The following is a 72,089-nucleotide window of genomic DNA, read 5'->3' as shown; positions in this document are numbered from 1 at the left end:
ATGGCTGAGGAATGGGAAGTCTTCTTCATAAAACTGATCCCAGAGCTGCTGAACAGTGGGGGACTGCAAATTAAAGCAGCCATCCGTGTAGTGAGCAATCTTCTCTCTAACACGACCTCATGAGTTTAGTTGTCATGCTTTGCCCATCACCATTGTACCTGAGCACATTTGGAAATTTAAGGCAACCATTTTACACTAGATTCTAAGATGAAAAATGTTTACCCTTGAGTTTTCAACCATGGAAATGTACTTACATAACTTTTTTGGGCACAGAAGGAGCACATATTGCCTTACACACCCACCCAAAAGTTGATGATTTCAAAAAACCCCAGGCCTAGAGAATATGAAGGAAATGTATTGTTCACATCAAGGTTAAATTTATAATGCGCTTTGATCTTCTACTAAAAAGTAACAAATTAAGAACATTATCTTATGCCTACCACAGATTTAAAAATATTAAAAATGAAGAAACTCCTTTTACTCATAAGGATCTAACGTCTTTTGCTATTGTACAGGATTATTTCTTAATTAATATCACATTTACTAGCATTTTATCCAGCAAAGGTTTAAATGTCTCAAAGAAGATATTTTACAGTTTATATCATTTTGTCAGTGCTGAGATAATGGTGTTACTGGTGCTGCATAAAAATCACTAAATAAGTATTAAAAGTAAGTGGAAATGTTTCTTGCCATTTCCAATGACAAACAGTCTGCCATGTGTTCATCCATGTGTCTGAATTTAAGCTGGTATTTCAGATTGTGAATTTCAGTAAGTCCTTCAGGTAAAATGAAGAATAAGTCTCTGTCAAAGTACCAAGTAAAAAAAAAGGGAAAAAAAAATTACCACCACCACACAAAACCCCCTGTTATTTCTGAATTATATTTAGGGCAGATATTTTCAGATAACAAATCTGACCTAGTGGTCAAACAAACCCCTTCTGTGAAATCTGTATGTGCCAAAGATTATTATTATTATTATTATTATTATTATTATTATTATTATTATTAGTGTTTCTTTATTACAATGAAATGGTGAATCTTTTTTATTCTGTATATTTTTTCCCCTATACTTGTTTGCTTTAAAAATAATGGGTAAAATCCTGCACAGCTTAAGCCCGTGGGAGATTTCCCAAGATATCAGTCATCTAGTGCAGCTTTCACACCATAATGTAAGTATTGTGGATGCTGAATTTTAAATAAAAACATCCTCTTTCCAAATGCTTTTTAGACACTAAAATTAAGCAAAATGAAAAAATCAGAACAGTCATGCCTAAAAACCCTTTTTCCCCTAAAGACTAGACATTTTTTGCTCCTGACTCTTCCAATGTTACAATTTAAACACTTTTTTGGTTCTTACAGGGAGGCAAGACAGGACCTGAACAGTGAACAAAAAATCCTTGCTTTTTTCTTGCCTCCTTTTGAAAAATGCATATCAGACAGTCTTTATATGCATAAAAATACATTTTAAAAAGCAAACAAATCTATTATTTTTATGGGTCATGATTAAGACTTCAATTAGTTGGCTTACTCAGTTAATTCAACTTTTAGCTAACGTTTCATTTTTGAGCAAGAGATATTGACTCATTCACTGAAGTTCCTAACAAGCAGTTCTACTCTATTTTTTGAAATAGAGGTTTTTCACTTTTCTTAAATCATATTTCTTTCTATTTTCAGGGGATTTTAGTGTTTGCCTATGCATATAGATCATAGACACTGTTGATTTAGATGGCACCTACATGCAAGCACCAAATGATACTCCTTTTTCTATCAGCTGGTGAGGCATTTTGAGAGCATTGAGGCAAGGCAAATTTAAGTTGTGACATTGTAATAGGAATTCTTGTGAAGCACGAAATGCTCAATAAATGACAAAGGTATTTCTTGGGGGACAGCTGAAAGCCATCTCTAGTCAGGCATTTGTATAGCATAAGAAAAGCAGAATGAGAAAAATTTATTGTTGTTATTTTTATTGATTAAACTTCATGTTAAATTTGAAGTAAGTGTATTCAATGGCAGTGTAGTCTCTGGAATCTACTGTCTAATCCAACTAACTTGAGGATAACTCACAGTTATACAGATAATGTGTATTCAGCAGCTGGTAGCTGTGACACAGACAGTGATACAGCATAAGAAAATTTGGGAGAGGAAGGATTCTTTATGTTGGAAAGAGGCTTGCAATTTTGCATGACAGGACATGCAAAATACTCTTCTATTAAATAAAATTAGTAATATGTGAGAGGTTGTGAAGGAATAGCTGACAAATGGGCAAATGGGTTATAAATCTTTCTCCATCTGCTACCTGCAAGGCTTGAAGAACACAGATTCGTCTCAGAAGACAGATAGGTATTGTATTATCATGTTTGTGTAGAAAAAGTCTTGCAGACGAAAGGAACGATACAAAACCCAGCATTACCTACACACAGGTATATGAGATGGATTTCAGAAAAGTTGGTCAACTCTTTATTAGGAGACTTACTTAAGTGTGACAACTTCTTTTTTAAAATCACATAAATATGTGGCCATTTGCCCCTCACTTAGGCAATTTGTGTTTCTTTACATGAGTTAAGCTAGATCAGGCCCATGCCACAGCCTCATGTCCCCTAATAAAACACAACTATGGACTACCTAGGCCTGACTCTGTCCTTGCTATTAGAGGCACAAAAGCCTCACTTACAGACAGTCAAGTAGAGCTGGGGCAATCTGATTCCACCCGACCTTTCCCTTGGAGCACATGAAGGACATCTCTTATTTTGCTCCAAAGAGAGAGGCTCCGGCCTTGGGGAGTAATTCTGATCTCTCCCTGTGGGTTCTTGCTCCTTATTTTCACTAGTAGAGTTCAAAAGTGGCTCCTCTGCAAATACAGGGGGTTTTTTCCACTATAAAAGGTAGGTATTATTTATTATTCCACACTCCTTTACAATGTTCATCACAGACGTGGAGTGTTGTCTCATTTTTGTTGTCCTTTTATAAGTGACCCCAGGGGAAAGGCAGGCAACTCTCTTGTAGTATCTCTCTTCAGTGATAGCAGCTCAGAGGACTGGTTCAAGCTCTGAGGAAGCAGAATATGCTTCCTCTATCAGAAGTTGAATGTACACTTCTTCCGATACATCTGACAAAGGTCGTTTATAGCAGCTGCTTCTAGAAAGGCTGTGTGATCTGTACAGGGCTCTTCTGAACTGGATTTGTCCCTGGCTTCAGATGTGAATTAAGCTTTTCTGACTATTCAGTAGTTTAGTCTTCATTTTCTAATATATCACTCTTTTCTCTCTGAACTGAGGGGGACGATGGAAAGCCTTTCTTTACAGGCCCATGGGGTTCCCTGTATGGAAGGAAATCTCCTGCAAATCCAGTCATGGGCTTTGTGGTTCATTTTAGGTTGGTGGGATGCAGGCTCACAAAGCCTGAAATTCAGACTCACAGAAGGTATTTTTTATGTTTTGTCACATCTTGTTATCTCTTCCCTGTTCCACAGAACATTTGGTTCTTACTTTAGAGCATCAGTCTCTGATATCTATATGAAATGCTTCCTGTACACTGTTTCATTTATCAGACCATGTCATATAAGTTAAGGAGGAGTCCTTTGTAAACTTAGTCTCATAAGTAAAGGACCTGAATTTCATGCAGACCAGTTGTATGATAAAATCAAAAGCTAATATTACCTACTATTTCAGCTGCCTGTTCCAAATTTATTGTGTTTAATTGAACAGTGATAAATTAAACTATCCAGTATAGCAGATCCCCTTTTCTTTCCGAAGCATCCATCACTCCTCCCTCAAACAATATTACATTTATGGGGATTTTAGGTATTCACCTACAGCCACCATAGAGCAAGATGTAAATGGGGACAACTCCAAGAGGAAAGACAAACTGATAGATTGTTAGACAGACTGAATCAGTTTGCAGAGTTCACAATTATATTCATTAACTCAATCAGCCTTCTGTTAATAGTGTGGGTTTGATTGCCGTCTCGCCTACAGGTAAATCTCCATCAAAATTACAACCATCAGTCAGTCCTCATTATTAGAAACTATATGTGCTGGGAGAAAATAAATAAATAAATAAATAAATAAATAAATAAAAAATTCTGTTGCCGTATCCTTTCTTCCAGCAGCAAAAAGCTGCTCCAAAAGCCACGGGAGGTGCGGAGCCACAGTGACCTCAGCCGGCGCTGCAGGGACCGTGCGGCACCGGCAGGGATCGCATCCACAGCTGTGTCGGGCCGTGCTCCCAGCGGGAGCGTGCCCAGCACTCTCCCGCCCCCTGCCACTGCTCTTGCTCCCTGATAAAGATCCAAGTGCGGGATGTGAGATGTCAGACTGGGCTGAAATATTTTCCAACTCCCCATCCTCAGACCCTCTGAGAAACAGGGTTCAGGATGGCCACACCTCCAGTGTCGCTGGGTAAGGATGTATAGCAGTAACTAGGCAGATGTTGGCTGGTACCAGCGAGAACAGTTTATTATGGGTTAAAATTAATATTACTATTTTTTGCAGGCACCTGTAGCAGACTTTTTGAAACTGTCCCCTAACATATAGTAATAAACAGCACATATCTTATGCTGATGTCAGCCTCAAATTTAAGGGCTGTGGTGACATGAAAAAAATAATTCTCAGTAAAATCCTCTATGAAGTAAATAAATTTCATAAAAATTTCTACACTTTACGAAATTATATATCTGATATTCTTATACTGTGAATTCTCAAGTCATATTCCATCACTATTCAGTACATCTTCATGAAAAAACAGTGCTGTTAAGGGCACTAACATACACATTCCAAGGTGAATGGTGATCATTTCTGTCCAAACACTCATTTTCATATTTCTGCACATATTTTGTGCTAGTTTTTTGAACTGAGATCATTATGTTTGCAAATAACAGATTCATCGTTTTCACCTAAAAGCATCTTTTAGTTGCGCTTGTGAAGTTTCCATCATTTAAAAATACATCATGTGTTACTGAAGCCATATAAATGTGAGTCAGTCTTATTTTTGTGGATAATAGAAACATAATTTTTCTACTGATAAGGAATAAAACCAATATATTTTATATCTCAACACAGCAAATAAACTGTGTATAGACCCAGAATGTACAGATTTTACACTCAGCTAAGACAAATGCATCTTGTTCTATTTACACTCATGAGCTATTGTAGATTTCCACCAACCCAAAAATCAAGCTTCCTGTGTGTTAAGGGGCAATGTCTCTGTAGTCCACAATCCTCATAAAATCTAAGCCATCTTTTCCTGGCCCAGGTTCACATGCTTTTCAACAGAAAGCCTGTTGTTGGGAGCTGGAGTAGGTCAGAGCACCATCCTGTGCTGTAAGAAAAGGTCACTCAGAGGGCTGAAGACAGGGCAGTTGAGGTTGAAAAGTGGGAAGAGCAATCTGGGAATGGGGCACAGCTCGTGTTCACAGTAAGCTAGTTCACATCAACTCTGTGACAAAGTTTCCAGGGAGCCACAGTTTCACCCTGAAGCTGTTTCTCATTGCAGAAAATTTTGAGAAGTGATCCTGTGCCCCTTATTCAGAGGAAATTCTCTAAGAACTTACACTGCTCTAGAGAGATATGACATTTTTTTGTCTGATATGGTGTATCTGGGCCCTTTAGATCTGACCACTTGTGTTCAGAAGTTTTAAACATGAACTGCATTTATTTTACACAACCACAAGAAAGTAGTGCAGGTTTCTTTTCCCCTTTTTGAATTTAGGAATCTATACATGTCCTCAGCTTATTGTTTTGGTTTTTCTACTTGCATCATCTGGAGAACTGGAAATGGTGCAGAGGTTGTCCATCTGTCAGAAAAATGTAATTTTTTAGTCAAATTCTGCCCTACTATCAGGAGAATAGACATTTCCTTTCTATCTGCAGCCTAAGTCAGTTTTCTTTTGTGTGCTGTAATGTGCTTCTGACCAACCAAGGGGATTTTTTGTTGTTTTTTTTGGCAGGGTGGATGTTGGCTTATTGGTTATGAGAGCCTGTACAATCACTGCGGTGGAAATAAAAAGCCCTGACACTAGAGCAGTAGAAATAACAATGTTGGTTTCTTCCCACTAAGTGGAAATAACACGCTTTGTTCCACCAATTTGAGGTACAGAATACCTGACATGAGATGGTGTACAACATTTTGCATTTTTTCTGGGAAAATGTCTCAGCCACACTGCACTGTGCCAAAGCGAAACTGCACCAAAAATTACCAGGTAAAAGGTCAATGATAACAGGACAGATTCTCAGGGCTGAGGTAAATTGGAAGCATGAAGTTTACAAGGACTTGTATCAACTGATAATGTGTCCCAAAACACTTATTTCACTGACTAGCTAATAGTCAGCTCTTGAGTATTGGGCACAAATACCCCTGTGTGAAATCTTTTAAGAGACTGTCTCTAAACTCCAAAAAATAAATATATAATGAGTGATAGACACTTTCAATAACTGATCACATATAACTGACAGGAAGGAATGGTGAGCCCAGTTGAATAAATCATGCAGCTTGCTGAACTCGACAGCATCATATATTTTTAAGGTAAGCCCTCATGGATTTTGAATAAAACAGGAATCACTCAGAAAAAGGCAAGCTTTTCCCTGTTCCCTATCTCACTGTATTGAGGTAATAAAAAGCCAATAAGTTGCCAGATTCACCTATTTCTTTCACTGTCTCCTTTGCAATTCTGCATGGTCACAGATAATAAGAAACAAAATCTTTATACTACCCACTTGTAGCATCATTTTTAGTATATACTCTCTTAAAGGACTTAAAAATATCTGCAGTTTAAAAGTATTTTAAAGTTTTAGAGGGACACTAGATGTATTAAGATTAATGCAAACATGAGAAAATACAAATATCTGCTTCAGTGGACAGTGAATCAGGACTGACCTACTGCGGGAGAGGCTGAACAGGAAGGGAGTATTTTAAAAATACATCAATCAGCAGCATTTCCATGAGGAAATTTTAAAACATAATTCCTAAAAAGGGAAAGGAAACCTAAATGCTTCTTTTTAAGGTTTTTCCATTCCCTTTTCTCCACAAATTTTTATATATTTTTATAGTCTCATTTAGAGTAAATCCTACAAAACTGCTGTCCAAGACTTCTTGAACTTTCCTTCCTATTTGTTGGCAATTGAAACTGAAAGCAAGTGTCACTTGGCATATCCAGTGGGAATATCCACTGGGGTCAGCAGTACCTTCGTTCAGACCCTGAGACTTCATGCCAGCTTTGTGAGCACAGATGGGGCTGTACAAGGGCAGGGGACCAGCATGGTTACTCGTCTGCCTCTCTCTCTCCCATGACACCGAGTACGAGCAGGGCACTGGGCAGTGCAGGTGGAGCCAAGGGGAGAACCTTTGAATCACCCCAGTCATTGGGCTGCTTTCCTGTTAATGGCATGGCAACTGCAAATTTAAAATCAATTGCCGTTATATAACACTCTCCATTTGTCAGCTCACAAGACAGACATTTCCACTTTTCTGTGTTGGTTAAGCTGGAGCATAAATAACTGACTTTCCAAAGATTATCAATAGCCTCTGTATCAATTACATAACAGACTGAGACCTCAGCAGGCAGATGTGGTCTGGGGACTGTGGCATTAGCCCAGCATGAGAAAGACTCATGCTCTTCTGATATGTTTTCCTGGGTAGCTTTGAGCAAACCACTTACTTACCCTGTTGTGTCCTGTTTGGCCAAACTGTACAACTAACCCTTCCTTGTTCCACAAGAGGGTTTGGTGTAAGAGTAACTGTATCAAAGGTAAGAGCACACAGTCTGTGTAATGGCGTGATGTACATGTCTTATAGTGCAATTACAGTTATGAGATGTTTTTTGAACTTTGGTCTGGTCACCTTTTATCTTCCCTTGAAATAAACTGGGTTTTTTGCCACAGTGTAAGTCTATGCAGTGTTCACAAAAATCTGATCCGAGTATTTGTTTGAAATTTTTCCCAGACTGGCCTGAAGTAAAAGAGAGAGATGCATGAGGGGAAGATGAAGCTACATATGGATGCTTTTCTGTTACAGCTCCTCGATCAGATTCTCAGCTGATAGAGCTACAGGGTAATTGGATTACAATTAATGTAAATCTCCTAATTGATACCACCTAAGAATCTAGTCCCATCTTCTAAAATCAGACGTTTTTTGCAGAGGACTGTGATTCCTATAATATTTTTTCTCTCTGTCTGTTAAAAGATGTAATGAGAAAACAGAATGAGCTTTAACAGCGAACTTCTAGGCTTTTCTGAATTTCAGTTTACTCTTACTGTAATATCTTTTTTTATGTCACAACTAGACTGCAGATAGAAAGGCTGACTGTGTCGAGGGAATTTGGTGTTTTACATTTAGAAGGAACATTTAATGAATTATGCTGCCCCCAGATAACCCCTATTTCATTTGTATATAATGCTCACGGCTAAGGATTGTCTTCCTGATCCTTCTCAGATGGTAGGCAATACAATTCAAGAGTGGTCAAATTACTGCTCACATCCTTACTTCAATTCTGCAAGTGCTGAGTGCCTTAACTCCCACTGAGGACATAAAATGGCTTAAATACAATAATAATCTTAAATTTATCGAAGGCATAAAGTTCAGAGTGAAATCAAATACTTGACTTTTTTTCTTTGTGTGGTTAGAGTGCAAAACATACATAAACCTGACCTTTTAGTAGTGTACTATTTGGTTCATTTTATATTAGTACCTAATTGTTAGATTTTTTTTCTTCATGAAAAGTACTCTAAAACATTAAATTGCTTATAAATATTCTGCCCCCATAATCTCTGGAGGTATTACTGACTCAGCTCCCACTAACCGGACTTGTCAGTTAGCAATTCCACATCTTCAGGAGAAGAAGAACAGGTATTTAAGTTGATGTCAGAAAAAAAACTAAGAGGAATACATCAAATGGTATATTGGTAAATGAAATAGTATTGGTCTTAGGAACAAATTACTTAACAGCCTTTCAGTAAAAAATTGAAAAACTAACCAGACATTAGGCTTCAGGGTAGAAGTTTGTTGTCTGTCAGGGTCAGTGAAAAGATTTCTCCCCCTTCCCCTCTGTCAAGACACTGGTATAATTGGCTCCATGCATTATGGAAAGCAGCAGCTCTCCCTTTGGCACAAGGCAATTGTCAACAGCCTCTGGAAACTGGGCCTTACCCCCAACGTGCTTACATGCTTCATATCCTATGTCTCCATTTCATGTTTGCTTCTATTTTGTTTGTTTTTAAAATACACTATTTGCAGCTATAAACACATGAGCATAGTTGTACCTATAAGTAGGTACCTATTTGTACATATTTGTACTTTATGACATCTGGATTCTGTATGGGCAATGGAGCACGTGTTGGTTCTGTGCTATGCTCTCTGCCCTGGAGCAACAAGTGCTGCTGGTCAAAAGGCTCTTATTTTGTGGTTCTACCGAAGTGGGAATGCAAGTGGAAAACAGGTGGAAGAAAAAGATCAGTGCTACTCAAAAATGTTCATGTCCTATTCCAACACTTGGAATTGAGTTTCCTTCTTGAAACTACCATATCAACTGAAAATGCTTAGTGATTCATTCAGAATCCTAAGGAGAAGGAAATCCTATGAAAACACACTCACTGGGCATTCCAGGCCCAAATGGACTTCCAGTCTTTACAAGAGGAGTTTTGCCACCAGCTCAAATGAGAGCGCTTGGGATAAGCCTTCTGCAGCCACTGATCCTTACTTTGTTCATTCATATGATAACAAAACCACACTAAAACAGAAGGGAAGAAGTACTTAGAGCTCTGAGGAAACAAAGGGTAGATCCTCAGGTAATTAAATTAGCCCAGTTCCACTGTAGCCAGTGATGTATACTATTTTCACTGAAGTTAGCCCAATTTTTCCTGTCCAAGGCTCAGGCTGACAGTGTTTGAACTGCTCACTGTTCCATAGGCTGCTGCTCTCTCTGTACGTCTGGGTGGGGTAGAAATCAGAGGGCAAATGCAGTCTTTGGGTAACACTTCAGAAGTGTTACATTTTGTATTAAAAAATGTAAATTATTTTCGTTCATTTGTCACAGGCTAGTTTTACAGAGATGTGTAGCTGGACACTGCTTGTAGTAGTTAAATTTTATGGTTGTTGTGAGGGTCCAGTCACTTGGAGGTGTTGCAAGTGCAGCTGCTTGGTCTTTGCAGCCACACCTGAGTCATGCTGGCTTTCACTCACGTGCTTAACCTCACAGATGAGAGGCAGAAACTTTTCACCTGGCCTGATCTCTCCCAAAAAATTGGTCATTTTGCCAATGACCAGAAGATAAGCTTAGTTTGCAAGCATGAAGTGGTATTCACAATATTTTTAATGATCATTCATCCGTAGATATTTCTCATGGGTAGTAAAGACTGGTCATTTCTAGCCCACAGACTAAGATGCTAAGGCTGTGAGCCCAAAGTGCAGTAGCTTGACACTTAACTGTGTCTTCTGCATACCTTTAAGATACCTGAATTCCTTCAAAAATGCAAAGCAATTAAAGATATTCTGTTAGCTCTCTGCTGAGTGTTCAAGGAACTATTACACACTGACAACTGATCTCCAAGTTGCATAGACTCTCTCTAAGATTGCATCTCAGCCTCTTTCCTCTCTTTACTTAAACACTGCATCTCTGTAGAAAGCTGATACAGCCCAGTCCCAAGGCCTAGGATATGAATTAAAAGTTGTACAGCAATTAAAATCCCAAGAATTGATTTGCAGTGCATGCAGTAGACATATAAGGAAATGCTCAGCAGGATCTGAACAGCTTTTGTCATTCCAGTTAGGGATAATGATAGCTGCTGCATTGTAGCTGCACTTCCTTACTCAGGCAAAGTTCTGCTCGGTTTAATGTCATCCACTATAAGAGGACTGACAAATTCTGGTGAAATAATAAATAATATGGTACTGCTCTGCCCCAGAAGAAAGAGGTTTACTGTGTCTTTGAACAACTGGAATTTGCAGAGTTATGTTTTGATATCCCAAGAAGTTAGTGCAAGACCATAATCTGAAAACATACAAGCCACCAGCTATTCTGCCTTTTAATCATTAAATACATGATATCTACATTCACAAAGGGTTGCTCTTAAAACTTTTCTATTATGGCACATGCCCCATGCTTCTGAGAGCAGTTCTCTTCCATTACGTGTGGCAGCAAACCCAAGCATGGTTCAGTTCTTCAGCCTCCATCAACAGCAGCTCAGCTCATAAACACCAATCAGTCTTCATGGCTAATTTCAATGAGCACAGCAGGCTTTGAAAGAGGAAGGTGGAAGGGTGGCCATGAGCTTCTTTCCATCTCCACTAGAATAAGGGCCATAATCTCCAGCAAAAGGACAAAGCAGACACCCAGGGACAGTGACCCCTTAAACTACCTCAGCAAGCACTGGCAGGGGCCATCAGAGCACACCCTGAGGGCTCACCACTCTCCCTGTGAAGAATGAGTGCAGACAGCTTCTGTACCCTCAGTTTTCATCTTACCTTACCCCATGCTGATTTCTCCACACAGACAGGCCTTTGGCTGCCCTTTGGAGTCTGCTTGCTCCACGGATATTTGTTAGTCAACTTTAAACTGTGAGGAGTAAGAACTGGCATCAAAGATGCCCCTGTTATTTAGAGACTGCTTCTGGACCCTGACCATATTACAAAGCTAAACAGAAAATCTTGCTGACATCTGGGAACTAAAATTTTTTGGGTCAAGCTGATTTGTGTTCACTGCAACCTACTTATGATATATTTAATTGGTCCATACTTCAGGGCTGCTGTCAATCAATTTCCTCTGTCAATTGGCTACAGATAGAGCTGCATTGCTGGGGGAGGTAGTAGATATTCCTGACATTACTGAGGAAGATCAGTGTGTTTTTTAACACTCACACTATTAAACCCATCACCAAATTCAATAGTAACATGCTAATGGTTTGGTAACAGCACATTAAAGGACAGAATTTTACTTCAGGAAATTACCTGGGAGTATCCTTCCTCCTCTGGAGATTGGGGCATGGCCCACGGTCCCATATCTTCCTGGAAAGATCTGGAAATGCCACCTAAGAAATTGCTACTTCACCCAAAATATTGGCAATGCCTTTTATTTCATCTCTTCCTTACCTGTAGAAACATTTTATAGGTTTAGAATCATTATAACAATTGCAAGGTCACTCAGAGGTCTTAAAGAGTGCTTCATAAATTTGGGTTAGTCTGTTTTAAAGGACTGTCTACAGATGTAAGACACCGATTTCATGATGCAGTTGGTTGCTTTATATTCCTCCTTTCCTAAATGAACAAAAGCTCAAAGACAAACCTGGGAGGCACTTCATCTTTTCCAAATAAAAGGAGCTTAATTTCTAGGTTTAGGGTGAGTCAGGCAAACAATGCATCTGATTTTATTTCCCATGGCAAATGGACAGATGATGATTTTATTCACCCGGTCTTTTCCACTGAAAGATCTCAAAGAGGCAGACTGCATTATAAATGGTAGAGAAAAATGATAATCCCAATGCTGTCTCCTGCTTCTAAATGATGATGTGCAAGGCACATACATAACTTCTTGGCAAGGATCCATTTGTCAAAATAAGAGAAGCCAACTGCATAAGGGAAAGAAACGATAGATCTTGACAAACTTGTAGATGCTAGCAAAAATGGAAACAAGAAGTTGCTGTGACTGATGTATTAATGTAACACTGGCAGAGTACTAGCTTCAAAAATTAACAGCTGTTGATGCTTTTGTGCCTAGTCAAAAGAGCAAGTGTCATGATTTCTGCTATGTTTGACATTTTCTATAGTTTCTACTCAATTTTAATCTCTGTGTAATACTCAATGCTCAGCTTTCTACAAGAAAGACAGAATAAGTAAGATTCCCACAAATGGGATAATATGTTTGAAGACAGCTGACCTTAGAAAAGAGATAGCAGAGATGAAAATTTCTTGACATTTTTATGAACTCATCATTTTTGCCATTTAATATATAAAAAGAAAAACCTATTTCCACTGATTGATTACTTTAATGAATAAATGTACTCAATGATTTGGTGGCTTGAGTGGATTAAATTTCCCTTGCTGGCAGGAACTGGCCTTGGATGAAAGTGTTTTGAGGGTTTATTCCTTTTTGCCACACCAAAAAAAAAAAAAAAAAACCCAAAAAAAAAAAAAAAAAAAAAAAAAACAAAAAAAAAAACAACCATAGAAAATCAGTCTGAATTTCAAACCACTTGATCTCTGTGTATATTTTGTAAACCACCGTCTGAACCGCTGTGAGCTCCCAAGAAGTAAAACTCAATTACAGGCCCCCAGACTATAGGCTCAAATAATTCTAAACCAGATATTTCAAAATGCCACAGATGTGTTGAACAACACCCAGCAGCTTATACACCATAACCTGCTTCCTTTGCATTATACTTCCTTGCTGTAGTCAGTTCAAATACTCATCATCACATAATCCTTGCTCCTCACCTTCACGAAATGCTTTCCAAAACAGCAGTAAATAAACACTCGATTAAAATAAAATAAATGTCTGTGTCACCATATACGGTTTTGGCAAGTTTTGGATGGAGAGTAGAAGCAAATCTGAAGATCACTGCAGGGAGGAACAGGGAAAAGGAGAGATCAGTACAAAAACTGAAATTTAAAAAAGACCAAACCAAAACCAAAAACCACCCAAACACATAGGAAAAGGAGGAATTGTGTGATTTTGCAGAGGACCAGGAAAACAAGATAATCTTCTATTTGTGACACTGTTGTCTTCTGGTAGGTCCATTATCAAACTCATGGCTTATGGTCAACATAACCTGAAATTCTTAAACTCATAAGGTTTGTGTGTAACTCTTTCCTGCAATCCTGGGTAAAGTGCCATGAATCACAGTAGCAGAGCTTCATCTGACATCTCCATACTAATACAGATTTCAATTTAGGAGATGTATGTGCTAATGTCAAACTAACACACCTGCCAAAACCTAAACGTAAATTTCCTCTCACAAAGGCAGCCACCCACAAACAGAGGTGGTGTTGGCCTGGGTCTCTAAATTATATTCCAAACACATTTTACCTTTAAGAAAGTTGCTTTCCTGGAAAAATATGCATTAAAAAGTTATCTAATGTACTGCCTAATTCCAATTCTATATTTTTAATTTGTTATCTTACTTTGTAGATCTGTGTCTCCAACAACTAAAAGTTAAAAGAGACCAAGCAAAGAGAAGCAAAGTACAAATGCAGGAACCTTCATTTTTACTTCACATTTACTTTCACTAGCAATATCAGCTTCACGGGTCTTTGCTGGAAATAAACCCTGCAACTGCATGTGTATGAAAGAGATCTCAAACTATGGTCAGTCATCAGCTCCATATTTTCATTTGTCAGATTGTGACCTGATGTTTTCTCCTGTTGTCTTCATGCAACTTGTCTCAAACCACATTTGCAGGAGGAAGTGTTTCTTAGCTTTCCTTTGGGGCTGGCTGCTACTCAGGGAAGAAGCCTCTCGGTGTTCATGTCTGGATAAACACACCTGCCTATTCACTCTGCCAAGTCTCTATTGCTCTTTTCTCATTTTCCTGTTCTGAAATGTTTCCTAGTTTCAGTAAGTGGTTCCTAAGTGACTCAGAAAGAAGAAAAGATAAATGTGTTTCTGTGCAGTATTTGCTCATTCCTATCCTATTAGAGGAAATGTACAGGTACTTTACTATAGGAAGTGCCAGATGGTTGGATTAGGAACTATCTGAGCCTGATTTTTTTTTTTTTTTTTGGTTACTGTTTTAACTACTGCTTTCTCTATATACTAAAATATACAGGTTTATTCAAAGTGGGATTTTCCCATTGCTAGTCTCAAGAGTCCCAACTATTTCACTCAGTAAGGCAATTGAAACTCCATAAGCAGTTGTTTTTTTCATAAATCTCAACTGATACAGACCACAAGCAGCAGTAGTTTAGAGGAGTGTAGAAAAAAATCCCATGTTTTCTGGATAACCATTTGTTATCCAGAGATGTGCTGATTAAGTTTAGATGAACTGGCAATAAAAACTGCCTTGCTTCTATGGAAGTACTTGAGCCTTGAAACAGATATAAGAAATTACCTAAGATCCTCAGTAGAAACTTGTTTTATCTGTACCAATAACTATATTAGCATGAGTCTGTCTGTAGAGTACCTGTGTAAAATCTGAAGAATACTTGATCATTAAAATCAGAAGAGGTGTACCAGTTCAGAAATTCTCACACCAGAGCAGGAATCCTAAATGCATCTGACTGCAACTCAACACCGAGGAAACTTTTTGTCTGAGACAGGAAAAGCAATTGGTGGCCACTCATGCTTTCCTACAACTGCCACTAATGGAAAAACACAGAACTACAGGAAAGACTATTTTAAAATGTGGTTCATTCTTAGAGCCCTGTGAGACTCACCTATGACATTAGCATAATCTGATAGTGATGTGACATCTCCTTTCAAATCCACGCTTTTCTCAAGGACATCAGGAGAGGTGAAAGCTGACAGCATTTCTGTTACAGTGACAGAGCTGTGGGTCAAGTGAGCACCACAAGTTTACACGAGGGCTGAATTTGACCTTGTGTCACAACAGCTCCCAAAGGATCCTCCAGTAAGCAATAATGTATTCAAGGCTGTACATACTGGCATTGCAATGAGATCACCACTTTAAGGGCAATGTTGAGGGCATCTTTCATCCTGGGGCATCACAGAGCATTGGAAAGATGTTCTGCTACAAAAAATTTGCGACAAGCTGCCATCGTCTCCTGCAGGGCAAATACAGGAGTCTACTGTTGAAGACAAGCCATCAGAGCCTGCCTCAGGTGCTGACAGCACTTCTTTAACACATCCACTTCTCTAACACAAGCCTTATTCTCAGCAACAGCTGCTACTGATCGAGCTGTTACTGTTTGGGCATCTTCTCCTTGTCGGCTAAAAGGCAAAAGCAAATCTGTCAGAAACAACACAGCCTAGCATCCTGTGGGCAGAGGGCTACATCAGCTTCTAGTCCACTGACTGCATACTCATATCTGTACTATCATACTCATAGTACAGCCAGCCAAATGTGCTTTGTAGAGGCCTGGGGAAGACCAATTGATCTTTTGGAGGCAGGAGAGAGGCTGTGTGATGAATGGGCAAGGCTCGCTTCCAGCCCCCTGACCTGCCTGCCATCTAGTGTATATTCAGGACATAATTCCAGCTCAGCACAGCCACAGCTGGAGAACAAAGAACAGAATTAGTCTGAACAAACGTGGCACGTTACTGATAGGGTACACTGAAATTGCTTAACCTTTTCATCCAGGACTCTGCATTATGTAATTAGGGCATACCCCCTAAAAACAGCTTCTTGACAGCAGCAATTCACTTACAATGATCATGTTCTCAAAAACACAACAGACTAAACCCAGCACTTACTTATCTGTAAAGAAGCCACAGATTACATTTCACCAACCAAATGTACCACATTTACACATGATAAACCACGTGTACTTTTCTAGGTATAGCACTTTTTAAATCTGTCATCTGCTTCACCTATTTAGCTGTCAGGGACAGAACTGCTTGTGCCAGTTACACACAAATGCTAAAATAAGCAGTGGTCCCCTGCTGAACCAAATTTTATCATTCAGGTTGGTATGTCAGACACCACTTTGTTCTCCTCTGTGCCATTTTTTTGTAAGCCTGAATTTCCATACACCCAGAAATAATGGTTGCTTTTTCTTTAATGATATCTTCAAATTTGGAAGGCAAGTGAGAAATAAAGGCTAGTAAATTTCACTTAAGAGGATGAAGCTGACAGCAGAATATGTCCCTACAGAGCTCTCAGTAAATTTTCTGTGTAGGTCCATATTTTCTTGTCTCAGGGAAACAAACCTCATAACAATCCGTGCTTAAGAGTTGACTCTTTCCTTATTGAAGAATAAAGTTTCCTGAGCTTCTGTCAAAAAAATACTCCAAAGGAACATCAATGAGACAATTTTTATAGATGAATATATGTGTTTATGTATACATACACACTCTGTTGATTGGTCTCCAAATCCATGGAAAACAGTCCCAATTATTTTGGAATTATCAAACCCAGACTGTCACCTGTGTTCAACAGTTGCTTAATTTCAAAATTGAGTCACAAGGTTTTTGAGACCCAAATGTAGATATGCTTATGAGACAAAGTTCAGGGAACTTTGAGCTATGCACAAGTGAGTCAGGTCTGGGAACACTTTAGGCATGGTGGTGTGGAGCTGATTTCCTCTTACCTGGGTTAATTAGCTTTTATGCAGCAGTGCAGTAATGCAGCTATCCTGCCTGTGGATCTGGCCCTGTCTTGCAGCTAAGATGATGACCTTAACTCACTGCAGTGCCTGAGCAGAACTGTGACTTGCAATTGTCTTCCATGGAACAGAAGTGAAAAAGAAATCAGTCAATTTTATAATGGTCAGTGACTAATCCTTTTGTTGATCTGACTGAAATTAATATAAACATATGCATCTCTTGCTAAATTAAGGCATACATGTGCATGAGGTCAGTATTTTCAGAAGTATGACAAATGTCCCTTTCCCTGCTTTTGGTGGTGCTCTATCACAGCAGTAATCAATCTACATCTACACAGCAATGTTTCCTTCTCTTTTTCCTTCAACATGCACTTAGGCTAAAATCATCTGCTGGGACAGTAACCTTTCTGAGTGCCTGCCTGCAGAAAGGCTTCTAACTAGCAGTCCTTTTGTCAGTGTAACCTAGTGGAAATGAGCCAAAAAGAAAAAAATGTCCTGCCTCTTAGGTTTTAAATATTGTTTTGGAGTTGTTTTCTGTCTGACACATACAAGAATGGCTAAATTTTAACACAGACCTAGGGCTCATGTTTCTCTTATAGAGCACAGGGTTGAGCAGAAAAAATGAGAAGCTGAAGCAGAGGAGAGTTGGCTGCTACAAGAACTGTTCTTTTTGTGTGTTCGATTTTTGAAGAGCACTTTGAAAAAAAAAAAAAAAACAAAAAAAACAATTTCCTCTCTGCTTCATTCAGCCACTGCAGGAACCGAAAACAAGTCTGCACAAGTTCCCCTCATTTCAACGAGCATAATGGTCTCAATCTCTTTTTCTTTTTTTTCTCTCTTAAGCTAAATTAATATCCTGATCACACAGGCAGTGTAAAGGGTATCACCCATAAACATTTAGCCAGTTTGTTACCCACATTTAAAAATTAATGGTGAAACCTTGCTGCAGCACCCTGCTCAGGAAATTTTTATAAGGTTTGGATTAGGAAGGTCCTATTGGTCCTGTGAGTGGGAAATAATATAGTATACTCACATTTTTATTTCAATAACTGTGTAAAAGTGTCCATTGGGCAAACCTGCCTCCTCCACCTCCCTGGGGGTACCTGTGAATAAACAAGCCTTAAGGAGAGCGTAGTTCATTGTGCAAAGCAAGGACACAAAACACAAAATGTGAAAAAGACGTCTCTGCTTCTGGTTTGGGGCAAGGGGAGGAGGCCGTGCAAACGAGATCTCATGCCCCAGGGAAGTGGGCTGAGGAAGGAGTGGTACTCAATTATAACCTTGGCCTCCCTGTGGAAGAGGATGGCAGGGCTACAGCTGCTGTTGCTGAAGTTAAGAAGATGGAAGGAAAACTGGATTCAAATTGTAACTGCAGTGGGTTCAAGGCACAGGGCAGAAAACATTCTCCATTTGTATAAAATATAGATTTGTATGTAAATATTCAACAATAGCTTCTGTAGTAATGAATAAGAAATAAATTGCTTATTTGATGTATGATAAAACCACTATTCTGCACAGATGATGCAGATGACACTTGATTTATATTGTCTTGCAAAAGCTTCAGACAATTAAGGAGAAAACTGTTCTGAGACTTATTCCATCGACAAAATTCTGGTACAGCTAACAGCAATATGATTCACACAAGGATCGTCTGGCATGTGAAGCTTGTTTTAACAGATACCAAAGTGACATACATAAAGCTGTCAGGCTTTCTCCAAAGGACAGTCATCCACTTCATGTTTCAAGTGGCAAATTAATTATATTTGACATTTAATTTATAACCTAAGGTATTTTAGATTCGGAACTTGACTATGACAACAGCAGATTAGAGCGGGGCCCTGTTTGACAGAATCGATTTTTCAATTTATTTTCCTTGTATGTGAGGGTCTTGATTCAGATTTTGTGTCTCGAGCTTGCGTACAGGACAACGATACCTCTAAGCAAAGAAGGCTTCGTTCACCTCCTCCCCCAGCCATTTCGTGGTGAATTATTTTGCACTCGGAAGCAAGTTTCTTCTGCAGCCCTAATCACAAAGCTCCACCTAATGGAATGAAGTGAGAACTGTGCCCAGGAAAAGAAAGTGAGAGAGACTTTGCTAAACACTGCTATCAAGGGAAAACTACTACACAACCGTAAGCAGTTAATCTCCTCCATCTAATTTATAAAGTCTCCTTTTCCAAGGTCTTTAAAACTTTGAGGTTTGAGGGTAGAAAGTCATAGCAAAAAAAAAAAAAAAAAAAAGAACAAAGCAAGCAACCACCCCAGGTTTCATCTGACTGAAACTGTGACTTTCTTATTTTAACTGATAGATACTTCAACACATCAATACTAATATTTTACACTGGTAGACCACATCTTCTAGGTTCCAAAGCATCCAAAAATTATAAATATATAAAATAACCTGTAAGTGTAGGCATATATTTACTGATAGATGGTTCATTAACAAAAGTAAAATTGCTCAATAATGAAACTATCAACTAGCTTTCAAAAAGGGGGAAAAGCATTTCTTTCAGTTTTCCCACTGAAAAGGAAGCCTTCTGTACAATTTTAGATCATTCATTGATATCACAGAGCTGGAACACTACTGGAAAAATATAATTTCAAAATATTGCTTAAAGAAAGGAGCTGATTAATTTTAAAAAGCTCTGCAAAGAGCAAGGCCATTTTGAAGACAGGTTTTGTTGTTGTTTTTTTTTTTTAATTAAGTGCTGTGCAGATGTTAATATAAAAGATCCTATAAAGCCTAAAAATCCACTCGCGATTTCAGATTTACTCCCCAGCCAGAGGAAGGCTCAGTGTCCACTTTCAGACTTTTTCTATAACAGAAGGTACAAATCTAAATGTCACCTTGTATCAAGATAAAATGTTTCACTAGAGAAACAGGACATTTGTCAGGATCATCTTATCTGAGGTGACTAACGCAGTGATAGCACTGAGCCTGTATTGTGAAAATGCCACTAGTAGGACAAAATTAGCTCAGTCTTTCTAGTAAAAAAATGTTAATTTGGTGCTTAATAGTCTTCTATTAAGAATTGCAGTTTGATACTCTGCACAAATAAACCTAAAGTCTAAAACTGTTTTAATTCCTAACATCTGAACATTACATGATCAGATGTAAAAGTATACATCTGCAGCAGAGTATCTTCCATTGGAAAGGTGATTAAATCATGTCTTCATTAAATGTCAAATACACTAAAGTGCAGTTAAATAAGGCTATTTCATGGCCAGCTGAGATTTTGTGAGGCTTATCTCTTAACTCCACTTCTACTATTAACAGCGGTGATTAGGATGATTTTCTTAACCCTACTTTTATCTCTCCTCCTCCTCCTCCTTTGATGCCCTTGGGCAGCACCTTGGTTCTGGCTGATATTTTCACAAGATTCCTAGTGATGTAATTCTCCACAAAACTTCACCTCCCCTGCTAAATTTGGCTGCACTTGGACAACGAGTCCAAGACTTGCCAGATGGAGGAAGGTAGAACAGGTGAATGGATGGATAGAAGCGGTGCCTGAGAATGGCTTTCGAGAAGCCGAGGAGGAGGGAGGGACGTGGATAACCGGAGGGCATCCCCCAGGGACACATCAGGGCAGGTGCCTGAGAATGGCTTTCAAGAAGCCGAGGAGGGAGGGACGTGGATAACCGGAGGGCATCCCCCAGGGACACATCAGGGCAGCCCCTTGTGTGGCACTGAGCCATGCATGGAATCGAGCAGCGAGGGGCAGGCAGGCCGGGACACCGCGGGTATGGGAACCCGGGGAAAGAGCTGAAGCAGGTCCAGAGAGGGCAGCGAAGCACGAGTGCTGTGAGGAGCGGCTGGGCGAGGTGGGGATGTTGAGCCCGGAGGAGAGGAGCCTCAGGGGTGACCGTATCACCCTGCAACTGCCTGAAAGGAGGCTGGAGCCAGGTGGGAGTCGGCCTCTTCCCCCAGGCAACCAGCAACAGAGCAAGAAGAAATGGCCAAAAGCTGCCAGATGTTCAGGCTGGACATCAGGAAGAATTTTTCCACAGAAAAGGTGGAATTGGCATTGGAACGGGCTGCTGGGGGAGGTGGTGGAGTCATCATCTCTGGAAATGTTGAAGGACACTTTGGTGGACGTGGCAGTCAGTGCCATGGTCCAACTGACATGGAGGTGCTGGGTCGTGGATTGGACTCCGGAATCGCTACGGTTTTTTCCAACAAAACCGACCCCGTGCAAGCCCAGCGCCGGGACACCTCCGGGACACCTCCGGCACCCCAACCGGGGATGGGCGAAGGGGCGGCTCCACCCTCTCGGCCCCTCCCTCTCGGCCCCTCACGGCTGCCCCGCCCCCTTCCGCGAGGCCCCGCCCCCTTCCGCGAGGCCCCGCCCTGAAGGCGCGGCTTGGCGCGCTCGTGCCTGGCCCACCGTGCGATCGGGGACGTGCAGCCGCGATTGCGCATGCGCCCTCTGTGACCCCCGCTGGTCCTCCCTCCCCCTCGAACGGCGGAACGCGAAGCCTCTCTTGGCTTCTCATTGGCTAGCCGGCCCTTGCGGGCCAATGGCAGTGGCGCTTCCTGCGGCGGCGCCCTGGCGCTGTCCGCCAATGGGGCGAGCGGTTGTAGCCGCCCTCCTTCCCTGTCCCGCGTGTCCCGCCGGGCAAGATGGCGGCAGCGGTGCGGGGCGCGGAGGAGCTGGAGCTGCTGGAGCGGCTGCTGGGGCTGCCGGGCGGGAACAAGTACGGCGTCCAGGGGGAGCGGAAGGTGAAGGGAGCGAGGAGGGGCCTGGAGCGGGTGGCCGTGGCGACGCGCGTGGGAGGGTGGGCGGGCGTCTTGTGGTCTCCTTTCCCCAATGGCTGCTTCCCTCCGAGCTTCCCTGTCAATTCCCCTCAGACACCGATGTGACGGTGGCTACGAATCCCAGATACCAGCCCAGCCGACGTCTCCTTGAGCGGGGTCTCACCTGCGCTCCCTCCAGCCCTTCCCTCGCCATATGTTGTGGATGTTGTAGGGCCTCGCTGCCTGCGAGCTTGTAGGTTCTGGAAACTCCTTTCTGCTTCTGGGAAGGATCATCGTGTGTCATGGAAGGGATTTCGACTTGATTTATACTTGTTCTTTCAGCGCTTTCCTTTGCCTATGCCTGTGCGAGTTATGTCTGTGCTATCTTGATTAAATTACATCGGAAGAAAAAGGTGCTGTTTTAATAATAGGAAGATGTCTGTATTGAGGACGTGTTGCTCTTAAATATTTTATTCTTTTAAAGTACTCCTGCCTGACACGGGGTTGTAGTGGCCTGGGAGCCGGTCCATTTTCTGTGCCTGCAGTGAGAGGGCCAGAGGAAATGGCCTAAACTGAGACAGGGGAGATGCAGATTAGATATTAGAAAATGTTTTTCCCTCTTGTGGTGCTCAGGCATTGGAATAGGTTGCCCAGGGAGGTGGTGGAGTGTCCATTCCTGGAGATGTTTAAGAGCTGTCTGGGTTGGCACGGAGAGGTGATTCAGTGATTTAGGGTTGCAGTGGCAGTGCTGGGTGCATGCTGGACTGGATGCTCTTGAAGGTCCTCTCCAACTCTGATGATTCTGTGGTTCTAGATGTCTTGATGTTTTACAGTTTGTATGGAAACACTAGTTTCCATGGTTCAAGAGGCATCTGAGACATGAAAAATGCAATTTAGAGCTGGGACCGTCACAAATTTATGAGCTCTTTGTTTGATCCTTCCTCCTGGAGAAGGTTGGTGAAGAAATGAAGCTCTGCAGTTGTCTTATGTTTTGGGGTTTTTAATTTGACTGTTTATGACTAGAGTCCTGAGTATCTATGTGCGTTCTTAATTTGCAAAAACTGCCTTAATTATCTTCCAGTCCAGCTGGTATTTCAGTGCTATTACCATAAAGCATAATGCTGAAAAATTCAAGTAACTAAATCTGTGTGTAGTTTTTCTGGCTGAATGCTCAGTGGAAAAAAAACTTTAATAGTAGTGGAAGACTCTTGATACAAGTACAAAAATAATATTATGCTTTCAACTTGCAGCTTAGAGTAAATAAATCTGGACATAAACAGGCTGCTCTGTTCAGCCAAATATTTTAAAAGAAAGAGTGTTGCATTTTAATCAGTTTCTTTCGTTTTATGTCATAAGTGACTGAGTGGGCTTCAGCCTGTTGCAGTGAGTTCCAGTTCACTCACCTCATTTCTGGAGGTGATGGTCCAGTTTCCTTTCCCACGGTTGAACACGTGCTGCTGTGTCTCACAAAGACGTCATGGCTAAAGCTGGAGATGTGCTGTGCTGTCCTGCTGGTACCAGTGAACTCCTGACTGCTGTTCAGGGCGTTTTGGAATGGTGCAGTATGTAGGAATAAGCTTTTCAGGAGGTGTGGTTACTGCAGCCTGCTTGCTCAGAGAGAAGTTGGACTCCGCAGTCTTAAGTCAGAGTCCTGAATTTGCAAATGAGTTAGAAGTCAGTTAATAAGATTTCTGCCAGTGGTAGAACAAGCAATGCTGTTTCTGCCTAATATTGGCAGCATTCACTTAATTGGAGCTAAAGGTGTCCTGGTTTGTTCATGTTCTTCTGTAAGAATTGAAGATAAAACACCCCAAAGAGCAAAAAGTGAACAACACAGACTTGGTTTTGATGGCACCGCCTTTACCATGATTGCTTCTAAGTTCTGAGAGAGCATAAAAAACCAATATATTGCCATTCATATAGACACTGCTTTCTTCAGTTATTTGTTTAATTTTCTATTTCTCTTTCCATTTCCAGGTTCCTGTTCTCCAAACCAACAATGGCCCTGGGCTGACAGGGTTGATGACCATCGCTGCCCACCTGGTCAGGCAGGCCAGGAAGGAGCAGCTGCTGGGAAGCACTGCCGAGGAGAAGGCTGTGGTGCAGCAGTGGCTGGAATACAGGGTGACCCGGGTAAATGCAGGCTCCAGTAAGGAGGATACTAGAACAATTCTGAAGGTAAGGAGTGCTTAATTACCTTGCCATGGAATTTTGGAGTGACTAGACTTGAATAAGATTACAGTGCTAATGTGTGTATGAGCATCCAATTAATAAAATTTAACAAATGCTAAGGGCTTGACAGTATCACTAAGTACTGTTCAGCTGCCTGTGTGAGGTGCCAGTTTCTTACTATCTTCATAAACCCTTGGTGTTGTATTCCCGACTAACACTTCTCTGATTGTTTTAAGACCTATTCTTAATGATGTGGCAGTTATGGGATACAAGCCATACTTGATGCTGTGGTAATTGGTATTGATGCTAAAAGGAGGCACAGGGCAGAATTGTGTGTGAAAACTGAAATCATAAAGGATCCTCTACAAAACTGTCCTTAACATTGAGATACTTTATGTGGAGTCCTTGGTCTGCTGTTATTAAACTTTTCTTGTAGGCTGAAGCTTAGTTCCTCTTAAACAGGTGGAAGCACAAAAGAGAACCTTGTTGTTTGAGCAGCCAGGATGCCAAGGAGCAAATAGCAAAACTTACTCTATTTTCCTTACTCCTTGCAACTGGTAATAGTATAAGTGTTTTTGCAGTCTTGTGGGAACAACTTGAAGAGAAAATTTGCTTTACACTGTTAAACACTGTTTACAAAGTATGTATAAAAGAGCGGTGAAATTCAATCAATTTTTAAAGTGTTGATTTTTTCTAGTTTAAAAAGTATGTTTTAGATGGAGAGTTACATTGGTCAATGCTGCCAGTGAGTCTGAGTTTAGAAATTTGTTAGCTGCAGGGTTGACTCTCCTTGAAGCTGGCAGAGTCCTAGTAAGTCTGGCTCTGGTAAGGTGTGCAGAAACCAAAGATAAACTGAAGCAGTATTAACACTGTTATTAAAATAAATGAAAATGCATCTTAAAGTGATATAAAACAACTCTTTGTTACTCTTCGAGCTGATAGCCCTCTTGATCTTGAGGCCTATCCTGCCTGCATTACCTACCAGCTTGGTGATAGTCCTGACAAACCATTTCTCTCACTTGAACCCCAAATAATCTGAGTTATCTTGGTTTCATTGTATCTGGGGAATATCTTCCATTGGTAAATAATGAGTTTGTTTATAAAATTCATCTGCTCAGGATGGTTTTAGTGATGATACCTGCAGTGTCAGCACATGCAAGAGTATTTGCAGAATTGCATTGGAGCATTAAAACCAGATGCAGAGATATGGCAGTTTCTGCTGGAGCTGGGATCTCTTTTCATCTTTGGCCTTAGTGACACTGGGTGTGTGGAAGAGACAGTATGCTGAAATACAAATATGTAGATGTATCAAGTATTTCCAAGCAAAGCAAAATTCCCTCACTGAGAAGCAATCAGTGTTACTTTAGTGTGAATCTCTGCCGTTAAGTGCATGTAAATGTTTTTCTGTGGATTTTTTTTCTTTAAGCAATTGTTGAATAACCAGAATTTATTTTAACACAAGGCTGCTGTGGAATTGTTTCAGCACTAATAATTTCATAGTGTAGCAATTAAGAGCTTTTTTTTGTAATTTGTTCTCTTGCCACCGTGATTAATCAGAAAAGGGGCAGCCTACCATTAAAGTATACTGTGCCAAAAGGGAGTACGGATGAAAAAAAAAGAACTAAAATAGGGAGGGAAGTCTGAGGCTGTAGTTTTACAACGTGTCTGGAATACACAATGGCAGTCTTGGGACGGTTGCAGCCTAGAGCCACAATCTATAATAGCTGCGCCAAAAACAGTTCAGTAACTTCTGCTATAAACTTTAGGCTGCCTCTATTTAACCCTTAACTGATATGGTTCTACAAAATGTCAGTAAATAAGTGGTTTCATGTTTGTTAATTTGAACAGGAAGGATTTTCTGTTTGCTTTACAAAAATAGGTTGTTAAATTGTTCTTACTAATGTGTTGCCTAAAGCTGTTACTTGGCAGGGAAATAATGGTGAAACAGACCATCTCAACCAGGGTTTTTATATTCATCCAGAGGAAGTGTCACAATGTTCAGAATGGACCAATAACGGGCTTGTTGAGTTTTGTCTAATTTTGATTTGTGCTTCTGTACTTGACAAAATAACTGGGAGCAGTACTTTTGCTCTACATTTGTTCCTCAGCAGATCCATAGGAATGATGAATGTCAATAGCAGTGATAGCATAATATACAGTGTATTATGTTAACTTTCTTTTCCACAGGGTGAAGGAATATAATCTTCTGTTTCTTTGATATTTAGTTAGTGGTAAATTAAGCTGCATAGGAAAAAAAAATCTGAACATTTCTGACTTGTCATGCAGGATAATCAGTGTTTTTTTCTGTTCCTCTGTGCCATCAAAGGTCTACTTAGGTAATAGTGGATTTTGTTTAGGAGATTTTAATGTCTCTGTTTTATCAATTTTAGGCATTTTAAACCTGAGGATTCTTCCCCTCTCGCACCCCATCTTCAGAAACCTCTGACAAATAACTGGTACCTTGTTAAATTCACTTAAAAGCACCCACAAAAATGTAGAAACCTCTGGTCTCTGAAGGATAATAACTAAGAGTCTATGTGTACTACTTCCAGTGTCTCATACAGAACAATGTTCCATGATTTCAATTAGCTTTATCCCAGTCTTCTGTGCTTTCTGGCTGTAATAATGAAATCCAAATAGAAATCTGAATAAGAGAGCTGTAATTTCTATTTAATGTGCTTGCTTGAAAAATTACTGTTTCTGCAGGTGCAAAAGCAGGTTAATCCATGCTCTGTTCATGCCATTAATCCACAGCTCTGTACACTGTTTTTTTGCACATTTACGGGTTTAAAGATTGAATTTTTATTATTGCTGCAATATTTGTTGATTATTTTTCTTCTTTTACAAGAAACTCAGTAATATAATATTCTTCCAGACCAGGTTTAGCTCATAGTCTGCCAGTTAGAGAGAAGAGTCTTGCATGAGAATTAAAAATATGTCTATGTATCCAAAGTGTAGTTCTGCTTTTCTTGGATGTGGCTGCAGAAACCCTTTCTTGGGTTCTGATTTGTCAGGGGCTTTCCTGAAACATTTGGGAGTGCTCAGCTTTTTGTCTTTGCATGGTGAGAGACATAAAAGTATTTAGGGCATAAATGACCTCGAGAATCTTGCTGACTGAAAGGACAGGATGTCTGTGTAACGCAAGCACGTACACCAGCAGGGTGTTGTGGGCAAAATATCCAGAACAAAATCAGAGTGCGATTAGGTCCATTGGAAGCTCCTAAGTTGTCACAAGAAGGAGCTGTTCCTTATCGGAGCCACTGTCACAACTGGCAAGGACTGGCAGGGATTCCGCGGTTTGAGCGGATTAAATGGATTAGGGGCCATTGGATTGCATATTTAACAGGCAGTAAGCAACGCTGGGGGTGCTCAGAAGTGTGCTCTGAATGGGATGTGTTGAGCTGTTGCTAGATAGAGGCTGCAAATTGGATTTTTTTTCCCATAGAACAAGCAAATGGAAATACATCAGTTAGTCCATAAATAATGCAACAACTCTTTTCTGTTGCTTTTCTCCCCCTCATACCCAAAAATGGTGTTTGAATTGCTGCAGTTGTTCAGTGCATATTAATGCATTGTAATGCAGCTATGCCTTAAGTATCTGTCTGAAGTTTGAAAGTTTCCCGGGGGAATGGCAACAGTAAGTTTATGTAGTTACAAGCAGCTTCCAGGACTATCTTATTCTTTTAATCCTGGGTTTGTCTATATGGAATTCATTTAATGGTGGCGTTCAGTACATGAAAGACAAATTATTCAGATGACAGCCAGCAGACCTGAATTTCCTGTATGTGATAGAAATTCTATAGAGTTTTGTGTTCATATTTTCATTAATCTCTCCAGGACTGGAACACTATTTCACTTTATTACTGTGGTCACTTGAGCAAACTTCACTTTCAGGAATTTCAGCACATTTGGCTATTAGCCAGTAATATAATCATCCATGGGAAGCATAACCCATGAGGCAAGATTAACTGAATGTGCCTAATGCACATGAAAAAAATATGATGTTTCTGAATTAGTGTGACTTGCAGAATGAAGTCAAAATATCTGTCTGTATTTTAGGGGAGGGAAGTACATGTTCAAAAACAGAATTGTAAACTAATGCTAATTTATACAAGACTAAACTATTTTTGTAAAATCTAATTTGCTCAGTTAACTGGCTTCATAAAACTTGATGAACCCGGAATAAATAATTGTTCATGCTGTAATGGCTTACCTTGCCTTTAAAGTTTTACGATTTTTTTATTGATGACTATTTTGAGTGTACGTATGCAATGTAAAACTCAGAATTAGCATGCTGTAATTTCTTCGATGCAGAAATCCAAAATTTTCAGCAGGGATATAACTGTGGTGATGGTACCTTCAGAGATAATGAGCTTTTTGCTTTACAAAATCCTGATTCCATAGCCTAAGCTAAGAAGAATGGAGGAGAGAGAGAAGACATAATTTCAGCTGTGTTCGTTTTCATTATAATGCATGTGGAATTTCTTGTTAATTGAAATGAAAAATGCTGGTCAGAGAATTTGTTTCAAAACAGACAAGTTTGCCGGGTTTTTTTCTAATAAAGCAGATATTTAGGTTTGAGGGTTTTTTTCCTGCAAGTTTTTTCTTTTTAACATTGGATTTTCCTTTGTGTTGCATTGTAGGAAATTCCACAGAGCTGTAGTTACATGTTTGAGGTAATTTGAGCACCCACTAACATGAACAAAGCAGTAAACCAGTCTAAAGAAAATAAGCTACATAGCCAGGGGCAGTTGACCTTACAGAATTTTAACTATGCAGGGGTTAATATGTTTCCCTGATTTGCTCTAATAAAAGAAATCAAAGCAGACATGGGGATGTTCAAATATTACAGAAGTACAGGAGTCCTGTCATGAAGAGGTTATCAAAGAATAGTAAGGTGGCTTAATGGCATCAAACTTGTCAAAGCAAATGCAAGGTTAGATGTCTTAAAGTCTCAACATTCTAGTTTTGTGTTTTGGTCTCGGTTTATTTTCTATATATGCATTATAGGAAATCCCTATGTCAGTAAAGTTATGTAACCACAAAAAGTGCAACATGCTAAAGGCCAAATATTTTTTTATTGTTCACCAAGTATTAACCCCCTTCTCCTTGGCCAAGACTTGTTTTTTCAATAAAATGTCTGAAAATGGAATGTGCTGTAATTGAAACTGAAAAATTAAAATTTTTGAAAACGTTAGTTACGTTTAAGTTGCTTACCTCTGTTTCTAGGGCAGGAGAACTTAAGCAGATGTTCTGTGCTTCTTTTTTTCCCTTTGGATAAGAGGAGTTTCCAAATCCAAGGGAAAGCTGGGAAACTGTTTTTGTAGGTGTCTGAAAATAATATTGTAAAACTAAAGCTGGCTTATGCTGGGGTCCAGGTTAAAGTTGGTAATTTTATTGTTATATTTCTTTAGAGAAAAGTGGGAGGCAGAAAGGTGTATAAATGGGATGACAAATAGCTAAGATTTGGAGAAAAGGAAGGACAGGTAAAGAGGTAGAGCTGATGTGTGATGCCTTTGTCCTCTGATAACTGATAAAACTGATAAACTTGGGCAACAGTGAGCCTGTCAGCTTCTTGTTTTCTGGCAAAGAATGGCTGCATACAAAAAGCAATGGAGAGGAGTCTTTCCGTTAATAGGCATTTGAAATAATTATTTACTGAACCTGAATGGAAGCCTTCTACTACTTCACCCTCATAGCCTCTGATCCGGAACAGTTGAGAGATGGTTTTAAAATGCTGGAAATTCTCTCTTCTTAGAGACTTGGAAGGCAGCTGAACTGACAATGTCACAAAGAATTGCTAGCAGTAATTTCAGCATTAATAAAAGCAGGTGTCAAGTGATAGCAGCTGATGGGTATCAAGATACCAGCATCAAGCTTGAAACATCTTGTCTCCCACCCCACTATTCCTATGTGCTTCCCTGGCTCTTAGACATTCGGTGTTCCAGAACCTTGCTGACCAGCTGCATGGAGTCCTGGAGGACAGGCATAGCTGGAAGAACAGTATGTGGTCCTTTTATTATAGGACTGCATTTTCTATTAATCAAATGTTAAACATTTGAAATTGCACTCATAATAAATACACAGGTCTCTAATTTTTTAATTGCAGTAATTTGAAGCCAAGAAAAGACAGACTTGAAAATATTTCTGTGGAGTCAGCTTAAAATAATTTACATTTACAAAAAATTCACTACATATAAAGCACTTTGTTTCGGACCAGCATTTAAATTTTACCTAGTTCTCGCTGTCAAAGAATGATATTTATTATCTTGTCACTTTCTAGAATTTTTTCTTTTATTGATTGATTTGTTTCCTGAGTTGGGATAACTTAAAACTGGTGTTTATTTTATATGCATGGTCTCCAGAGGAAATTTCTATTCTTTTTAACAACTGCATTATATATCTTTTATATATCTTTTTAACAACTGCATTATATATTACAAAGTCAATAGTACAGCAGTGTAATGACTTCTTCCTTTTCAGGATCTTAACATGCACCTTGAAGATAAAGTCTACCTTGCAGGAAACATTTTTACCTTAGCAGACATTTTGATGTACTATGGATTGCATCAAATCATGGTAAGCATTACTTACATAATTTTTATATGTACAGCTATCATAATTATTACTTACCTAAAGGGCATTTTATTGTTGTAGAAGTTAACTTACTGAATGGAACAGAACAGAGGAAAATAAAATGCCCTTTTTAAGTTTTAAAGTTTTAAGCCTTTTAAAGTTTTTTTTTTTTTAAATGCCTTTTTAAGTTTTTTATTCTTGAATCTTTAGCTATGGATCTATCAAAAGACCTGTAGTGTCAGAATGCTTTAGTTTCCTCTGCAGAATATAGCAAGGATGATACCTATCCCTGTGTTTCTACAATTGAGGACTCTCCTTTTCAAGTCTGAAACATCACTGAACTACAGTCACAGAAATACATGGGAAAATAGATAAATGAGGCTGAAAGGATGTGTCAGAACTGAAAGTATTAACTTGGTTAGTATTAGAGAAATACAAATGCATGTAAATTAAGCTCCTTAATGCATATAAAAAAGTTTGAGACACAAAAAATTGTCATTTGGGTTTCCAGGCTTAAGTGATAAGACTTGATAAGGTGCATAATATGAAAATAACATGGGGAGCTGGTGCTTAGGAGGAAAAGAAAAAGAAAAACCACTCCAACAATAAATTTGTTCTGAGTGGGGAAGATGTTGAGATTATTTGTAGTCCACTCAGGCTGCTATGAAGTACTTAAAAATTGGTGCACCTTCAGTTCTGAACCCCAAGTGCTAATTTAAAGATAAAGCAGTAGAAGCTGTTTGTATTTTGGTGGCTGGAATGTGTTTGTAAATGAGCCATTGTCATTCTGTGGAGTGGGAAGAAACCAAAGGACTCACTTAAAAAGGTCTGCTTAATTCTTGGAAAAAGATGAAATCCATCAGTTTTGCATTTGAAAATTGAGGGGGGGAGTGAGGATAATTAGAAGCAGATGCCTCTGACAAATGCATGTGTGTCTGAGAATTGAATTCAATCAACTGGGTGAATGGTTACTTTTATACAATTAAAAGCAGAGCTCTGGGAGAAGTGTAGAAGAATATATTTCAAAATGGAAGCAGAGGGGAGGGGCAATCAAGTAGTGAAATTTTACCAGAAATGAAAGAAAACTTATGTATCTGTATCTTGACTGTCCAGGAGTGAAAGTTCAAATAAGTGTCAAGCAGAGGAGAGGGAAGCTTCATTTCAAAAGGTTTTTGAAAACGTGCTAGAGTAAGTCGCATAGAATTAATTCTGTTAAATCGTATTTACCTTGTAAAATATCTTAAGCAGTAGGATAAATGTGTTGATTACAGTGTCAGAATGGGTTACCTTTCACATATGATATGCAGACATAAAAAAGACTATAAGTATTTTCTAAAAATATGATTGTATATTCTGTAAGAGCATACAAGTTCAAATGAGACTTAAAAAAAAAAAAAACTTGGCAGGGGAAAATCCAAGCGCATTTTAAATTTAGAGTTTGCTCTAGAGTAGACCACCTAATCAAGATGAAAAGATACAAGTTATTGCTTTGGGAAATAGAACAGATGGTAAAAACAAATGACTTGGTGCTCCTGTGTGCCTGCAACCATCCAGACACTACTTGGGACAAGTTTATAGTACAGCATCTGTTTCTGAAATGTTTGATTTCATCGAAGGTAATTTTCTGAATCAGAAAGGTATAGAGGGCAAGCAACGGTGTGACTGTTCTAAATAAATAGGAAAATCTAGGAGCTACTAACTAGGAATTAAATGTATTTTGAAGGTTTCAGAATTTATAAACATATAGAGGCAGGATCTTGAACTGTAGAATCTTGTGTTGGTTTTTTTTCTAATGTCTTTTAGTTGTTTTTATTTTTCTTGTAATCAGAAGAGAGTATGTCCAGAGCTGCTGCTCTGCCCTAATCTTTATGGGGGAGGCAGGGAAAGCTGCTGTATCTCCTCATTTGCTGTGGTTCAGAGAAGGAGTTTGGCATATCCACCACTGTTTTAGCTGAGCCTTGTGCAAAATATGAATACATGTTTCCTATGATGCTTTAAGAAAGGAGGTAGAAATGGGAGACATGGGGCATAGGGCAAACCCACAGATCTTGCTGTCCATCAAGTTATCTAGAAATTTCATCTGGAAACATCACTGGTAGTACCTCAAAGGTTAATCTCTGCTTTTGATAGGCTAAAAAATACATGCTAGCATCGACATTAGTGATAGGTTACTGTAGATACTACTGGCATACCATGGTCATCCTGAACAAGCTAAGTAGTAAAACTTTAAAGCCCTTCTGATGTACATTTAGTTGGAAAAGTTTTTATACTCCTATAGCTCAGTTCTTCACCTGTGGTGTCTTGGGGTCTCTGAGTATAGATCATGCATCGTTGTATTCATTTCACCCTCCCATCTTCATTTTGCCCTTCCCATTATCCAGGAGGGTTTCTGGAGTCTGGTTCTTCACTGTCCGGGCTCATCCATTTGACCTGACTTTGTTTACTGAACAGCAGCAACTCTTAATTCTGCAGTTGTTGCCTGCCTTTGATTCTCCCTGTCCCTTCTAGTTATCCTAATAAACACAATAGTGCCATGTGTTTAAAAATCCATATTGTGGGAAAAGACTTATTATTTCAATCAGTGAGAATCAGATTCACAGGTAGTGTTTCAGTGTTCTTGCACACAGAATCTGTTTTGGGTCTTTTAATTAGAAATACACACTCATAGTAATAAGGCAGGAACTAAATAGTACATGCTGTTCTGCATCATAATATAGGTCACAAACACCCAAAAAATATAATGCTTGCTACTGTCTTTTCAGTCAATGTGATCTACATTGTCATATATAATTGATGTCTCTGTGTATGTAACACTAATATTGTTGTCTTGTAGACACTTCAATTCCAGAAATACATATGTGGATAAATGTGGACAATAAAATTCTACTAGGTTAAAGCATAGATTGCAGCAAAAACTTGAATTTAGAAGCACTGCTTGAGGTTAGCTTAGGCAATCAGTAAGCATTAAATTCCCCCTGTGGTAATGAACTTGTTTTCTAATCTGGGGGATTTTAAAAATTATTTTTTAAAAAGTTTCCAGATGTCTTCATTCTTAAATGTTTTTGACCAGCACAAGTCCAGTTTTATTTCAAGAGAAATAATCAGTATGATGATTGATCTGCTTTTATACTTCAAAAATGTTGCCAGAACCAAGGAAATTGTCTCAAATCTATGTCTGAGTTGAAAATTTCTTTTAAAAGGTCTGAAAAATTACTTATGGGTGAAGTTTATATCTGCAAATGGAAGATGCCTCAGTCAAAATTTTGGTGTCAAACCAAATACAATCAAGTACAGAACAAACTAAGCAGTTGTCCTTGAGTCAGAACCACTAATATTGAACTGTAATGAGACTGAGGGAGAAGAATTTCAAGGAGTTATTTATAACTATAATAAACTACAATAGTAGTTTATTTTGGAGTTATTTTTTCCATAAGGAACATTTCCTGTCATAAACAGACTGCCATGACTTTTTGTTAAGATTCGCTGATAATTTTAGTACTGAGGTAACAAGCTTTTCTTCTAAGCAATGATGCTAAAAATGGTTCTTCAACTGAATTGCAAAAGGAGCAGTTGTAACTTAAAAAAAAAAAAATATATAATTTTAAGCTTATTCCTTTAACAGCAGAAAATTAAACAAAGCTGTGTGAAAGTACATGTATGTCATTAAATATACCATCCAGCTGTTGGGGTTTTTTTCTGTTTGTCCCCTATCTAAAGGCTAAGTTTAAAAAGTCAGATAGTATCTTATCCTTTTCTTGATGCTGAAGAGGTTCATATGTAGGCAGGTATTTTTAGATTTTCTGTGACCTGCAGGTTGTGGGAATGGGGCTTTATGCCTGCATCCCCAATGCTGCAGAAAGAAAATATAATTAAAGCTTGTGTATTTTTAGCCCTTTCAGAAACTCTTAAGAGTTGCATTGTATGATAACCACCTTGGTTCCCCTCAGTGAGCTTTGTGGTGGAAGAAAAAGACTTTTTTTTTCATGACAAGAAAGAAAAAAAAGTCTGTCAAATTAAGTGTCTGCTTCTTTGCTATTAAAATAATTGCTTTAATAGCAAATAATTATTTTAACAGCAGAACAGCAGCCTTTTTTAACTTGGGGGAATTATCTAATTTAATGAGGAAGAACAGAAAATACCCATCTAACAAAATGTTGTAAAAAATGCCATGGAAGTGATCTCTAAACAATTAACCTAAGAGTTATGTTCTGAGTAAAAAGTAGAGCATGCCACAAAGTGCTTTTTAATATATTTCACTGATAGAGTACATTATGTAAATAAGTAAAAATATCTCGCTTGTTGTGCCTAGAGTACAAAAAGGGGTCTTATTATTAGCATAGCTATCTGTTTTGCCCTTCAGATGTTTTTTCACTACACTAACAGAATGGAAGAGGACTAGTTTTCCAGACTTTTATTTTTTATTTACTTTGGAGAAACGTGATGATCAAGAATTATCAGTAAAAGATGATGGGAAGGAAATACTGTATCTGCTGCAAAATATAAAATTTAGCTTAGCCTTTCCATAACCAGGTGGTCATCCAGTAAAGGCTTTGAAAAAGATTACTGTAAACTGAAGGAACTTAACGTTTTGGTATTTTAGTATTTGCTCATACCTAAATACCTTCCTTCACTTCCAGTGGTTTTAGATTGCCTTAGAGCACACACATTGTTCTTTCCATGCACTGTGTTACTTTGTAAATGGTCCCCCAGCTTCATATCAAGCATCAGCGTCCAGCTACCATTAATTATAATACACTGCAGGTGATCAAAAGCATCTTTCCCCTAAATGGTACTGGTTTTTTTTGGTCCTGAATATACTGCACTTGCAGAAACTCAGGCAGTTTGTGAAACAGTGTTATATTACCATAGCTTCGACTTTTCATTTGTAATGTCTTTAAAAATTCTAGACTTTTCCCCCTTTGTTAGTGCTGTTCCGGTTGGTGCTATTCACTTGGTTAATTGCCAGTAACTCTCTTATATTTCTAGATCTGCAAAAATATGTAATTGATTTTTATGGTGTTTCTGTGCATTTCTATCAGATTATGCAACTGTAGGAACAATGGTTTACGTTTCCATGCCAGCAGCAAGAAGAGCAGATTTTCTCATACTTCCTGAACTGAAGTTCATAACAGTACAAAATTGCAGAAGGAAGTAATCTGTAGTGCTGTGCTTAAATTCTGGCAGGTACATTCCTTAGGAAGAGCAACTCCTTACGCTTAGGAGCAGCTGCTAGATCCCTGCCTTTTGGTTACTGTCACAGTTGCTATGCTCCTAACTTCCCATTAATTGAGCTTTAATGCTGTGTTCCATTGGTTTAGAATTCCCTTCTGCAACTCCTTGAAATTCTTCGCCCTCAGTATTTTTTCACTGGTTCATCTTCTAGTATATATCCTTACATTCTTTTTGCTGCTACATGTTTAAAGCTTCCCAGTTCTAAGCCAAGTGCTGGGCTGTGTGAGAGAACAGCAAGGAGAAGCAGCAAATCTGATAGGAAACTCCTGAAATCAAAAGGGCGGTGTGTCACAAGGTGAAATATAAGACAAGATGAGGGTTTAAAGAGTAGCTTTTTACTCATACACCTGAATATCTGTGATTGAGTATGTTTAGCTCTTTCTGTGATCCAAAGTTTGTTGAAACAGATTTGTTTTCAGCTGTCTTGTGCCCAAAACCAAATTCTGGGGGGACCTGCAGCATCCATAAAATCTAGTGTTTGTAGAACAAAGCGTAAGGAATATGCCATCTGTTTAGCTTTTGTGGAGATTAACCTTGATTAGCTTTAGAAAGGTAAACATGAAAAATATGGGGCATGTCTAGATCATTATTTATCTGGTAGAACTGTCCTCTGCAGATGTGCCCTTTTTCATTGATTGCAGGCATTGCCAAGATTTAAGTTAAGCTTGATGGTTAATTGGTTAACTGAAAATGAAGTGAGGTGAATCCTGCACTGATTGGTTTCAGTATTGCTGAGATGGGATAGGGTAGTTGATGTGAGGATCACATTTTGTTCCTCATGCAGGTTTTATAGTCTGTTTTGAGGACTAACCCGCTTGTAATTCAGTTGTAGTATGTTAATGTGAGAAAAGAGATTATAGTCTAAACTGATAAGCCAACTTGATTACAGAGATATAAGAAGACATAAAATGTCTAATCAAGAATATTAATACAGGTGATACAAGGTAGGAATAGTTTTACAGCTGGCTTGAAAGACTCCGAAGTAATAACAGACTTTGTAGTAAAAGCTTTGAGGGTGCTGCTGACTTAAATTTGAAAGACTTTTAAAGGTAGAATTTGGATCTGTAACTGCAGATAACTTTACCTAAGCCAGTCTTCTGATTAAGGATAGGCTTGAAACTCTGCATTAATCTTAGCCACGTATCTTGTGAAAAGGAGCTGTTGCAATAGCGTGATAGAGACTTCTTCCTGATTTATCTTGAAGGTGTTCTGTGTGATAGTACTTCAAATATTTTTATGAAGTATGGGCAGGTTTCCAGTTTGTTTTACTGTTCTAATTTGAATCATGCCATTACTACCTTAACAATGAAAGCTAGTAGATCTGAGCAGTTAAGTTATGCTGATTTTTAGTAACTATTCCATTTTGAGCAAGTGTCATACAAAACAACTTCCTATACAGTCCAAAATTGCCTGGTAAAAGCTTACTCCTGTACTTAAAATACACCTTGAAACATTATGTAGTCGCTTTGCCTGTGAGACAAGATGGTCTGCTAAATGAACATGAAAGGGTTGTGCATGTTGTGGAACTCTTCCCTGCACCACCCTGTACTGTATCCTGACCCCAGGAATAGAGAGATGCATTAAATTCATGCCAGCTTTTCCCCCTCTCTACCATGCAACTGTATATTCCACCTCCAAGTCTGTTCCTATGAGTAAATTAAATTTCCATACATATTACGGGTTTGAGTTTTACTGTGTGAAATTAGGCTAGAACACTGCTGGACTGTAACAAGTTATTTAAATAATTTGTAAAACGATCCACTTTTATTTCATCTTAACACCTTATGACTCTAATGATGCAATGACTGGTGTAACTGGTGCCTTGTATTTATTCTCCATGCAGGTGGACCTCACAGTGCAAGAAAAGGAGAAATACCTTAATGTGTCTCGTTGGTTCAACCACATTCAGCATTACCCAGGTGTCCGACAGCATCTGTCCAATGTCGTCTTTATCAAGAACAGATTGTACACTAATGCTCATTAAGGCAAATATTAATGTCGTGTTGGAATGAGGTGTGGAAGTTCAGAAGTTGTACTGTCCAAAGCCACTAACCTGCAAATACTGTTTTGTAACCTTCTGTATGTGAACCGAAACTGTCAATGCCTCAAATAATACAACTGCATTGAATTGCTGTTGTTCATTCAAGAATTTGAACTAAAGAATTGCTATTGTGTATCTGATTAAATGCAAAAATGGTAGAAAGATGGAAAAATTGAGTTTTAATTCACTATTTTTTTAAAAATTTAAGGTTCTTTTAATTAAACATTCAAGTGAAATTACATGATCTTTACCATCAATTATTCACTCCTTTTGCTATTTATTGAATGTTTATGTACATCAACCAGCTTTCCTTTCGTTTTCCATGGATGTTTACACTAGTTTTGTACAAGTTAAGAGCTATATTGTGTGCCAAGGATGTGAAAAAGGGAACATGCAAATGTTACAAAGTATTTATGTGACCGAATAAATTATTTTAAAACTGTAGTCTTAATTTGGCTGTGAAACTTTCTAGTTTTTCTTCAGTAAAGATGATGTTAAAAGGTTAGTTCACTTCCTGCTTCATTTTGTGGTCTACTGATTTGGCTGTGGAAACATTTCCTTTCAAACTGGGTAGCAAAGTTAGTGTCCTTAGAGATTTTGCATGTGCCTCGCTTCACTTTTTACGCAAGTGCAGATGTGCTTTTCTCGCCCTGAAACAAAACCAACCAAAACCCTCAACTTAAGATAATTTCAAGTTCATTACCAATGTTTAAAATGGGCTTTGAAAACACTGTTGTTGAATCACACATTTGGATGGGTCGTTTTACTGTAGAATGTGGTCCTCTGATTTTTATTTGTAACAAGTATAAAAGTGCTAACTTGAATTGGTTAATTACCTTCTGCACAATTCAGATGACATTTATTTTAAGACACAAAAGAAATACAAAAGCACTTTAATATTTTAATTGATAAATGAACTATGTTGGTTTCTTCAGCAGTGCTTAGCAGACAACTTCACTTGTACATTCTTTTGTTTTATGTGCTTCTTAGAAGTCTCTCACCCAGTAAATATTCAAAAAGCTGTCTTGGATAGATGTTTGAGCATTTTGAATGTTAAAAAACCTTAAAAAAAAAAAAAAGTAGATTATGAGATGAGGTAATTAAAATATATCCTGACACATAAACGGACAGAAGAAACTTGGAAGGATAAGCATAGCCTGGACAATTCCAGGCTCTAATAGGTGTTTTCTATAAATATACTTAATTTTATTCTTAATTATTTTACTGGAAGTTTACAGGCACACCAAGTTACTTTAAGGGCAAAAGTTTCAGAAATTTCTTACCATTTCCTGGGGACCTAATTCTCCACTTCTAGCTACTCTTGTTCCTTGCTATTTAGAACCTCACCTTATGTACTTGCAAAGACCTCTCTAAAATCTTGACATGTATTCAAGAGTTGTGGGCTTTAGTACAAATGTACGTTAGAAACTTCTTTCTCAAAACTTTTCATATTCAACTGCCTGAGAGCTTTAGGTGTTTACTGTTATTTGTACCCTTAATATCCAATTTATTCAAACATTTGTTACCTAATAGCATGTATTCAAATGAATTTGTTTTTTCCCTCATGTGTGGGAGCAAGTGATGGTAATACTTATAAAAATACCTGCATTTCTGCTAAATTCTGCTAAAATGAACCATTTTCTGTTTCAGAAGGGGAGCATGGGTGTGAATCATCAGTGCATTTAGTCAGGGTTTAGGGAAGTTTCACATCCATCTTATGGATTTATTGTTTTTGTTGATGCTTTTGCAAGTGAGAATGATTTAGGTTCTTTAAAGTGAATGTGCAAGCCTTCATCCATGAAAATAGCTTACATTACAGCTGAGAACGCTGAAACTGAGCCAGAGCTAAATGTTGCTGGGAACAATACTGTCATCTTTTCAGTTAGGTTGTTGTAGAGGTGATGCTACAAAATGTCATATTTTTTTAAATCCCAAACAGCTGCTGTTTGCAAGTACTGGGATTTCTCAGGCTGGCACATGCTACTGCTGCAGTATCCCCTAGCCTCTTGTGCCAGTTTTATTTTCTCTGGTGTAGAACAAAAGTGTTACTTGCTGCTGAAATGTTTAAAAAAAGTTCACCTAGTAGAAAGATGAAATGTTTAGAAGTGGATTAGTAATACTTAACTCTCTATTATCTAAAAGGCATTTGGTCATTATTGTATAGTAGCTTGAGCATAATTAAATTTTCTTTCCCCTGCTTGGAGAAACTTTAGGGGATAGAGGGTTAAAAGCAAAGAAGGATGAATTGAGACTTTGCCTTTAGAGAGATGACTGGGAAAACCAGATGGTATTGATTTGTCTTACCTCTCCCCCTTTCTATCTAATGCCTTTTGATCAAGGACAAATAAATCTGTAAGAATACTTCTGAAAAAATCACACAGTTCTGTCTGAGTTGGTCTGAGACTGTATGAGGTACATATTTTACAACAATGCTTCATAATTTTAAAAGATGGGAATTGTAGTGGGAGCTCTCAAATTAACATTGATGGTCTGGGTAAAGGGTTTGCATGGTTAAATGTTCAGCTGCTTTTAAAGCTACTTCCTCTTTCTGTAATATTTTATTGTACTTTCACTGAACATTAGTGAAAGAGACTTTGCTCCCTTGCAAGTCCTTTCTCCGTTCTTAAAACTCCAGTTGCTGAAGGGCACTGTGATGTTTTACTTTCGTTGCTTTGCATTTTGATGATGATGACCACAGTGATGTGTGGAATTTATTTTCACAGCATTTCATGAACAGCACCACTTTCATTTGTTAATATATCTCATCATTGCAGTATTATTATTTTGCATAATTGTTCTAATTTATTCAAGGGGCCTGACATGTTATGGTCTTATAAGTATGTGCCCCTGGGACTTGAGTGTGTTGCCATATGGTGAGATAGTGCTGCATGACAACCTTTCAGCAACAGAAGAATTCAACAGTGAAATAAATATGATAATTGTAAGTGTTCAGTGAAATCCTACACTTAGCACTTTGTCTTTTTCCCCTTGATGCCAGGATGACTGCTTTAGACCAAACAGGTTGAAACTGGTGTTCAAGTATTACATAAGATATGTTAAAAATGTGCTGATAATTTTTAGTTGTCTTTGTGTATGTAACTTCATTTTTAAGTGAGGGCTCAGTTTGACTTCTGAAGTCTCTAGGGGTGTTTCTTGCTCTAAGACTTGTAACTGGGAAAAAGTGATTTTATAGAAGAATCCAGGTTTAATACAGGATTGGGAAAGAGTGAGCCGGAATGAGAAATTTGGAAAGATTACACTAAACAAACAAAAAATAGTTCCAGTTTAGACATGGGGACTAAGAAGACCATTCAAATGGAACCGAAGTGAAGGCTTTTCGACAGCAAAACTAAAGAAATTATTTATGATAGTTTAAATGTGTAACATAGTTTCTGTCGTGTTTCTGGTCATGAGTGATTTACCTTCCAGGCTGGTGTCAGTGTTTCACACAGAAAATGAATTAGAAGGTATCACTTCTGGTTCACGCTTGAAAGAGTCCAGTCCAGCCACTTTTGTTACCTTTCTTCACCTCACCCACAGTAAGTACTTGCTTGTTTGCACCCATTGAATTTCCCAAGATTCTTTTTGTAGAAAGTGTAACTTTAACCAGTGAAATCTCCTAGCAAACGCCTTAGCTGTTTGCCTGCAAGAGGTGGTATTTTCACATATTTTTAATCTTTTTTATCTTGTATTCCTTCTCTATGGTCTATCCAGCCCTCTTCAAAACATTTGTAAACTAAAGTAGACCTTCTCTCAGGAATTTCATGCTACTGGCTGAATCTTTGGAAGCACATAGGCCTCAAAATGGGGAGCTGATTTTTAAGGTGAGGTGCACCTTGGACTTCCCAATAGGTGTTACTGCTTTGGAGTATCTTGATAAAATAATTCTATAACTTCACTTTGTTTCACTCTCACACAAATACACATTAATTTCAATTATAGCCAATGGAAGATTAATCTGGACCCTTCAGTGTGGGTGTGGATCCTGGGTTACTCGCAGGGAGCTGAGACTCTTTAAGTAAGATTTAATGTAGATGTACTTTGCAATTCAAATAAGACATTCATTTATATTCATTATTTTATATTAAAATGTGTCTTAGAAGTGGTTTTCTCTGTGAAATACACCCAGGTAACATTACAGATGAAAGAGCAGTAGAACTTGGCTATCTCTTATTTTCTGCTTGGTTAAAAAAAACAATAGATGATCAAAAGACGGATGTTGATTTGGAAGAGGACAAAGTACTTAAAAAGCGATTAGCTGAGAGAAACAAAAATAAAGGAATAGCTAGAACTATAAAATCGTTAAGAAATCCAGTGTAAACTCTTCTATTCAGAAGTCTGGTTCATATTCTTTCTGATCTGCTAGCATCTTATTTGCATCTCTGCAGGTGATTTATGGTTTGTCTGCTACGTGAATGTTGAAGCTGGGAATAGATTTTTCAAGTAGATTTGCTTGGTGTGGCCACGAATTGATTTTACAATTGTATGTATGTACAGAACCTTGTGATTTTTTTTTCTTTTTTTTTTTTTTCTTTTTTTTTTTTTTTTTGGCTAGAAAGAGGGATCAGTAGGCCTATTTGATTTTTTTCCTCTTTTGGTTTTTAATCTTATCACCACTTTTAATCTTTGGTGTGCTTCACAGTCTTTAACTTCAAAGTGTAATTGCAATGATGCAGCTGCTTAATGGATTGCTACATTTAATATTTTCCCCCTAAGAGCAGTGTTTCTTCTTTGCATCTATAATAGGATGATGCTGCTGCTGTCCTTGATGGAAATGCCAGGTTTCATATTCACCATACACCTGAGCACATGCTTACTGACTTGGTAATCTTAATATTTTTTTCTATTTATTTATAAAAATTTACTTCAATTACACACATTTTCTTTGTGCTGGAATTGTATTGCAAAGAAATTAAAGGGGAAATGCTATCATGCACCTTTTGCTTTGCTGAGATTTCAGATTCAGACTGGGCTTTTGTAACCCACTGCTGCATGTCTTGAATGTGAGATGTATCATACCTCAGAGCCCAGCTCCAGGGCAACATAAAGATATCACAGATTTGGAAAGGGGGATCGATTTTGTAGCAAGCATTACTTGTTGCTGCTCTGTTCCTGCAGGCGTGGCCTTTATTTTCCATGCTGGTAGTGACTACAGCTGGCGTGGCTGCCACAGAACAGCACACATCCCATCTCTCACTCTGCAGGCAGGCAGGAGGTGATTAATTTTTCATTGTTGCTGCATCTGAAGGATTCCCCTTTCCCCTCCCACCCTACCTTGGCCCCTTTAGGAAGATTTTCATCCATTAAACTTTCCCTTCTCCGTTGGAAGAACTAGATCTCTTTCAGCATTTTCAGGCTGGTGATCTAATTTGACAGCTCGTAGGTGATGTCTATTCCTCTTCAAAGAGGCAGGTAGCCCCGGGCTAGCCAGCTGCATTGTGGATTCTGCAGATTTGGCTTGCTGTTCCTGCTGGGTGTCATCTGTCTTCTCAGTCTTGCGCTGGATAATTTTTGTCCTCCCCAGCATCATCTGCCTGAGCAATTTCTGCCTGGCAGGCCTGTCTGTCCAGGTTGAGCATCAAACACAGTGGCCGCCCGGCTAATGTGACAAGGCACTCCTCCAAAGAGCGCAGCCCGGGGCCTGCTTCGGCCAGCATCGGCATCGCAGCCCGCAAACTTCCAGCCATCACGATCGTGGTCCTGCTCTCCCATCACGGGTGCAGCCCATGGACTTATTCTGCTGGCACAAAGTATGTCGCCCGCCTCGCCCTCTTAAGGGCCGTCACTCCGATTCCTCCCATCTGGGCAGATGTCTGCCTCAACAGGTTTGGGTTTTCCTGCCTGTTGCCGGCATTTGACTCGGACACCGCCACTTGGATGAAATAATCCTTTCATGGATTATCATCGCCAGACAGCCTGTGGGGGAAATGACAGGACTCGGCACGTTCATCTGAAGATTCTGCAATTCAGAGTGCTGCTAATGCTAATGGGAAGTGGCAGGGTGATCCCTAAAAGAGAAAGCGGGTTCCATTGCACGGCAAAAATGACAGAGGTTGTTTAGCCTATCTTCCAAAAAAATACATGATGACTACATATGTTGATTTTCATGCTGCAAGCCATAGCTATTTCCATATTTTTGTGACTTGATGACTACTTTCTACAAACTGACAGGTTAGGGGCTCCACAAGTATTGTCTTTTTATAGCCATCACCTCTTTAAGTCCTCCTTAATTTCTTTAAAATATGTTTTGAAAATAAGCTTGACTGGGCAATGAGAGTAAGCAGGGGAACAAAAAACAAAACCAGGCATAAATACAACAAATAGCATATTCTTAAAAAAAAAAGAAAAGAAAAAAAGCAAAAAACATTATTCAAACAAAGGAGGAATGGTTTCAGAACAGTAGTCCTAGAAACCAATGCAACTATCTGTCACAGGATTTGCTCTTGTTGCAGACCCATAATTCTGAACCTGACATTAGTCATGATGTAAAAAAATCTTTCCTAGAAATGCAGTAGTTACAAAGCTGCTTAACTACAGGATTTCCTTCTTAACAAATAAAAAGCTGGAGCATAGGGCTTCGAGGGGCAAATAATTTGTCTGAGAGGCTATGAAAGGATGGCAGCTAAGCTGGAAAGGGTAAAATTAAGATTTGTACAATTCTAGCCCAAATTAATAGTGATGATTAAGCCAGCTGGAATATCCTGCAGATATTATTAATATATGAGCATGACTATAATTTACTGGTGATTGTCAAATGCTTACATGTTTTGGATTCAGGTGGAAAAATACTAATTCACAGGTTGCAACAGCTGGTCACTTTCAGGAAATAGATAATGTAGAAGGGAACTATTTTGAAGTAATTCTTATATTTACTAATTGCATAATTAATGTAATACTTACAGACTATGTAACAATGAAGGAGTGAAAAACTATTTGACATTATGTACTCATGCTAAATTTAATAATAATGTTAGTTGAAGTATTGAACACTTCCCAGTGTAAGAATCATTTTATGATTTAGACAGGTTCCAGCTATATTTGGCCTGATTTTGGGGGAGATTGTTTCAACAAAACCAATTAACTCATTTTTAAGCCTGAGTTTAGAAGATTATAGACATTATCAAAAAAACCCCATATAGTAATTTCCATGAGCAGTTTTCAAGCTTTTATGATGTGGCACAGGATTTAATAATAGAATCATTTTTTGTGTCAGTTCAAACAGCTTTTAAAAAGTCCCCCTTGTTCCTGAGCCACACAATTGCTCCCACTTACAAAAGCTATGCGGAGTAGAATATGGGTAGAACTAATTTCTAACAAAGAGTACATACTACTCCTCTTTTCTGCTAATAAACTAGTAATTGTTCCAGCTAAACTGGCACCTTTCTGGTATTCCAGGTAGGAAGGATGCCTTCAGGACACTGAAGGCTGCAGTAGCTATAGCAGAATTTTGGTCCAGTTTATTCTTCATTGACCATACAATGACATTGAGAAGTGTGGTATGTATTGCAGATTTTATTTTTTTTTTTTTAAGAAGTGTGTAAAAGAAGAAACAAACTTGATGTGATGGCCTAAATAGAATCAACCTGTTCTAGAAATTATTGAGTAGCAGGAAGAAAAATGTCACAAACACAAGTTAATATACTGTAATTTCTAAGTGGCTGAGAGGGAGGGGAAGTATATTGAAAATATCCTAATGCTCTCACAGAATCACAGGATGGGTCAGGTTGGAAGGGACCTCGGTGGTTCATCTGGTCCAACCTCCCTGCTCAAGCAGGGTCATCCCAGAGCACTTGGTACAGGATTGCATCCAGAAGGCACTTAAGTATCTCCAGGGGGGGAGACTCCACAACCTCTCTGGACAATCTGTTCCAGTGCTCAGTCACCTGCACAGTAAAGAACTCCTTCCTCTTATCCAGGCATTTCCTGTGCATCAGTTTCTGTCCATTGCCTCTTGTCCTCTTGCTTGGCACCACCAAGAAGAGCCTGGCTCCATTTTCTTGTTACCCTCCATTCAGATACTGATAGAAATTGATAAGGTTCCCTCTCAGGTGTTTCTTCTCAGGGCTGAACAAGCCCAGTTCCCTCAGCCGTTCATTGTAAGAAATGCTCCAGTCCCCTAATCAGTTTTGTAGCTCTCCACTGGACCTCCTCCAGGAGCTCCATGTGTTTCTCATACTGAGAGCCTCTCTTCTACTCTGAAATGGATTTTTTCAAAAATGTACAGGGATTTTATGTAATTTGTGCTTTTTTTTTTTTTTTTTATAGTTGGAAAAAGAGACTGCTGCTCTTTTTAATTTCTTTATGTTGGCTTATTTGTAGCCTGCGTGTCCAGCAGTTGTTATTCACGTTTGCTGCACCTAGAAGCCGGGTGGATTAATGTATGTCTCTTACTATAATTACTGAATCAGAGAATCAACTAGATTGGAAAAAACCTCTGAGATCATCAGATCCTACCTATGACTAAACACCACCATGCCAATTAGACCAAGCACCATGTCCAGTATTTCCTTAAACACCTCCACGAATGGTGACTCCACCACCTCCCAGGGCAGCCCATGGCAGTGTCCAATCTAATCAGCCTTTCTGTGGAGAAATTCCTCCTGATGTCCAACCTGAACATTCCCTGACACACCCTGAGGCCATGTCCTCCTCTCCTGTCACTGGTTACCTGGGAGAAGAGACCGACCCCACCTGGTTATGAAACATAAACTTTAAGGTATTTAGAAATTTTAGAGGAGCTAAGATTTTAGTTAGAATTAAGCCTTATTGGAGTTAATTAAAATAAATAGGTAGGCCTTGATGAAGTTAAGAGTTAGTAGTTAACTAATAATTAATTGCTTGTCAACACAATGTTTGGTTAGCTGGGTTTATAATGAAGAATATAGAAACTGATAAATAGCTTTTAGGAACATGAGACAATTGTGGGCCTCCTCTGTTCTGAAACCAATTGAAGACAGGGAATGGGAGTTCTACCAAGGCTTCACTTGTCATATTTGCATTGAAAATGTAGAAAGGTCAGAACGAGGAAGACTTCAGTTACTTCCTCATTTTGGGACCCCTCCCCATGAAAGGGACCACCGACCCATTTCAAGGAACAAACTACACATGCTTCATAGCTTTTGAACTAATTAGCACACGAAGCGGGGAATGGCTTGTACCAAAATTTTGAATATGTATTTGTATTTTGGGTATTCAACACTTGCATAGATAAAAGGACTCTGTAATCACCTGCAAATTGCGGTGTGTATTTGGGAGCTATCCCACACGCTGCCCGGCCTCGCCATGAGCATACACTTTCTAACTTTAAACTGTTAGAGAGTCTTTGTCCGTCACAGTTGGATATCGGTATTAGATCAATATCCATTTTTTTTAAAAAATAAATCAGTATAATACATTTATTTTTTAATAAATCCTTTCAGGCGTTTGTGGACAGCAGTAAGGTCTTCACTTGTCATATTTGCATTGAAAATGTAGAAAGGTCAGAACGAGGAAGACTTCAGTTACTTCCTCATTTTGGGACCCCTCCCCATGAAAGGGACCACCGACCCATTTCAAGGAACAAACTACACATGCTTCATAGCTTTTGAACTAATTAGCACACGAAGCGGGGAATGGCTTGTACCAAAATTTTGAATATGTATTTGTATTTTGGGTATTCAACACTTGCATAGATAAAAGGACTCTGTAATCACCTGCAAATTGCGGTGTGTATTTGGGAGCTATCCCACACGCTGCCCGGCCTCGCCATGAGCATACACTTTCTAACTTTAAACTGTTAGAGAGTCTTTGTCCGTCACAGTTGGATATCGGTATTAGATCAATATCCATATTTTTTTTTAAATAAATCAGTATAACACATTTATTTTTTAATAAATCCTTTCAGGCGTTTGTGGACAGCAGTAAGGTCTCTCTCAGCCTCCTCCGCCTCACGCTACACACCCGCAGCTCCCTGAAGGCGCTCCTCACAGGACATGCCTCCAGCCCCTTCTCCGGAGCCGTGCGCGTCTCTCCCGCACAGGAGCCGTCCCCGCCCGCGGGTGTGGGCGGGCTCGGGGCTCCTTGGGGGCGGCCCCCGCGGCCGTCGCGGCGCGATGATCTCACGGCGCGGCAGCGGGCCCGGCGCAAGCTCGGCGGGAGGGAGGCCGGGCAGCGGCCGGGGCGGCCCGGGCTGCGCTGCGCTGCCTGGCGCCGCCGAGCGCCATGAGCGGGGCCGGCCCCGCGTCCCCCGCCCGCGGCGACAGGAGACGGGACTCTCCGGCCGCCGGGTCCCCGATCCAGCCCATCATAAAGGGTAAGGAGGGAGCGGCGCGGGCCTCCGGAGGGGCCGGGCCCGCTGTGTAACCCCGCGGCAGCGGCGGAGAGGCGGCCCGGGGGCCCCGGGAGCGGCCGCGGTGTCCCGGGACCTCCCAGGACCCGTCCAGCTCTCTCCGGGATTCCAGCGCCCTCCTGCCCTCCGGGGTCCGGCGGCGTGTGCTGAGGTTTAAAGCTGGACACCTGGCAGGCTGAGCTGGCTCTGCCTGTCAGAACTGGGAACCAGGGTGTCTCTTTGGCTTTTTTTCGGGGAACCGAGTCGGCCACCGAGGCCCTTGCCACGGGCATGGAGTTTCCTGGGAAGTGCTTACTTTTGGTCTTGTTCACCCAAGTTTTGTCGGGTTAATCCATGCTCAGAAGCATTTGGACTGGGTAGTGGCTCAGCCCATGCATTATTTACTGCAGTCATGACTTTCCCCAATTTGTAAATAATCATTCTGCACTGTTTTGAACATGGAGGGATTCAGGGTGTTGAACAAACACAGGTGCGTACAGTAGAGCCACAGGGCAGGTCCATCAGCTGAGGCAGGAGAATGCATCCTTTAGATGGCAGTACCTTAGTCTTTTTTTGGGACTACATTGTATATTTCTTGAAACAGTATTTGCTATGCTCTCACAGTGCTTTTCCATTCAGCAGGCTTTTTCTTTGTGACAGGCAAGCCTGTTTCTCCACATATATTTAAATAGCAAACACTCTTTCCCAAGACTCAGTTTCAAGTCTGGCCCTAGAATACAAGAAAATGCTGACAGTTTTCCTTTGTAGTGAGGATTCCTCCTGTCTCTTACTGCTGGAGACTCCCACACGTACTCTGTGGATCTCTGTTAAGCGGCAGTGTTTAGCTCTGGTCTTTTACCAGCACTAAAAATCAGATATGGAAGCTGTACTGAAGAGAAAGAGGATTGAGACAAAGGGTGCTGAGCCACAGAGGAGAGCGTTCACCTTCACAGAAAGGTGTGTTTGGTATCTGGAATACTGGTTTATTGTGTTTCATCTAAACTAGGCGTTTGCTGGATACATAGGTCACCCTACAAATTCTGTTCTGGTGCTCTTTTGCATGTACTTGGTGAGCAATAGGCCTTCCTCACACTGAGGTACAGTGTGCTGCCTGTGTTGTGTTGCCTGGTGTGAGAGTGAGAGAAAAACTAAAATTCTGTCTTTCATTAACCTCCTAGATGTTGGGGAAGTCTATTCAAGACTGCTGGATCACCGACCAGTAATTCAGGGAGAAATACGTTACTTTGTTAAAGAATTTGAAGTAAGTATTTGTATCTTATTGGATGCTGGCAGGGTCTGAACAGCTTTAGCATCCTTATAGATATCATAGTAGGTACACAACTTTCTTCAAAAGGGCTTGACATGGATTTTTTTTTCCAAAAATAACACACCTATAATATATGTCTGCATCTTTAGCAAACAAGGCAGTAATTTAGGTCTTTTTCTTTTAAAACTTTTGAAAAGAATATATGGTTTTTTTAGGTTGGTTTTTTTGTTGGTTTTTTGGTTTTTTTTTTTTGGTTTTTTTTTTTCTGCACAAGACTGGCAAGAATATTGATGTAGGAGAATAATGTAGTCCTAACATTTAAAGAAATCCAGTTGGTTCAAGGAAAGTATTGTTGGCCAGTGTGGGTTTACATCTCTTTGAGAAGCTACTTTATGCCTCAGCTGGATTCAGCTAGCACAGGTTTTTCTTTGTTTGTTTGTTTTTGGGGTGTTTTTTTGGTTTTAAATTTTCATTACACAAGAGACACTTATACTACTGGAAAAGAAGAGGAACGCTTTGTGCAAAGTAATAAAATCATTAAAAATTGATTAACTGTTATTTGGTTGGCTGCAAGTTAGGCTAAAGTACTGAATGTCTAGAAGTGTTTATGTACAGCTTAGCCTGGAAAGTATAATTTGGTTTCCACAAGATGGCAGCAAAAGTTTAGAAAATTTGAATCCTATGCCAGCAACAGGCTGTATAGATTTTCTTTCTTACAGAACGTGGAATTAAAAAATGTCACTGAAAATGCAGCTACACCTCAAAATTTCAGTATGCAGAACTGATTGTAATGACATTAAAATGTCTTTTGCCCTCAGCCCCTCATAACCTAGATTGTAGCTTATATTTCAAGCAGGTCTATTTTGTCTCTGCTGGTTTAGCAAAATATGGATATGAAATAAACTCTCATCAGATCTGTGTCATATGGACTTGAGAGTCATAAGAAATTATTTATTTTCTCTGCTTTCCTTAACTAAGCTGTAGGATACAGTAAGTAGTTTTAAATGTCATTCCACAGGAAGGAAAATATTGAACTCATGGACAAAATTAGAACTCATATCTTTAGGTTGATAATTCATGTATTTGTCTTGTTTCGCCTGAAGTCTTGTTCTGTTTCTGAGACAAATTTAATATACTCTTAGGTCTTTTATTGAAATTTAGTTACTGGTTTATACGTTTATGGGGGGGAAATAGCAAAGTGGAGGATTGTTTAAATTTTTGCAATTCAGAATTTCTTTTAAGTGGGCTTAGGACCACCAGCACCCAAAAATCCCACTTGTTTCTAACTTTGAGATATGTGCTTATTTTTTCAATGATTAGCACCTAGTGTGCAAGGAATGGAGATTTGCATTCAGGAAATCTGGAGCCTGTTTAATTAAGGAGTTTTGCTTGTCCATGCCTCTGTTTCTGAAGTTACAAAATGGGTGTGGTGATCCCTGTCCCACTTCATGTGATAGAGTATTTTTTGTTTTATGTAGAGTTTTTATCTAAAGTAAAATGCTGGTGAAATTCAGAGTGGGAATAGTGCTGTGGCTTCAGAAAAATAGATTATTTTGTAAATTTAGACAGTTAAACAAGATTTTGCTGTACTTGTAATTAATCATGATGAGTAGTGATCTAGATGAGCTGCCGCTTTAGTCAGCTGTATTATATTAATTTTTAGTCAGCTTCATTGCTTTACTTCAGTTAAAACAATTTTTCTTGCATTGTTTTCACCTCCTGCCACACTAAATGTGGAGGGTCAGACATCAAGCAAGCAGAATCACATGCTATTTCTCAGTAACCAACTGAGTTATAAAAATGAAATGCTTTCAAGCTCTGTTGCTGTCTGTTGTTTCAGAGATGCTGTAAATTATCTATACAAAACAGGACATTTTTCCCCACAGTGTGCAAATAGTTAATACTGTCTTTTCTCACAAGGGCCAGAGGGGTCATTCAGAGGATTTTTGTATTTTAATGAGAATAATGGAACATTGCTCTCTTTTTTTGGCAATTTTATCTATGTTGTTAAATAAGTAGAGTAGCACTTCAGTAGACAATGGTCTAGTCTTTGAGATAAAGCTATTAGTTTATCTACTGGGAAACCATCTCTAATTTGTGAAGTGGAATCCCTTGCTAGCCACTCACTTTCTTTCATTTTTGTGGCAGGAAAAACGTGGCCTCCGAGAACTGCGAGTACTTGAAAATCTCAAAAATACGATCTTTGAAACAAACGAGCGCGTTCTTCCAAAGTGTGAGCAGGCAATGCAAGACAACTTGAGCGAAACCTTCAAGAGATGTAAGCAGGTTGCTTCTTATTGCTCTTGATGCATCATTTTGAGGAGTAATTTAAGTAGTTTGGATTCAAAATATGATCTTTAAAAAATTACCACTCTTGTGTAATTTTCTATTCTTTATCTGCTTTGTTCTCACTTCTGTGCAACTTTGAAAGGGAAACAACAGGGATGTTTTTTGATATATAGTAGTCCAGCCAATCAGCTCTTGTTAAGGTTCCATTAAAGTTTTTTGTTGATTTAAGTAGAAGCTGTTTCAGCTCATTCTTTTCCTACCCACTTGGAAACTGTTCCATATTGACTAAAGCCATGGACAAAATTTCAGTTTCCTGGTTTTTTGCAACCATGTTGCGATGTGAACTTCAAGTTTCTTAATTTTCCCACAGGAGTGCATAATACTGTCTCCCTTAAATCCCTTAAAACAAGACTTTCTGCTGTATAGCTATGAAGTTTGTTATTATTATTCAGTCACAAATTGTGAAGTAATAGTAATTGCATGCTAATCTTAGTTTCATCCTTATTAATATATTTCTTTACTGCTCAGATTTTAAAAGAATGTTTGAAATTTATACTAGTTTTTAAATTGTGTTTTTTTTCCATTATTCATTTAGCAGGATGGCTTCTTCAAAAGAGATTCTAAGTGAGTGTGGGTACACAGCTTTAGCTGCCAAATTTATGCAGTTGAAACATGCCACTGTGGGTTTTGTTACAATTTGTGTGGCATGTGGTATAAGCATTTAATTTCCTATAACTTATTTATATGGCATCTGGCATATGCAGAATAGCAAATGGTAGATGGTGCTTTCCACACCAAAAGGATTGCAGGAAAACGTTGAAACTTATAAGGCATCCTAATACCATCGAACTGGGGTGAACCTTCAGTTCTGTTCCCTGACTTTCTCATGGCCAGTTGTGCAGTACATTTTCAGTAGTAGAATCCCAGAATAGTTGAGGTAGGAAGGGACCTCTGGAGCAGCAGCAGCTTGAGTCAGTTGTCCAGGACTGCATCCAGTTGCTGCTTGGGAAATTAGTGTATTTAATTCTGTGTTAAATAAGTTGTGGGGGTGGGAGGGGGAAGTGCATCAGAATACAGTTCCTATTTCCATTGACAAGTTTTCCCAGACTTAGTCTGGGAGAGAAGAGACTCGTAAAGATGTTAAAGAGCATAAAAATGTTGTACATGTGGAGTCTATACACAGCTGATTGGGAAAAAATTTAAAAAAAAAAACAAAGCTCAACTAACTTAAGAGTTAGAGTTTGATCACCTGCTTCTACTTGCTGACTTGAGAGTGGGTTTTGATGTCTTCTGAGGTGCTGAGTAGTGCACTCCAGCTCATCAGCAACACTAAGAGCGTGGGCACAAGAGGACCTCACTGCCTTTCTGCCTTCGGCTTCTAGAACATACAGAGGTTGAACTCTGCAATAAGCCTGCTTACTTTTCTAAGTGTAAAGCATTTTCTGCAAGTACAGGTGGCTCTTGGGCAGAGTTAAGTGACACAGTGGGATATAATCTTCACCTTGCAACAGCCTCGCATCTTCTAAATCCCTTTCTGGCAAATTTCTTTTATTTCCAGCAGCAGACTGATCTACTGCAATTTGTTGTTTCAGTGCAAGCTGCCAACGCTATGATCCATAGACTCCAAGAGAAGGAGTGTGAAGCAAGAAAGGTAAAGGATGGATGGATGTTTATTTATTTTGTGATCTGAGAGTCTTGTGCTTCACAGCAAGTTTGTCTGCCTTCAGTATAGCAAAACTTAAAAACATATTTTTCTATCCCTTATATACTGGCAGTGAAACTTCTTTTGGGTTGATTTCTGTACTTCTGTACTTTGCTCACTGCAAAGTTAATGGATCTGGCTAACTCTTTCTACAATCTCCTGATATATGGAAACTATTTTTTTTATTTCCTTTGCTTTATTTTCCCTCCTAGCTCAGACTATAACATTTGTCACATACAGGGAAAGCTTAAATATAAAAAAAAGCTTATTTTCTGTGGAACAAAAAACATCTACTAACCTACCAGAATGGAAATGTAAATCTTTCCTAGTTAGCTGAGAACATTGACCATATTATATATATTGCTTGTTGAAAAGGAAGTGTTTTTTTTCACTTGTGGATGGGTTATTTAATGAAGAGGTATATTATAGGAACATGCGAATCATTGGAACCTTTTCAGTTGGCTACACTTTGCTTATTTGAAATACATGTGCTCTGAATCTGAAACCTGGAAAATTATACAAGAAATTAGTTTCACGTATTCCCAATCCTACTTCTTTATTGTATTCCTGTGTTATCTCTTTACTTGCAAAATGCTGTTGATTATAATTTAGTTCAGGAAAAGCCAAAGATATTTCCATAGCCATCAAGCAAAACAGGCTGTGCATTCATGGATGTAAGCTGATAGTCATGTTTTTCTTTCCTTTTTTGCAACTGATGAAGATGGGCAGTCCATTTGCAATTGAATACTGGTACTGGGCAAACAGCACATGTCTGAGCACTGACAGAGTTTGCTTGTGTCTCACACTAGAGTAGATACTCATAGAGAGGTAGGAAATTCTTACAGTTCTGCTACTGTTTGTTTGAAGTAAAACTTTAATAAAGAAATTTATAACTTAGAAAATGAACAGTCATTTAGTAAGAATGGTGACTGTTCTTTTTTAAAAAATATTAGCTGTATGTTTCCCCCCTTTTTTTTTTTTTTTTCAGGATTCATAGCATTTCTTAAAGTTTGCATAGTACAACTTTCTGGCTTGAAACTTTCCAAATGGGAGTAGTAATATGTAGGTAACTTTTTAAAAAATATAGTAAAAGTTGTCATTGTAGTGCAGCCACTTGAAGAGAATATACCTTTTTCTTACTGTTCTGAAATTATGTGTTCTGAAGAAATAATGAGATTTTAGCACAAAGTAGTGTTAGGTTTGGGTAGGTGATATGTAATTGTGTCAAAAGGTTTCAAATGTTTCGAAGTTCAATGTTGCAAAACTTGTTGAATACAAAGTAGTGTGTACCTGTCAAACTGTTAGTTTGACTAAGCACTGGTGTATCTTGTCAGGAGATGTTACTGTATTGGGTGCAAACAAAATGCATCTTGGCATAATGTTGTTAAAGTGTATCAAAAGCTGCACTGAAAAAGGTCATGCATTTAGCCTGTGCTGTGTGGTCTTGAAGAGCAGCAGAGAGAGAGTGTTTAAGAATACATAAATGGGTTCCCAGTGCCTTTAGGTGACAAAAATGCCACACGTAAGAAACAGTCATTGCTGGTACACTGAAAAGGAGAGGGGCTAAAAAAAGAAGGATTAATCCTCTCTTTTCCTGGGTGATGGAGCAAATGGAAGAACAACTGCCGAGGTTTATATTGGCTTCTGCACTTGTAATATAAGGGGACCAGACTGTCAATACAGCTTGCAAGCGGTCCACAGAATTACATTGTGTTTTGTCATGTGCATTGGAGGTGTGTATGATCTCTTTTTCTAGATATCTAGACTTTTCTTTTTTTCAAGATAAGATAGTGAATGGAATTAGACTTAGCAGGAGCCAAGCAGTAGGAAAATATGAGGGGAAAAATAACTTATTTCTAAAGGAAGACATTAATCACAGTGAGAGCTAGCTGGCTAAAGCAGAAACACTAGCTGCCAGTTTCAAAACATTTAATATCTCTGTTATCGTATTTTATAGAAATAGCATCATTGCTAATACAATCATATTAATAGGATTGCAAACATTTTACCACTTGTTTTGGATTGGCTATACAAAAATAAATGTTTTCTTTTTAGCTTCCCCTTTCCGTATGTTTTCCTGCTAGTTTCCAGATGCTTTAACACTATATAGCTCTCATTAACCCCGCTGTTTTACTATGGAAATGATTGTTAAAAGCTTCCTATTTTCCTCCTGTCAGCTTCAGGCAGACAAGGTGATGGCTCGTGAGGAGAAGTGCATTGCTCACTGGGAGGAGTTCATGAAAGAGCAGCAGAACAAACGTGCGGAGGTGGACGAAGAGCACAGAAAAGCTATGGAGCGCCTCAAAGAGCAGTATTCTGAGATGGACAAGGAACTGGCCAAATATGCTTCTTTCTAAGACCTTTTTCAAGAATGCTGGATTTGTGCCATGCTCAGTTGCTTCTGACTTAAATTGAGGTTTTTTTGGAAAGCTGAAGCTGATAGAAAAAAGGAGAATATCCTCTACGGGCTTGGTATGGGAAGAAAAGATTTGCATACTTTCAACTTAAGTGCCTATCTATGCTTTTTTGGTTCAGGGCAGGTGGAATGCCAGTATTTCTTTGTTTATTGGAAGGTGGAACTGAAAATTGTGTGGCTACATCAAGCTCAGGGAGTTGCAAACTGGAGTTCTCTCCCATCGGCAGACTATCGTATCATTTGGGAAAACAGAGACTAATGTAATATCAGCTATCCTGGTGTGCAGCCACAGCCCTTTCCCAAAAAGTAGATTAATAGATTCCAGCCATAGTTAGGTGAGAATTCACTGGGAAAGCTATATTCTGCTTGTAGATTTCAAGAAAATAAACTTGTCTTTTGGAATATTTTACTTTGAAGATTAACCAGTGAAAGATCTCAACAGAATTTTTAATCCAATTGTAATTCAAACTTTTGGGCTGAATGTTCAGTATTATGAAGCAGAGTTGCAATTTGAATGGTTTTTGGTAACATAAAAATTGTAAGGTAAGCTTGGTCAACAATTCCCTTTTTTTCTCCCTGTAAATGTCTCAGGCATCTCTTTTACTGTTCTGAGCAAAGCCAAAACAAGCTAAAAAAGTGATCATGAGAAGCATATCAGTCTTTGTATTAGCTTTGTAGCTAGTACAGTTTTACCTTAAATATTTGGCATGCTGTTGGTTTACTTAGGATAGGCTTGTCAGAGCTTTATGAAGCAATTGGGGTAAGATTTTTGTTTCTTTATCAGCATAACAAATGAGCAGATTAGTGGTTAAATGCCTGTAGTACTGATCTGCTTTCTTACCAACTTTTACAGCGTATGTGAAATACGCTCCTGCACTGCTGTCCTTTATCCCAAACTTGCAGTTACCAGCAGTGGAACTGTAGAAGTTAACTCAATCAGTTCATTAACCAAGGAAAATGAGACTTAGTACCTTAATGAAATTTGCTGCAAGCTAACCGTTAGTGCAGGAAATATCTTTCCATAATTTAGCTGGTGTCCAATGTAGAATGGAAACAGGTAAAAATAAACAGAATTTATGCTTTACCTGTATTGCAGCAGTAATATGGCAACAAGGGTTGCTTGTGTAGGTTTATGGCTTGGTTTCAAGGCTCCATTCCTGGCAGCATGTTGATAGTGTGATTAAAGTTAGAGAGGAGATGGAATAAGTATTTGAGATTTCTTTCAATAACACTGAATTCCTGCCAAGCTGCTCTGCCTGCTACCGTGGGCCCAACAGCTTCATCAATCATCATTGTGTATCTGGACTGAAAAGAGGATTTGCCAACACTGGGGCACGCTGGAATGTTGTTAATTTTCTGTTCTGAATGGAAAAAAACATAGATGTCTCAAAAGGATCCCACACATGAAAAATAGGAAAGCCTCTTTTTTGAACAACTCCTATCTGAATAGAGAGTTACTTCTGTAATATTTCTCAGCTTGTGTACCCATGATGAATGTTGTAACTAAGCTCAGACTCTTCATTTAAAAAGAAAAAATTACTTCTTGCCTGTCTTTAGAATTGGGTATGGAATAGTTTTGTTTGGAGCACAGACTGGAAGTGGTTTCTCTTACCAGATTATTTGATGTGTATGTGCTCAAAGCCCAAATATCTTTCTAACAAAATGCATTTAACTGCATACTGAATTAATTTTTATTTTTGCACTGATAATTTTTATTAAGATTTAGATATCTAATTAAATGTGCACTGGAGCTGTAGGTTTTAGTATTTCGTCAATTTGATGGTTCATAAGCAATGATGCAAGTGTTACATTTGGATATTCACTGGAAAATAAAGTGGTATTTCCAAAACCTGGGATGTGTGCTCCTGATTTTTTTGAAAGCTTAATGAGTACTAACACTGAAAATGTGTTCCTCTTTCAGAACGGTTTATGCTGAAGAATCTTTTATGCTGGAGATCATTTGAAAACACACTTCTTGAAAATCTGTCTACCTCTTGGTCAATGTTCTTCATTGTGGGGAGTAAATGAAAAATATCTGTTCCTGAAAACATTTTGTTTGGTAACTTTCACCTTTTTTTTGCATTATACACTTGGTAGGTGCTTGGAAAAGCTTAATCATCTTTGAAGCAGCTTGTCAACATTTGCAGGAAAACCTTTTTTTCTGTCCAAATGCTTAGAAAAAAATCTCAACCAATACCTGATGTGTCCAATACTGTCTCAGTATGTCTGTCTGATAAAGATTTCTGTCTTCAGAATTTTTTTATCAAAGTGGGACTATGGTCTGTCTGAACACAATAGTTCTCCACAGTGCAACTTTTTTTGCAAAATTCCAGACTTTGTTATTCACAGTCTTGGTTATTTGGGAGATAAAACCAACTATTAAACTATTGATTTTTTTATGCCATTGGTGCATGAAGGAAGTGTTTCACTTATACTTGCAATTTTACATGGCTGAATTCCATAGCTTTAAAAATCTTGAGGATTTATTTAATCCCTCTTAAACCTAATAGAAGTTTGCATTGGATTCTAATAGAAGTTGAAAAAGGTCCTCAATATTAAGTTAACTTCTAGTATGAAAGGTGAGTTTTGCAATCCTTTTTGTACGAGACTATGTGTATAACATTTTGTTTAAGTATTGGTGCTGCTTATTTTAGTGAAATCTTCTTTGGAACTGAAAGTGGGGTTGGGTGTCATGTCACCACTGGAGTATTTTCTTAGTCTTTCTGTTCTAATGAACACATAGCAAGAAGCTGGTGTCTTCCTTGGAACTGCTGTATGAAATCTGCCCCTGCTTAGGAGCAGTAACAATTTGAAGAAATCAGGTATTTAAGGGTTTGGGGTTTTCTTTTACTGCCTTACGTTAACAACATAAGTGCTGTTCTTCTTGGAATGTTTTATATCTAAGCCTACCACATTGTTTTATTCCTAGGAATGAGGGAGGGTACTGGTTTGTATGTTCTTCCTCTGCTTCTTTCCGTGGTGATGCTGGGTAATACATTTCAAAGAAAAGATAGATCGTTACAACATCACATCTTCTCTGATAATTTTATGGCTTGTTAGATCTTTCCTCAAAAATTGTGGTTTTTTTTCAGAAGTCAAAGTATACAGCAGATACGTGGCAGTAAATTGATCAGGCAGTAAATTGAATCAGTTCACTGCTGAATTGAAAAATGCTGAATATCGTCCCAAGGGTGTGGATTCTGAGGTTGACAAAAGTTCCCCAGCAGGTGTCAGTGTAGTCTGGAGAAAGAGCATGAGGAAGCCTGGTTTTACGGGAGGTATGAAACACAAATGCTGCTGTTCAGTTGTAACTGTAACACAGTGTTTTGTGTAAGTAAAAGACATTTGATGGATGAAACTGCACATTTTATAATATAAAGCGACACTACTTACCAGTGGCATTTGCCCAGTTAGAACAGGACACTCTTAAAGTTATTTATGTAACATGTGCTGATGTGAACAATGTTGTCTGCAGTTCTATTGCATTCTAATTAAAATTTATTACAATCTCAGACTTAAATGTTGGAAATTAAAACTTTCAAGAGCTGCATTCTAACACTACTGTTGGTTTTAATGGATCAGATTTTCTGAAGATTTTGGTGCAAAAATTTAAGCTTATTGACGGGTGCTATGCCATAAAAAAGAAATGGGATCTTCTGCAAATACAAATTTCAAACCAAATTACTGTTCCACACATTTTTAAAACAGACCAGTTGTTTTAATTGCTTATAATGAAATGGACTTCTCAAAGTATTAAAGATGCAATATGCCCAGTGCTCTTGGCCAAGCTTCTGGTCTGTGTGTCAAGGTGCAGCAGAATTTGCAGGAAAATGGAATTGCAGCAGCTGTAGTAGGATGTTAATGATTACCACAACTTTCATAAATAGTTTGATAGTCAAAGATTGTTCAAAAAGTTCAAATAATGTAGACACTTAAAAGAGAAGGCAGAAGTCAGAAGCATCAAAGTCTATTTTGAAGAAAGGGAGTTTTCTAGCGGTCGAAAGAAATCCTGCAAAAACACATTACTCCATATCCATGTTCCTTCCAGTTCTGCAGAGTGTACAGTTTTTCTTGCAGTACCTTGGTGGCTTCCTAGATAAGTAATGAGCAAAGTAGGAACAAATTTACTCAAGCCAATTGTGAGCATTAGAAAGAAGAAAACTTTGCAGAAGTCCTGCAAGGGTGTAAAACAGTAGCTTTGAAAATCTGGGCTCAGGCTTGTACTTCCTGACTAGAAATCATGTAGAATTATCCAGCTAAGTTTCAGTCTGCTGCCTTCTGTGCTTAGTCTGGGCCAAGTCAGAACATAGATGGTTCAGATTTTTAACATCATTTCTTAGATGGTGAAGAAAAAGACAACCCTTTCAAGATGAGCTTTCAAGACAACTGTACTGAAGGGTGAACAATACTGTATGTTAAAACTGTAATTTAAAATAAAACCTTGCTTTTCCACAGTTTTCCCCACTGATGACTCACTGGGTAGATACAAGGAGACCCGCAATTGAGTGTGTGTGTGTATATATATATATATATATATATTTATTGTTCTTATTAGTAGTTTTGGTTTTTATCAGACATTGCTTTAAGTGTGATGTAATGGAATTTAGTGGGAACCAAAGCACTATTTATGGCTTTTGCTTGGTACTCATTACTCATGTTTTGAGATGGACATATTCTATAAATTTATCCAGCATTTCATTACATATGGTCCCAATAATCTGGTCCTTTAATTTGGAAAAAAACTCAAACCTTTGTTATTGCTGCAGCAAATGTTGCAGGAACTGGATAAGCATTTTTACTTGTCTTTAAATTAATTGTGAAATAAATTTGCCATCATGATTTGGAAGGCTTGTGAGGTCCCTAGTCAGTGCTTTCCCAAAGTAGGATATGCAAAAACGCCTCTTGCTAGGACGTGTTCTAGAACATGCACAGCACTTTTCAGTAGCTTTAGCCCTGGCAAATTTAGTTCAGGATTGCTTGAGGTCATAGGAAGTCCTTTATGAGTGGACACAAGTTTGTCCTTTCCAGATGTTTTTAGCCTTCATTAAATAAATTCCGGTTCCTGAAAATCCCCTCTCCAGATGGCTCTAAATATGTTCTAATATTTACTATGTCAACTAGAAACCTTCTAAGCTGAATTACATAAATAGGAAATACTGTGCATCATTCCAATGTACTGATTTGAAAGAAAATTGAGCATTGTTTATTTACTAAACAATGAATGTTCAAAATTGTAAAGTAGAATTACAGTGATAGGCCTAAGTTGCAGCTTAGTTTCAAACAACAAATTAGTTTTTGGAATCCTAAGGAGGAGTTAACTATCAAGCTCTCAAAGTCTTAAGGATTTAATTTTTTTTTAGAATAAGCAGCCTGCAATCAGCCCACATCACCAGAGTGGAAAAATTTTCTGGAATCATGAAGTACTTGAGGCTAACAGGACTGTGATATTTGTGTCTTGGGCAAGTTTAGAGATGCTCATTTTGTCAGCCAATGTGATGAATTTGTTGTCTGGGGCACCTTGTAGAGAATACAAATACTGCACAGATATCTATTGTAGGACAGCACCTTTCTCCCATTTTATTTAACACTTTTTTGTGTACCAGTGTTCATGTATCCGGGACAAGTGGGCCTAATCACTGGCTACCATCTCTAGTTGTAAAAAGACTCAAAAAACCAAAACACCAAACCTCAAAATATATACACATGTACTAAAAAATAATAAATTTGGGGTGACCAGGATGCATTGTGTTTTGAAATTTTCTTGCAACTGTAACTTGCAGATGATATAGCAAATGCAATTTCCTTTAAAACATCCACAAACAGATAGAATATTATGTAATAAAGCTAATTATTGACTTTTGGTTGTTAGCCACATGTTGAGGATAGGGAGGAAATGGACGATGCAGCCTACCACATCAGGTTGTTGTACAGTTTCTATTTGCCACTGAGGTGGTCACCATCAACACACAGTCACTAAATGCAAAAATCTTCCTTCCATTCATTTTTAGAGGATGCAAGTCCTTGAGAAATGTGTGGTGGTCAATGTGGATCATGGAAAGCCATAGCAGAGTCCCTCTATGATGTCCCTTAGTCCTTAAACCCCTCTCCCTTAGAAGAAATAGTACACTGTTTCCAGGGCCAATTTTACTTCAGTCAAAAATTAAATTGAAATTGAAAAATGGTGAAAATTTAACTGTGTAACTTTCTTTTTTCTTTTGAAGTTTAATGGTGTTAAATTTGCACCATTATCTTTAGTCAAAATAAAGAAAGAGTCTCAAACTGAGCCCTTGTTCTTACAAGTTTCAGTCCTCTTTCTATTTTGCCTGTTGACACGTAACTGGACTAAGACCACATACCTCTGTGAGGAGGTTATCCAGCAGCCATTGTGTCAGTGCTACTGTAGGTCATTGCCTCAATGTGCTCCCTTTGAAAAGGCTGCCAGAAAGAGAAACTTTAGCTGAAAACTATTTCCAAATAATTTTCACACGGTAAGGAATTATTCTTCATATATGATGTGATTTCCACGTGCACCTTCCTTCTGCTTTCAAGTTCCCAGGCTGGTTTGTCCCACAGAATCCAATAAAGAAAGTGTAATTTCTCCCTAGGGTCTTTTCTGGTCATGCTTGATATCACTTAACATAATGAGCTTTTTACTCTCACATCATAAAAGGTTTTGTTTGAAATTTCTCTTTTTTTTTGTACTTCAACAAAAAGTGTTGCTTACATCCCTTCTAAAGAATGCTCTGAGTTATGTGAAATGTGGGCATGTTGTCTGGGCCAACCCCTTATCTCTGCCAGATTCAAAAAGTCTGGTTCAGTACAGTGGCTTAGACTGCATGTTTTTATTGTGTTTTGTTTCTTTTAAAAATATGTATGTGTGTGTCTTGTTAAAAAACATTGCTGCCCCCGTCTAGGAACAATGCAACACTCACATCATTTCCTGAAAGAATAGAGTTGGAAGGCAATTATCTACTCACCAAACAGGCTAAAACAACAGTTCCTGATATTCTTCTCAAATATTTCAACTTCCCAGGAATCCGGAAAAAATAATTCCATGAGACGGTGTTATGAATGAAGGTATGACATTTCAGTTTCCTTCGCTTGGAATCAGACATTCAGAGGTAATAAATTACCATGTGCTTGGCACTGATGGGAGGGGGGGTCTGGCTGTGCCAAATTGTTTTCTTTCAGAGCAGGAAGAATTAAGTGCTTTTACATCCTCCTTTGTCCAGTGACAGGCAAAGGCTTCTTTCTTAATGAGCTTTCATTAGCAACCACAGGAATTACACATAGAAGGAACAGGAACCTGATGGCAAAGTACCTTTATCAAATCAAATTTATTTAGAGATAGGAAAGTACAATGAAGACATTGTTTTCCCATTTTATCTCTGTGAAGTAAAGCCAGTGACATGGCTTCAGAAATGTGCTCTTCCAGGAAAACATATGGGAAAAAAAAATGAGTGGTGACAAAGCATTTTTATCTCTTTCTTATGCATCTCAGTGTCATTTTTACCAGCATTATCATGGTCCAGTGTCTGTCACTCAGAAATTACTGCATCTGCTTTCTGTGTTCATTTTGTGCATCTTCTTTTTGTTTTGTTTTATTAATGATTTTAATAATAATAATTGCTTTTGCAGGTTAATTTTCAGCTTACTCATTAATTTGTGTTTGAGTAGGTCTTAGAGGGGATTGCAATTTGGACTGTATGATAGACATTATATTGGCATATAAAAAAATGAAACGCTGCTCCTGGGAAAAGAGTTGATGTTCTTGATCTTTGAAGAGCTTGCTTTACATGTTTAATAATCAAGCAATTGGAAAATACTTCTGAAAAGTGTTTATTTTGGAACCAACAGGAGGAATCTTAGCAAGGCAGCACAGGGAACCTTGCACTATTAAATTTGTAAAGTGATAACAAGGAAAGTGCAGTTCAATGCACATCAAAAATCAAGTAGTATTATACTAGAAGCTCTTAATTGAATTTACTGTCATTCTTGCATCTGGATGGAGTATGAAGAGAGTATTCTTAAAAGGTATTGATTCCATTTAATTAAGAAGGGAGATATTTCTGATTGAATGAGAATATATAGGTATTCATATAACTTTCCTTAGAGCTGTTTTTAATTTCTTATTTCTTTGAGAGGACTTGATAGAGCTTTACCAGATCCAGAGCCGTGTGACATCACTTGTAGCGTGGCAGCAGAGGCTGCAGAGTCTGTCTGGACTCAGCATCTGGAAGCACATTCAGCATTTACAAGGGATCGCTTGGCCAGAAAGACCTGGACTCAGCAGAGGGCTTTGCATGTCTCCACATTGTGTTGTATTTGTGCCAGGGAAAACAGGACAAAATCCTGCTCCTGCTGAAACCTTTAGCAAAATTCAAGTGAATGTCACTGCAGCTAGAATTTGTCTGGGGGTTTTGTAACCAGGCATGACTTCTTGAGGACAGAAGCAGGTAGTCCCTTTTTCAAATAATGACCCTGAAATCTGGTGAGGAAATCTGATTAATGCAATCACTGTTCTCACGCCACTGAACTTTCATGCCCATGCTATTTAGGTCTTTGTCAAATTCATTGCTGTAGGTTTTCAACTTAGCTATTTATTTATCTTTTATAAAATAATGAAGATGTGATCCCATTTGCTGTATCAAGATTTAATTAGTTCATCACAACTCAAAACTAGCTTTTTCCAAGGATTTAAAGTTGGAAGGCATCTCATGAGTAATGAGGTCAAAGAACTTTAGCAGGTTTCATGGCTCATGCCATGTTTTATGGATAGTAGGCTGGTTGTTAGTACCTGCAAAGGGTAGGTAATAAGAGTACTTTGTCTTTTACCCAAAATGTCACAGTGGCTTTTACATGAACCAAAAGAGAATAGAGGTTAAATTTAGTTTATTGTTAAGTAGATCTTTCTTTTCCTACCTGATAGCCCTGGATGCATAAACAGGCATGTATGAGGCTGAACTTCTTATTTCCATTTTGCCTTCTCTACTCTTGCTCATAGTAAAGAGGTGATAAGCTAATAGTTTCCACAATTGTTTTGGTAGAGCCCTACAGGCTTCACTTCCCGTCCTTTTTCACATGGCCTCGTAGCTGTGACTGCCACAGGACTTGATGCTCTGCTTTCCACCAGGGCTGTCCCTTTGGCTTCACTTCAGCTCACTGCTGAGTTGGCAGTGTAATACAAAAGGAGTAAAAGGCAGTAAATTATTTCTGTTCCTGGAACACTGTTAGCGGCCATTAAGCCAGTAACAGATGTTTAACTGAAAGCTCAGATAATTTACCATGTGAAACATTATTTTGGTTGCCACCTTTCACAATTAGAAGTACGTAGTTTACCTGCCTAATACTCAAAGTGTTTGTGGCCCTGAGGAATTAGCTAAAACCTGGGCTGAGAATCAGACCCTCACTCCCTTATGAGATCATAAGGAAGAAAAAGGAGGGGAGAAAAAATAGTCCCAGAGAGCTGAGTGAAGCAAGCGAAGAGTCATTATGTCTTGGTATTCTATAATATCTCTTCTGATATTTTGCTAAGCCCTTTGATCAGAAGAAATCGAACTGAGCAATAAACAGCTAAAGATTATATAAGAAGACTGAAGTGTCAGCTTGCTTGGAAGCAAAGTATATTTTAGAATATGTTGTCTAGAAACCTCAGACAATCTATTATATATTTTTTAAAAACATGGAATTTATTAGAGAGAAGTGGAATTTATTATTGTTATTTTAATGTCTGTAGAAAACAGGATTGTCACCTTTTCTTAGTGTGCAAGTAATTGAGTCATGAAGGCTCCAAATTTATTTTCTATAAAATTGAAAGAGAAAGAAAAGGTCTCAAATTGTGTTTCTTTCTAACAGGTAACTGTACTGTGCATCCAAGCGTAGTAGCAGGGAGAGTTGTAGGAATTTTTTGGTTTTTTTTGTGGGAGGTGGTTCCTGAATATGCTGGTGGAATAGCTGTGTTTTATGCTAAGGATAATATCTTGCTCCTGGGATCTGTGTAACTTCTGTGTAACTAAGGAAAAGGAGAAAACCCAGACTGTAGAGACAAAAATGCTACATAGATAAGGCATTGGCTGTTATGTTATTTTTGTATATTTCTTACTATAAAATGCTACAAAGAGAGAAGGGATGAAAGCTAATGCATATTCAGAACAAAACCCATTGATTTTGCATATTAAATGGATATTAATTTAATATTTAGATTGGTGGTTGAGCCAGTGTTTAAGATAATTATTAAAAAATGAAAATTGACTTTCTGGGGGCTGCCGTGTTGCCAGCCCGTGGCCGGATGCTCGGGCAGACTTTCCCCAATTAGCAGGTTGCGTGCCCGTTCTGCTTGGCCAACTCCACAGTTTATGCATCCTACACGTTACCGCAGTCGAGACTCAAAACAGTAAACACCTCAGAACACCAAAAGTGCCAAAAGCCACCTTATTTTTGTTGTTATTTTCTGTAATTATACCTGGGAGGACTGGAGAGTTTTAGCACATTTCTTCCCTCCCTTTTTTTTTTTTTCCCTTTTTTATGACTTGGTTTTTGCATCCCATAAACCCTTGGCAATGGGTACAACAGCTGCCTTTGGACTTGCAGGAGATGAGGTCCTCGAGGATGTGCATGTTTCAGCAATGACCAGTCCCTTCTTTGACCATGCCAGGTGTTGTTGGTCTGACCAAGAGAGTGACCATCGTTTGTACGGCCTCCTTGAGTGGTGTGGGACTCGCCCTCAAGGGTCGCATTCTCTCCTGCGATTCCTCTCTCCCCTCTCTCCTCTCCTCTCCTCCTCTCCTCTTTCTATTTTGTGCTTGGCTTCCTAGTGAGCAATGATGTCCTCTGAGCTCTAGCTTCTATCTTTTACCCACTTTTCTCCTCAACAAGCCTATATCAGGGATTGCACTGTTCTGGGGTTTTTTCCTCTTTTTTTTCTTTCTTTACCATGAAAAGGTCAGTTTGGTTTACTTTATGGTAGAAAGTATGAGGCTTTACAGCGGAAAAGGTGGACAAGAGTTGTTTTCATAGAGTTTAATTAAGGTAAAGTGGAGTTCCCCCAAAGTTTGTGCTGGTGCTGTCTAATGTTTGATTTGGAGGAAGGCGCAAGCAGTGGGATCGTAAAATCAACACGTGCCCCAAAGAAATTACTCAGTCACATTTAGAAAGGAGGAGAAGGAAATGTGGAAGGACCTAACAAAGATCAGGCAATCTGACATGATGATGAAACTGCTATTGCAGTGTAATGTGATTTAGAGAATAATGTTGACTATTTGTATATACTGGATTTTAATCGACTGAACCCAGCTGGTAAAAGGACACAGATGTGGCTGTGAAGAACTGAGAGAAAGGATCTTTCCATCATGCCACGTTGGCTGAAAAGCAAAGAGATATATAGGAAATGAGGTAGTATTAAGAGAAGAATAAAGAACAGTACTAAAAATAAAATAATGTAAAACCTTGATATATAGTATGTACTTGGACTACTAAACACAGTCTGCTCCACCTCAGAAGGAATATTACTGAAAACAGAAAAGAGCAGCAAAAATCTAATGAAGTTTTGAGAGGTGTGTATGTAGGGAGAAAGTTTTAGAGGTGTAGTGTGGAGTCTGAAGTCTTTAATACAGTAAACAACACAAAGTAAATCATAGATCTATTCAAATGCCTTTATTATCCAAGAGTAGAGAGAAAATGGATTAAATCTATTTGACTGTTACAACTGATTAGAGAAATTGGTTTTTTTTATATAACACACAATTGATTTGTTGTCCACACTATAGGTTGTCATTGACCAACTGCTTTGTCAGTGAACTTTCTGGGAAAATTGTCCATGCTTCATCGAAGGACTCTGCTGAGCAAACTTTCCATTGGCTTTCTTGGCCTAATTTCATTGTGACCTTTCCTAGCTCTTGAACACTCTCCTTTGCACAACGCTTTTTAACACAGATGAAGGCCTCTCATCAGACACCTGTCTTATGGTATGTGTTTTCTGTGTATTTTAGTTCTTCAAACAATTTATTTCACAATGTATATTGTGTAACAGTTGTTATCTAACTCTTAGGGAACTCTAGGAATGAATTAACAAAAAATCTCACATTTTACTGGAAGTAAGATATATCCTTTTTCCTTAAAGATTCCCACATCCTATTGTACCTTGCTGTTTTCCTGGGTAGATAAATATTCATGTGCATTTCACAAAATTCTTGAAGAGGAGAATGTACATATCTGGTTATATCTGGTTTATTTTCAGTGTTAAACTTGTCTGTGAATTTTGGGCAGGAAGAATGAGCAGCGCAGTTTGTTGGGAATACCTTGTTGGAGGTGGGATGACATTGGATCCTGCATAGCTTTGATGGGTCCCCTGGGGGAAAACTAAATGGCACGTTGACTTGGAGGAGAGAGAGGCCATGCTTCTGCTAGGAAAATCCAAATAATCACTTTTTTCCCCCCTGTAAAGCAAATACATCCATGCCATTAGAATTACTTTCTGGACTTTCAAATAAACTTACCACGCAAAGGTATTGAAAGGCCATGTGGATGCAGTCTGTGCCAAACTTGTAATACTTTGTTGCTCTTGCTTATTAAGAGTTTGCTGTAAATAAGCTTTCTATCTGTGTGTCCATATTTGCTTTATGTGGAATTAATAGTCCAGCAGCATGTTTGCCTACAGCCTCTTTTGCTTCCAGCTTTTCTCAAGTGTAACGTACCTATCTTGCTCTGTTTTAATACCACTGGAATAGTTGTGCACTTGATTGGGACTGACTCCAGTGTCTGCTGCAGGGCAAGACTGGCTTCTGAAGGTGAGAGAAGGGCATCTGGCTGTGGACATCTTGCAGTTGAGGAAACTGTGAGGTTTTCCCAGTGCTGGCACAAGGAACGTGGGGTTGCTGTCCTTAAGGGTGGCATAAGGAGCATCAAGAAACCTGAGCCAGACTTTCCTTTTACCACTAAAACAGTGTTGCTGGATGAAAACTAAGGCCCCATCCAAATGAAATTTTTTCTGGTCAACTGTGAGCTATGGACAAGGAGAAAATTCAAATATCCTCTCCTTGGAAAAAAATATAAACTAACACAAAGTAAACCCCATCAACCCCATCCACCAAAAAGCTGCAATCCCCCATCCTCCAAGTCCCATGTTCCTGAATCTGATCACATACTTCTGCTTCAGCAAAGAAGAGAATTCCCTGAGAACTTAATACTTCAGTTCTGAGCTTCCCACAGAGCAGCTGGCTTGGGTTCCTTCACAGAGATAGAGTAAGCAGTAGGTGGGGGAAGGTTTTCCAGTTAACACTGGCATATTCCACAAAGCAGGGAAGGTATAGAAACACATATAAATTAATAACTAAAAATAACCCACTTCCACCAATAACAACAGAGAAAATACTTTCCATGCTATGTAAGTAATACATCAACATTTAAGCTGATTAAAATTTGATAAACTACTAACTTTCCCATTTTCTGATAGGAAGGCTGGGGCCCAAGATAAAGCAATGTCATGCTGGGGAGGACAAATACCTTAGCATCCAAACTTTCAAAGCATTTATTTTGTTAAGACTGATCCCTGCTTCCTTTGTAACTCTTTGTTTATTAATGAGTTGACTCATCCAAAGTCCAGCAGCTTGTTTCCACACCAGAGAGATGGATTTGCACCTCTGCCAAATGGAGTCAGAGGCAGAGATAACAGCCAGCAACAACAAAAGTCTTCCCTGGTCCCTTTGCCAAGAACAATTGGCAGAAAAGACTCGAGGAGTAACTTATCACCAGCACGGGGAGAGGCTGAAGCTCTGGAAGCAGAGGGGCTGCTGCTTGCCTGCCACAGATAAACAGCAGGCTGCAATCCAGACCCAACACATGTTGCAAGCTTTACCTGGTGGAGGAGGAGGAGGCAGAGGCAGCCAGCAGGTGCTGGAACACTCTGGAAGAACCAGCCAGTTATTTTAAGTGGTCTACTATTAGTACCAGCCTAACGCAGCAGGCTTTTCTTCAGGTGCCAAAGCCACGCTGACAAAACCCTGAGGATAATTAGGTGCTGAGGTAAGTGCTGTCCACAAATGCACACACATCCTTGAGTTGGTTGAGGTCTTCTCAGGTAAGTGCCGGGTTTTTCACATGTGAGCAGCAGTCAGGTCCTGTAGTAAGGGTGATGTGAAACGAGCTCACAACAGTTCACGTTTGATATTTCAACCTGTTTCTTTCCAGTGTTATTCTACAAAATAGCGATCACCTGTTCATATCAGTGCTTCTTTGTTTGATCTGGATGACTCTTTTGCTCAAGGGTAAAATTATAGCAACACCTGAGGCAAATTCTCTTACAAAAACTATATCAGAATTTGAGCTTGTGACTGCATTATAGTTCTCTCTGAGAGGAGATCTGTCTGCTAGCTAATCAGAGAAAATCAGGCTTCACCAAAATAATAACTCTAAGTTACAGCTTTGCAGCTAATATTTGCTTGGCTTTTTGGACAAAAGACCCATCTTACCAAACAGCATGTTGAATGTAACTGGAACACTGACGGAGATAAAAGTTCTGTTACACAAATCTCATCATGATTAATGAAATGCGACTCAATATGTTTAATTTAACAAAAGAATATATAAAATCTGAGGGTTTAGAGTGGGCAGAAGTGGGAAATGGTAGATTGTGGATTGTCCACTACAGCTGGCCTTTATACCGCTAAACCCATTTCAGATTAAGGAGAAACTAGAGCCTGCAATTTTTTCTGCATCTCTTATATGCCTTAAATCAAATTTACTTCTTGATATGACTCAGTGTCAGGAACCATCTTTCCAGTCTGGCTTGGTAGAGATTATTTTTTGTTATTTTTCCCTCTTTCCTGTCAATACAGCTAGATTGTATTGAGATCCTTCCACTTTTTTTTTTTCTGAGGAGTGTTTTTTTCCACAACTTCATCCAGCTTTCTCATTTGAGCTTTTATTGTACCATGTGTTAGTCTTCAGCTTGCAGCTTGCTCTTTGCAAGGGTCACAGAGATACATGCTTCCCCCCCAAAACAAGTGTTCAATTCCAGCTCCACTTACATTTGTTTGATCATGCTGCTTCTCACTTTAGATCTCAGATTTGGTTTCCATGAAGCATTGCATCTAGTTTAGGACTCCAGTTCCTTCAACACAGGCAGAAAAATTGCTATCAATTTTTAAACTCTAAATTTCCTGGTATTTTGAATTCTAAAGTTAGGCTTTACTGAACTATTACCATTATTTTCGTTTCACAGCAGAGACAACAGAGATAAAAAATAGCATAAAGATGTTTTGCAATGAAATTTTTCATAACCACTAGACCAAGAGATGAGAAAGTTACTGATTTCTGAGTTATGAGTTCAGGATGGCAAAATAATGATTTCCTGTGAATCAACAATATTATTATAAAAACTGAACATCCAAAATGTACTTATGCTGTAATCTTTGTCCGTGAGCCCATCTCAGCCTCCAATCTTCTCACTCCCACTTTGCCCCATCACTTCTAAAGTCAGACTTTTAACACCAGAGACCACGCCTTTCCAATATCTATTTTTTTAAGAGTTTATCCCATTTTTGCTCGCTCTATAAATAACTAATAACTAGTGTGGTGCCAAGGAAGGAAAGAAAAACCAGGTACATTAGATCACAAGGCAAAATAAGAAATCAACAAATGTAAATATTTTCCTTTCAAAATGCAATTGCTCTTGGGAGAAATCAACACAGCCAGTGCTATGAATGAAATCCACCTCTTCATTGTAGCATCCCTGTTCCTGACTAAAGACACTGCCAAGCCAAGCAAGGACATTTGGGACACCTAAATGACGAGGCAGAGCAGCACTAAGGGCTGGTGACTTAGAGCCACCTTGCAAGCCACTGTCAGGCAGTGGCTGCAGAGCCAAGGCCAGAGATGCTTTGTGAGCTGCCAGAACCCCTGGTGGGACTCAGCAGTGCTCCCCACCTTGTTGCTGTGGTGCCCTTCCCTTGTGCCAGGTGCTTGGAGCAGGATTGGTGCCCCGATGGGCTCCGTCAGGTGAAGGTGTGCACAGCTCTGCCAGCACAAGAGGGAAGGGATGTGCAGGGAGAAGGAGGGGTGGGGCCAGGAGCTCCTTTTGTCATCATGACTTTCTACTTATATCAGCCAGGTGAGTGGGGACTGAGTGTCTCTTTGCTCCCAGCGTTACCCCAGAG

At 38.9% G+C, this 72,089-nt stretch overlaps 2 protein-coding genes across 3 annotated transcripts; both read left to right on the top strand.

The window, feature by feature from the left end:
• Positions 1-21,720: 21,720 nt before the first annotated feature.
• EEF1E1 (eukaryotic translation elongation factor 1 epsilon 1) lies at positions 21,721-38,402 on the top strand. 2 transcript variants are annotated; one of them, XM_041475495.1, is made up of 4 exons: positions 21,721-21,897; positions 23,915-24,115; positions 30,593-30,688; positions 37,761-38,402. In XM_041475495.1, the coding sequence occupies exons 1-4, from the start codon at positions 21,721-21,723 to the stop codon at positions 37,899-37,901; spliced, it is 615 nt and encodes a 204-aa protein (XP_041331429.1). In that variant the 3' UTR covers positions 37,902-38,402. The 2 variants fall into 2 exon arrangements, with proteins under 2 accessions (XP_041331429.1, XP_041331430.1); XM_041475496.1 differs by having other exon boundaries at positions 21,767-21,922.
• Positions 38,403-48,074: 9,672 nt separating this feature from the next.
• On the top strand, positions 48,075-57,787 carry BLOC1S5 (biogenesis of lysosomal organelles complex 1 subunit 5). Its single transcript, XM_041475426.1, has 5 exons — positions 48,075-48,249; positions 49,443-49,525; positions 51,680-51,809; positions 53,413-53,471; positions 55,700-57,787. Exons 1-5 carry the CDS (start codon positions 48,159-48,161, stop codon positions 55,877-55,879), a joined length of 543 nt encoding a protein of 180 aa, XP_041331360.1. The 5' UTR covers positions 48,075-48,158; the 3' UTR covers positions 55,880-57,787.
• The last annotated feature ends 14,302 nt before the right edge of the window (positions 57,788-72,089 follow it).

The sequence above is a fragment of the Pyrgilauda ruficollis genome, unplaced genomic scaffold (assembly GCF_017590135.1).
Source record: "Pyrgilauda ruficollis isolate IOZ18807 unplaced genomic scaffold, ASM1759013v1 scaffold35, whole genome shotgun sequence".
In the NCBI taxonomy this organism is placed as follows: Eukaryota; Metazoa; Chordata; class Aves; order Passeriformes; family Passeridae; genus Pyrgilauda; species Pyrgilauda ruficollis.
The sequence above is the reverse complement of the archived record's forward strand: the minus strand, read 5'-3'. Positions and strand labels throughout refer to the sequence as shown.

Coding starts and splice junctions, on each gene's coding strand:
- BLOC1S5 (XM_041475426.1), top strand. CDS start 48,159: ATGAGCGGGGCCGGCCCCGCGTCCCCCGCCCGCGGCGACAGGAGACGG. Junction 49,526..51,679: donor ACTTTGTTAAAGAATTTGAA/GTAAGTATTTGT, acceptor TTTTTGTGGCAG/GAAAAACGTGGCCTCCGAGA. Junction 53,472..55,699: donor AGGAGTGTGAAGCAAGAAAG/GTAAAGGATGGA, acceptor TCCTCCTGTCAG/CTTCAGGCAGACAAGGTGAT.
- EEF1E1 (XM_041475495.1), top strand. CDS start 21,721: ATGGCAGTGGCGCTTCCTGCGGCGGCGCCCTGGCGCTGTCCGCCAATG. Junction 24,116..30,592: donor ATACTAGAACAATTCTGAAG/GTAAGGAGTGCT, acceptor CTTCCTTTTCAG/GATCTTAACATGCACCTTGA. Junction 30,689..37,760: donor ATGGATTGCATCAAATCATG/GTAAGCATTACT, acceptor TTCTCCATGCAG/GTGGACCTCACAGTGCAAGA.